The following is a 69,041-nucleotide window of genomic DNA, read 5'->3' as shown; positions in this document are numbered from 1 at the left end:
AAATGCCTTCGTCAGATCAATCCGTGCACAAGTCTGTACAGCATTTTCTTAATTACTGATTGATGGGGGAGGACCCAGCCCATTGTGGGTGGTGCCACCCCAGGGTAGTGGTCCTGAGTTCTGTAAGAAAGCAGGCCGAGGCTGGGCAGTGGTGGTAGCGCTCGCCTTTAATCCCAGTACTTGAGAGGCACAGACAGGTGAATCTCTGAGTTCGAGGCCAGTCTGGTCTACAGAGTGAATTCCGGACAGCCAGGACTGTTTCACAGCCTTGTCTCAAAAAACAAAGAAAGCAAACCAGTTCTCCACGACCTCTGCATCAGCTCCTGCCTCCAGGTCCTATCCAGTTTGAGTTTCTGCCCTGACTTCCTCCAGTGCTAGGCTAACATGCAGAAGTGCAGCCACATAAACCCTTTCCTCCCCAAGTTCTCTTCTTCTGTGCTTCCTAGACAAGTCACCCTAACTAGGACACTCAGGAAACAACGGCCCCGGGTGTCAGGCCCCAGTTACACTTACTTCGTCTCCTTGTGTTTTCTACTTGTCTGTTTATCACTTTTTTCTTTTAATCTTAAAAATGTATTTGTGTGCACACGCTGCATTTGTGGATGTGCACGTCACAGCATATGGGTGGAGGTCAGAGGTCAACTTCCAGCAGTCAGTTTTCCTACCACCCTATAGAGGCTTGGCACCTTTACTGTGAGCCATTTTACTGGCCCATCTGATTGCCATATGTAGTTTTCTTGTAGCATATTAGTTGATAATTAACAGGACATTGATTAATATGTATCTGTACTTTTTAAATGGGAAGTCTTTGAGGCTTTCAGGAGAGGACTAAGGGCCAGTCCTGTGGGAAAAGGGTTCACTGTTATGATCACCTGCTGTTTAAAAGCATATGTGTAAAATAGTAGAAAGATGGGTAACAGTTGATCTGGAGAATCCCCAAAAATCAAGTACTGCAGTGTGGCATGAGCCGGGCGCTTGGTGAGCTGGCCTGGGAGCCGTGCTGGCTCTGCCCCTACTGTTTTATAATTGGCTGTACTGTTTGCTTGCCTGTGACCACATAAGCACTGCCAGCTCCTTCCTCCTCTTGGGGAGATGCACTTGTTCTGTGGGAGGGTCCCCTGCAGGCTTTCCAGCAGGCCAGGAAGCAACTGGGGTGAGAAAAGAACGAAATAGCCCGATTTTGGTAACCGGTGCTGGGGCCCAAGACTCTTGGATTCTGGCCCAGATCATTTTACTTGAGCCATATTTAAGCACAGCACAATTTTGGGGGAAAAAATTCAGATAACAATGACCTCAGCCCAAGTGCACAACAATTTAAGACATGTTTACACTGAGAGTCTTTACAAAGTCCTTCTGGCTTTTTTCACAAAAATGGGTACTGAAGATAGTGCCCAAGATTTACAGTCTAGGGAGCTTGATGGAGGTAAACATAGGGCCTGTGGTGTCAGGATGGCCTGGCCCTAAGTAACATAGAGTCACTCAGGCTGCCGTAAAGTACAAGTGACCTCACTCATGAGGATGGGTTTTATGGCCTAGAAGCAATGCTTGAGATTTAGGGGGAAAGGGTCTAGGATGAGTAAACCATAAATTCTGGGAGACATGGCAGAGCCTGTCTCAGACAGCAAAAGATCACCAGGTTGTAAAACCACATCTGTTCCTGACATTCCAAGGGGAGCAACTAAACCCTTCCTTCCACTGAAGGGTAAGCTTGTCCAACTTCCCTGGCTTCTCCAGTGCTTAGCTGTGTGCCCGGGCCTTTTGCCCTCTACATTGTTCAGCTTGTCTGCTTTTCTGGCAGGGCATTTTGGAAGCAAGCAAGGCCAGGGACATCCCTGTTGTCATCGACGCGGTGAGTGTGGCCTCTCATCTCCCCACACAGTCAGCACAGGGTCTCTGAGACCCACCGGTGAAGGTGCGTCCTTGTTCTGCACAGGATGGCCTGTGGCTGATAGCTCAGCAGCCGACCCTCATCCACAGTTACCAGAAGGCCATTCTCACCCCCAACCGTGTGGAGTTCGGCAGGCTCTGGGAAGCTGTGGTGAGTTCATGGGCTTTGGGGAAGGAGGAACCTGATCTGGGGTGAAGTGAGCTCCAGGGCTGTGCCCATCTCAGGGCATGGGCCTGTCTCTGCAGGGAGGCCGGTGTGCAGATCCCTAGAGATGTTTGCCCTGGGCTCTACCACACATGCTTCTCATGCCTCCTGTAGTTCCCATATAAATTTTATTGGATGAATGATGGTGTGGTGGGCTTGAGCCAGGGACTGCCTGCTGTGGTCACAGGCCAAGTCACTCCGTCCTCAAGTGCTAGTTGACCTACAGCCTCTGCTCCACGGGGTATGGGGACAGAATGAAATAAAATGAAGCTATTAGTCCTGATGGCACGTGTCCCAAAGCCTGTGCTCTCTGTGGGGGAGGGGCACGCACAACAGCAGCATCCAAATTTGTGTTGTTTCTACAACCTGCTCTAGTCAGGGAGGGGAGGACAAGTTGAGACTAAGCGTTGGTGTCAGCATCCCTTGGAGGTTCTGGTATCAGGGATGTCCTGGCCACTTCCTATTCTTACCCCTGAGCCCTTAGCCAGTGCCCTTGATTTCTGTGGGCATGAGCATCTGAGACTTCTGATAGACTGGATGAGTGATCACCTTGCCTCCTGTGAACCCTGTGTGTCCAGGACTTATTTCTGTGCTTGTGTTGTAGCTCAGTAGTCCCATGGACACCCAAAGCCACAGTGGGTCCGTACTGAAGCTCAGCCAGGCCCTGGGGAACATCACAGTGGTCCAGAAAGGAGAGCATGACCTGATCTCCGATGGTCAGCAGGGTGAGTGGGGACCTTCCATGCCACTCGGTGGTCATGCAGACATAACCTGGAAGCCTCATGTTGATTCATACCTGTTGGTACATATTTAACTTGCCAGCCACGGCCTCTGTGCGCTCCTAAAGGTTTGCATGGGGACGTGGGGACACAAGGATGTTTGGGCCTTTACTGCAGGCTTAGCAAGGGTCACAGACCTTGCACTTTGACTGACTTGAAACCATTTCCAGCCAAGTGTGGTACACACTCGAGCACACATGTATGTGCGCACATGTGCGCATGCACACACAGAAATAAAAACATTTTCAGGAAGAAAATGCATAGTCCTGAGCTGCCATCTCTACCTGTCACCTCCCTTTCAGTAAGGCGCCCACACATAATAGCAGTCATCTGGGTCTTTTGTTGAATTTTGTCTTATTATAACTAGCAAGTAAAGGAAACCTCAGCACTGGCATTCGCTGGAAATGTCAGTTGCCTTTCCCTAGGAGCTGAAGGGCTGCTCAGAGTGGAGGCAGGAAGGAGTGTGGGTGTTCCTAGTAAGTCTGCCACTCTGCGCTCTCAGGGATAGCCAGGCCACCATAATACTGTTCAGTTCAAGTAGCTGTTAGGGAGATATGGAGTCATTGACAGAAACCTGAATTTAGTGTCTTTAGAACACCAAAGGACACATGGTCATGTATGTGAACACACACATACCTACCCACAGCCAGAACAGGAAATGGCACAGAATGGTCTCAGGGCAACCAGACCATAGTGACAAGGCACTCCTGATGCCAGCACACTCAAATGCAGCACCAGGTTTAAAAACGTTTCCTATGGAAACCATTTTCACATGCACAGGTATATAGTGGTTAGTGGGAGGATCCAAGTGGGGTGCCTGGGCATGCTGCTGGTGGGGATTTGGAGACGTGTGGAAATGGCGTTTGGGCTGGGCTCAGGCTATGCCCTGCAGCACTGTTTTCTCAGGAGCTCATCCTTGTGGTCTGGGGTGGAAGGGCCTCCTTGGAACAAGCGGGGGAAGGGGGGACAGCTCACGGTGTTGGTACTGATGCCTGTCGTGTCTGTCCTGGGGCAGGGGGCAGCTCACGGTGTTGGTACTAATGCCTGCTCGTGTCTGTCCTGACAGTGCTTGTGTGCAGCCAGGAAGGCAGCAGCCGCAGGTGTGGGGGCCAAGGAGACCTCCTGTCAGGCTCCCTGGGTGTCATGGCGCACTGGGCCCTCCTTGCTGGACCAGAGAGAACAAATGGGTATGGCACCGTTCTTTGTCCTGCTCTTATACCGTTAATGCGGTCAGCTCACGTGTCAAATTCCTGCAGTGTCCCGCCTGGGTGAACTATCAGTGCTCCGTGGGAGACATCTGCTTCCAAGGCGCCCCTGTCCACACACATGCTAGGCCCAAACCTATCAGCTGAGGGTGCGGCCCTGGCGGCCATGGTTGGTTCAGGGCACCACTGTGGAAAATTCAGCAGTGGCTTCTATAAACTGAAGTAGAGAGCAGACAGGGCGGAGGGATGGCCTTCCTGGGCACTGGTCCTCATAGGTGTGTGATCTCTGAGGCAGCAGGATGCTAAGCTCATAGATTCCCCACACATGATTTGTCCTGTGGACCATTATGGCCACACGTGCTAGGTATGGGATGCTCAGTTCTGCAGGGGAGTGGCACAAAGGGCGGTTCTAGTTTGTTCTCTAGCCCAAGATGGGGTGTGCAGTGGAGTAGGGGTCTGCATGCTGCCCTCAGGTGTCCTGCCACACTAAGAAAACCAGTGAATGCTGTCAAAGCCCTCAGCACCAGCGCCTCTCACACCAGGAAGAGCTGCTTCTCTCTGTTGGGTTCCAGCCCATGTCCAGGGTGGACCCAGGGCCTCCTAGTGCTCCCTAGGCCTGTGATCTGCCACTGAGTTGTACGCCAGTCACAAATGCAGGTGTCAGGGCTCAGCTGCAGTAAAGCTGTCTTCTTAGGGCCCAGCTGGCATGAGCTTGCTATTTGGGAGTTGAAGGTAAAAGTGGGTGGAAAGTCAGAGCCCAGAGCTCTTGACAGGGCCTACGATGAAGCCTTTGATTCTGCTCTTGTCTTACAGCGTCAGCCCACTACTGGTGGCTGCCTGGGGTGCTTGCACCCTCACAAGGGAGTGTAACCATCAGGCTTTCCAGAAGTACGGGCGCTCCACAACCACCACCGACATGATCGCCGAAGTAGGACCTGCCTTCAGTAAGCTCTTCGCGACCTAAGCCAGTGCCAACCGAAGGGTGCCACAGACTGTCCTCCACGTACTGAGCCTAAACTAGCAGACAGAGAATTTAGGACACAGCGTCCATCCTGACTAAATAGAGTTGAGGTGTTAGGTGTTAGGACACTAATGTGCTCTTGTGCAGTTTTCTTGGCTTCTTGGCAGTAACAAGGAGAAAGTGAGAATAAAGATCTCCCAGCAGCCCACCTGGGTGGGGCTCGTTCCCAGTTGGCACACTGGAGTCTGTTCTTTGCTTCTCGCTCCCTTCCATCACTAGGCACCCCTCACAGGGCTCCAGTGTTTGGGTGGCTGGTGGGTGCAGGGTTTGGTTTTAACCGAGGTTCACGGACCCCGTGGACATTTTCAGGCCATATAGTTCTCTACTCAGGGGCTGGGTGTTAACTTGATGAAGTAGTTCAGAATGATCAGTGACCAGGCACCTGAAGATCTTAGAGGCCTGTGGGAAGGGCAGGAGACTTGGGTGCCACTGGCACTTGGGCATGGCAGGGAGAACTGTCACCTGTGTCTGTGTCCCTGCTGCTCACTGTGGCCTCCTCACTGCCTACTGAGCCTCCCTCCCTAGTGTGGCCTGGCAGCTGCATGCCTAGTTAACAGGTTTCTGCTCTTTGGCTCCCCTGTGCCATCTAGTCCTTTGTCACGGGGCCAGCTAGCCATGTCTAGGAATGTTGAGAATGTGGCCATCATGGCTCTGCTCTATTAACTTTCCAGGCACTTGTGAGCACACAGCAGGCAGCACAGGCTCACTTTACTGTTGGCTAAACAGCCACAATTGCAACTTTAATATAAAGTTTTCATCACAAGAGCAGGCGCCATGGCATGGCGGCATGTGGGACTGCAGCTGTCTCATCCTCGACTTCCAGGTTTCTGGTGTGTCGTCCGTGGGTCCAGAAGTTCCCAAGTGGAGGTTGTGTTGCCTCTGTCCTGAAGGAGAAGGCTCTGATAGGTTTGGCCTCCTTTTACTCAAGGAGACAGGTCAGAAAGTGAAGTTGGAGGTAGCAGTGGGATGCCAGGAGAGGGAGCCAGCTCCTTGCCCGCATGGGTGGAGTTTGGCAGTTCTTACAGCTTATATACCCTGCCTTCCACGTCTCTCTGCATCTGCCATCTCTCTCAGAAACTGGATGACTGGCCACTGTCTTGTGACATTGGTGTCCCCTATATTTGCAGTATTACTAACCTTAATATTGATGCCGTGGGTGGCGAGGTCCTGGCGCAGGGCATCGCATGCCTCTAACAAGGGCTGCCTCTCCTGGAGCTGCTGTCTCCGGGCCTCCCCAGTCACCCCGGGCGTGGCCAGTGCGTACTGGCGGACCTTCAGCCTGAAGCGCACAAGTTCATCCACCACACAGTGCAGAGCTGCTGAGCCACTGTCTCCTGAAACACACTGAGCCTCCTCTACATGAGTATGCCCAGCAAGGCAGGGTCCCCCGTCCACAGTCTGGGAGACCACACTCAACTAGGTTCTGGGCTGAGACCTGCTTGGGTCTTGTCTTTATCAGTTTCCTAATGCTGGATCTTTCTAGGGAATCTTGGAGGGTGAATGAGGCTAGCTAGCACCAGCCTGGCTCTGAGAAACACTTCATTCTCTCACTGGCTCAGGCTAAGATGGTAACACCTACTTTGATCCCGTCTAGGCCTCAGCATCAATTGTAGATGTGACAAGTATCGGCAGAATCCTGACGTCTCAGGAGAGTCTAGCAGCCCAAGCCTTAAGCACAAATGAAGACAACCCTTTTTGCTATAGCCAAGCATGTAAGCCAGTGTAGATGTGAGATAGCCCACCCTGTGTGCGTGTGCACATAATGAGCTCCCATAAAGCCATCTGTCCAGCTATATACTGTGGCTGATGGGCCCAAAGCTGGTCCCCTGTTAAGGCAAAAACAAGCCAACAAGAGGCCCTAGAAAGGACTACAGAAGCCTTGGCAGGAGTACCACTACTGGAGAGTTGACACTCTGGCTCTAGTCCTGTGCATGGAGAATGCTTTGGGAGGGTGGGTGGCTCTGAGCCCTTGCCTTGTCCTTCCAGAACAGCCCTAAAGCTGAAGGCACAGCAGAGGCACAGTGAGTGAGGGGGAAAGGGGCACTTTAGAACCCACAGTGACATCCATGCATGGGGCCAAAGAGTACCAGCAAAATGACGTGTGCACAGAGGAGGGACCACCTAGAGAGGAGCTGACCTGTGTAGCTACTGGGGGCTTCTCCCTGGTGAGAACAGGGCAGACTGGGGCTGAGTGGAGCCATAGGTGCAGTAGCCAACTTAGATATAATCACGTGTGCTTGGATGCACACACCTCACCTCTACGCACTGAGAGACCTGCATGGATTGGGTGATGGGACACAACAGGGAACATGGCCAGCCCCAAAGCCATGCTTAACTGAACTGGAATTAAGTAGATAGAAGACTTTTGTGTTCCTTGTGGACCAGGCTGGCTTCATAGGACCAAGGTCTCTCCCACTTAGAAGGGAGAAGGGGGTTGTGGAAGAACTGGTAGCCTTGCCCTATCTACTTGATACAACTGAACATCACAGGAAGGGACAGCCAGGGTCTGGCCCTAGCATTCCTGCCAGGGACAGCCGTCACCACATAGGCAGATGAGACCTCCCACACAGCTGGCTTACATCAAGGTCTGGGAAGGCAGAATTTTTCCAGCAACTGGACTTGTGCTGTGCAGAAACCCAGCAGATGGGGGGGGGGGGGGGGAAGCCAGCGGGCCTCCTGCAACCAGAGAGATGCCAACTGTAGGGACAAGGGACCCACCCATGCCACTGCCATCTCATACGGCTCAGGAGAATGTCTTCATGTGACCTTTCTGTACTCTGGAGTATCAGCTTGTAGGACCTAGGCTGACTCGCTCTGCTGCAAGCTGGTCACTGGTGGAGTGACCTCCACTTTAGCAACACTTTCCAAAGGAGAGTGGCCAGTGTGCAACAGGTCAGCAGTTTCAGAACAAAGCATTTGAGATGGATGTACCTGTTGATTTGCCAGAGAAATCCCAACGGTCTCAAAAAACTGCTCAACGTAGGAGATGATGGCACCAAACACAGTGGGACTTCTTGGACCACCAGCTTCCTGCAAGACGATGGAGGAGGTCAGAGCGTCTCTGCTTTGGCCTCTGTGGGCTCCTGCACAGTTAGGCTCACTGGCAAACGCTACAGTCCAGGTGAGCTGGTACTGTGTGTCTCCGCCTGCCTTTTATACCATGGCAGTACCTGCGAATCTAGGTCCTGTGGATTAAGCACAGCCACGGGTACAGTGCAGGGCATGGTAGAGGGAAGGTAATAGGAACTGTGGGTCTTGGATTTGAGCAGAAAACTAGGGAATCCTGGAAAGTCTGGTGTTTGTTGACTGACTCAGAGACCCTTGGAATGCCAAGCCTCATTCCTGGAATGGCAGTGCCAACCTGTTCCCTAATAAGGTGTGTTCTCCTTCCCCCTAGAGGAGCCCCCAGAGGCGGCCAAGTGGTGTGGGACTCACAGGAAGTGGCCCTTGGAAATGAAGTGAAGGCTGAGGGCAGGTTTCAGGAACTCTGGGATCACCCACAGCCAGCTTCCCCGAGTATGGTTGGTTTGACCCGGTGTGTGTAATATGAGCGTGAACAATCTGGGACTGAATGCTCAGCCATGTAGTGACCAGGCAAGGGACTAAGGGAAAGTACCTAGAACCCCTAGACGCATGTCAAGACACAGTGCCCACCTGTGGTGCTGACAGTGTCACTCAAGAATCCAAAACTACAAGGCCACCTGGAGCCACCCTCCACAAGGCTGGATCAGGTGGCCTGAGACTCAGCTGGGCAGTATCTGAGTCCAGGTCCCAGCAGACAGCTTCTCATTGTTGGGAGGTTTTCTTTTTGGAGAGAGGTGATGGGTCCCGGGGATTGAACTCACGGCCTTGTATGTGCTAGACAAACACTTCACCATTGAGTGACGTAGTCAATCCACCTTCCTGTTTCAACAGACAGATCCCTCCAGGTGCCTCGAGGCCACCAGGAAGGATACTCAGCACTCAGGGTGGCAGCCATACGACAACCATCTCCATATCAGGAGCTAGAGCTGATCCACCCGCTGCCTTGTTCACGTTACTACTGAATGAAGGGACCCAAACGTGTCGCAGGCCAAGCTTGTGACGTCTCACAGACGGGAGCTGCCCCCAAACTACCAGCTTTGGGAGACAAGTCTAGATGGTTGATGGAATCAGGGGCCATTCCTTCCCTAGGACTAGCCGCCCCGCCTTCACCCCGGCCCTGACATCCATAGCATTCACGTTACCTTCGAGACTGCTCTAAGCTGTCTGTTGGCTTGGTGCACAAGGTCCAGGATGGCGTTCACTGCCCTCGGCGTGTCAAAGTCATTGGCTAGCGCAGCCTTCACGGCCTTTTTGGTGATGCTCAGCCTGGAGTGAGATACAGGAGTCACCTGTGGCGATGAGGCAGGTATGGGGCTCTCCAGCAGCTCTCTGGTGCCCTAGGCTGGCCTGCCACCAACTCTGAATACACAAACATCTTTCCCCAGAAGTAAGAATGTTTACTGTTTTATAACAAAATCTCTAGCTACCACCTTAGCCAAATAAAAAACCTTTTGAGTGAAGGGAGCCTACCCACAATGAGTGCACAGCCGCCACCTGGGTGACTCTGTAATAGTCAGCTGTAGATGTGCAGCCCCCCCATCAAATGTGGAGCCACCTGGGTGACTCTGTAATAGTCAGCTGTAGATGTGCAGCACCCCCTATCAAATGTGGAGCCACCTGGGTGATTCTGTAATAGTCAGCTGTAGATGTGACAGCCCTCCCTATCAAATGTGGCAATTGTGAGCCACCGGACCAAGATGGAAACATTCCCAACTCTAGACGACCACCGTGTGCAGGGCTCAGGAGCAGAGGGAGTGCGGATGACGAGATGCCAGCTCCCGAGGGGCTGACAGCTGGCAGGAGGGGAGGCTGCCTCATTCAGGTGCTGCTGGTGGCCTCTTCGCTCTGGCTACCTGTCCTAAAGTGGCAGTGAGTAGGTAGGACCTGCTTACCTCTCCCACAGCACATCTTCGCCAACAGGGCCACAGGTCAGCTGCCCTCTTATGTAGGCTCGTGCATCCTCTACAAAAGAGGTCAGCGCCAGCAGGAGGTGCTTGGCTTCCAGCAGGGTACTGTCACTGTATTCAATGGCTGCAAAGGAAGAGATGGTCACCGAGGAGATGCCCAGTGCGCCCTGAAGCACACAGTACCTGAGAAACCAGTGGAAGACAGCGCCGTGGTCAGAGGGCTGCCTGAGCATATGGGTCCTGCCCCTGAATGGGTTCCAGCCAAAGCTGTCCTAGAACCGTCTGGGCAACAGGGCTCACGTCAGTGATGTGCATAGACGGGCAGACAGAACAGTCGACGCTGGGGAGAGCAGCCTTGCCTTGGGCACTGAGCTTGTGTTGCCCAGGCTCACTTCTCCAATAAACCTGGGGCAAGCCAGCAAGCACACTGCCTGGATGGACTTGACACAGGCGCACATTCTGCCTCCCCAGGCACATGAGAGCCAGCTCACCTGACCTATAGCTGGTGCGCATGCAGAAAAGCCGGAAGACGTCAGGGGAGAAGGTCTGCAGGAAGTCCTAGAAACGGAAGACAGCAGCTGTCACTCAGGATTGCAGCACCGGCCATGGTGATGCAGGGGAGAGCAGAGAGCAGGAACTGGGAGGTGTTCGCCCAACCCTCACCATCCCTGATTCCCCAGCGACTTGTCCATCATTCACCCCATTCCACGGTCATCTTCATACCCACGGGAAGGGCCGAGGGGGATACCCAACACTCCTGTGGACAAGCCTGGGAAATAAGTTCTACTATTGGAGCCCCATACCTGACATTGGCATGAGATGGGCAACTGACTGTTACCAGGGGGCCTGGTGACTGACGGGGACAGTGTGAAAGAGAAGTGAGTACAACAGCTCTTGCGAGGGCAGGACAACCTGACACCCAGACTCAGGGTTGGACTGCCCAGCCCACGTGATGGTACTGTTCCCTTGGTGTAGAAGGGTCTTCTTTCTATGTGTTACTTTTATTGGTCAAATAAAGAAACGCCTTGGCCTTTTGATAGGACAGCAGCTTAGATAGGCGGAGTAGATAGAACAGAATGCTGGGAGAAAGAAAGCAGAGTCAGGCAGACGCCATGGCTCTCCTCTCCAAGACGGACGCTGGTCAGACTCATCCCAGTAAGCCACAGTCAAGTAGCGATACAGATTATTAGAAATGGGTTGAATCAATATGTAAGAGCTAGCCAATAAGAAGCTAGAGCTAATGGGCCAGGCAGTGTTTAAATGAAACACAATTTGTGTGTTGTTATTTCGGGGTTAAGCTAGCCAGATGGCCAGGAGCTGGGCAGCGGGAACACAGCCCGCTGCTCCTCATACAACATTCCCTGACCACTGACAATGCTCTAATTTTATGACACCCAGCAGATACGTCCCTGCTGGGTACCTTGAAATTATTGACTTGACTTGAAAGCCTCCTCCCTGAACATCAGCTTTCATATTACCAGAAGGCATTACGCAGGCTTCTAAAGGAAGGAGGCAACCAGTGGTGCTAGCCAGCTGTGATGCCCACAGACCACAGGAACCCAGCAACCAATGGTGCTAGTCAGCTATAATGCCCATGGATCACAGGAACCCTAAGAGTGCAATAGTGATACCCATGCCTTGGAGGTAACCAGCAGCTCTCCTCAGCTGGATGTAGGCCTGCTTGGCACTGGAAACCTAGCCAGTCACCTAGGGCTAGTAAAGTCACAGATTTGGAGGGGAACCTAAACCACCGACCTCTTTATGAAACCAGCACAGTCCCTAACTACATTCTAAATATTTGTCCTTATGCCCACAGCTAAGTATAATTCTCACCCCTCATCAAGGAAACTTCTCTTTGTAATGGACAGAGACCATAACAGAAGGAGCCCAGTTTCAACTGATCAATCTACAACACAGCTCCTGTACCCGGGGCTCAGGGATCATTGTGGAAGACTGGGGAGAAAGAGTTGAGGAGCCAGAGGAAGAGGGATCTTGCCATAAGACCGAGTCTCCTGAAACGTCACAGAAGCTACAGCTGTCAGGTCTTACAGATGACTGTCAACACACGATCTGAACAAGGACAACAATGGACATGCTAACGTGGACAGGCAAGAGAACCGGAAGCCTCAACCATACGCAAAAGATGACAGGCAACTAGGGGTTGCTGTGAGCAGGAGAAACAGTCTTCCCAGGGAGGAGCGCACCAACTGGCCAGCCTATACCAACGGTCAGACAAGTAACATGCAGACTGAGCTGACTGTAGTTATAGGTCCTGAAGCACACATATATAACAACAAAGGAATGGAGGCCATGAATTTGATTGGGGGAGAGGGGTGGATAGAGGAAAGGGAAGAGATGAGGGAAATGATGTAACTATAATCTCAAAAAAATTATTTTAGGGCTGGAGAGATGACTCAGTGGTTAAGAGCACTGACTGCTCTTCCAGAGGTCCTGAGTTCAATTCCCAGCAACCACATGGTGACTCACAACCATCTGTAATGAGATCTGGTGCCCTCTTCTGGCCTACAGGCAGGATACTGTATAAATAAATAAACCTTTAAAAAATTATTTTAAAATATATGACCAATACAATTATAAAATGGGGTGAAGGGCTAGAGATGGCTCAGAGGTTAGGAGCTGGCTTTGATGGCTGTTTCCAGCCACAGGTCTCTGCCTCCCTGGATCCCAGCTTTGGGTGGTGCCTTTCTAGCATCCTCAGCCTCAGAAGACCCTGAGTGAATCCCAGGCACAGAGAGCGAGCCCACCAGGGCTCCCTCCCTGTGACCTGGGGAGCATCTGTGCACACTGTATCCGGCTCTACCACAAAACCATGTGATTTGACTTAAATTAAGTCCCCCCCCACAAGGTTTTCTTTAAAAAAATATAGTTTTCCTCTAAAAAAAAAAGTTAAGAGCATTGGCTGCTCTTCCAGAGGTCCAATTCCCAGCAATCACATGGTGGCTCACAACCATTCATAATGAGATCTGTTGCCCTCGTCTGGCATAAAGGCATACACGCAGGCAGAACACTATACATAATAAATAAATAAATAAATAAATAAATAAGTAAATAAATAGATCTTAAAAAGTAAAATAAAATGAGATGAAAGTTGCCACCATGGGAGAGAATGTGGGAAAGGTGAGCAGAGAACAGAGGCTCCACTCAAGACATCCAGCAAGCACTCCCCACGTGGGGCCGTGAGTCCTGGAGACCCCTGACGGAGCAGAGTGGAGGCAAGGGAGGAAATGAAGCAGGCACTTTCACTTCACCCCTGCAGTTCTGGGAAGGGGAGAGGAAAGGCAGGACCATGGCGGAAGCAAGCAGGAGAGAACAGCAAGGCCTGCAGGGGATGCCGTGGACCTTTAGACAAGGAAGAGTGGGTCCCTGGGGTGGCCCATGCAGAGGCCCCTAAACCACTTAAGCGGCCACCAGTCACTCCACTTGCCCAGGAAAGCACACTGCCTAATGTTACCTTAATGGTGATGTAGTTTTTTAAGGATTTGGACATTTTTTCTTCGTTGCCTTTCACATGCAAATGCCCTGAAACAAAAAGAAAAGTGTCCCCTCTGAGTTGGGTGAGGAGAGACCCCCTACAGTTTCAGCCTCTCCCAGGCAACCCTGAGCTCCACCAGAGCTGGCCTGGTCGCCCTGAGTTGGGCACAGTTAACAGGACACCGGAGCGGAGTTCAGTTTCTCCATCCACAGCCCTGAGCCAGCACACAGCGGGGGCCCATGGAGCCATGAGGCTTGTGTTCCCCCAAGACATAGGGCAGTAATCCACACCTACAGGAACCTGCACCTGCTGTGTGTGCTGTGTGCAACCCGCCAGGACAAGACTGCACCATGGGGGTACAATAACGGGCCCACTCAGCCCTCAGCCAGCGTGATGAACAGCACAGCCTCCCCACCCATGCGTTCCTGTCCTGTTCAGAAACACCGATGTAACTGGCTGGTCACCTGCCACTGGTCACCCAGGTTTGGGGTGTGGCTGTCAGCTTTTCTGTTTCAGCTGTCTTCCCACAGGTACATGAAACAGGCGGAAAACCAAACCCCCTCAGTGACCTCCTAACCTGGGGTGTATCCCAAGGCTCATCTCCAAAGGAGGGTCTTGCTGTCCTAGATAGATTTTTCCCTCTTTTCCAATTGCACCTTCACACAGAGGGTGCTGCAAAATGGATCTCCCTGGGAACTTATTAAAAACGTGCCCTCTCCAATGAAACATAACCTAATGGTATCCCCCACAGTGAACTCTATCTGCTACGATACCAACCTGCCAGGCAAGGTGTGCCCACTGGTGAAAAGAAACAGTGGCATAAAGGTTATGGTGACCTATGGCAATATTATAGAAGAGCATCTCTTATATTCAAAGACAATGGAATTCTTACTGGACCTCACAGCCAAGTTAATAATATACCTTGAGGTCACTTAAGACAGCCAGAAACCCTACTGTGTACTCAGACTGTTTGTTTAACCTGCCTTTAAGAGAACAACGTAAAAACCAACCTAACCTGCTTTGGGTTCCTTGTGTAATCAACTTTTATAACCTAAGCTAATGCATAGCTTTAATTGTAAGTTATGTATGCTTCCATGCCCCTGATCCAAAGAGCAATGCATGTGTGTGTATGTGTGTTACAGAAATCACTTGCTAAAAAGAGTGAGCAGGTCAAAGGGACGATGTTCAAGAATAACGATTGTATGTGTTGGAGCGGCACACAGATATCTCTGCGGTGGTGTGTTTGTAGAACTGAGTGTTTCAGGACCGGCGGCGGTTAGCGGGAGAAAATGACTTACCTACCCCCTTGTAAACTTCTGTTAATTTCCTAATGTATCCCTCACTCCTTCCCCACGTGACCCAACAGAGCAAAGCCCTCTGGTAGACACACAAAACACAGGTTTTACAGTCAGACACACAACAGACTCCAGACAAGCCAACAACCCCCAACTGAGGCACAGACAGATGGAAGACCAGGGAGAGGAGTGGAGAACTCAAACTCGGGCTTTTCCTGTCAAATCTACCCAAGAGGAAGAGCTGAATTTTCGTTTCTTCGCTGTAACACTGATGCGTTCCGGTGCCTCTGAAATTCTCTTTAACGCATTTAATCAGTGCAGTAACCGAGCACTTTCTGATTGGATCTGAGGCCTGCTCCACAGAAGGGAGTTTGTGCCTGGTGCCATATACCTGGTCAAAAGCTCATGGCTCAGGGGTCATAGGCCTTAGCAGAGAGCCTGCTACTGTTGGTTTGCTGAACAACACCGCATCAATTGCCTTCTGAGTATTTGTTTACAAACAAGGGCTAGCACTGCTCTCAGCGGGGGCCAGAGGGGCTGCTTTCTGCAGTCGGCAGCGGTCAACACCGCAAACGTCCTAGGGATAAGTGACCGTCGATTACGCAGCCCCAGTGGGAGATCTTTCTGCAGTGGGCAGGGGGCAGTGCAGCCACAGCGCTAAGGATAAGTGACTGGTGGGTACCCAGCCCTAAATGAGAGATCTAGACCCTCATTTAAAAAAAAAAAAAAAAGATTAGAAAGAATCTAAGAGGCAGAAGTGGGTGTGTGTGCTGTGAAATGTCTTTCGGACAGGATGTGGCTGTTGCACGCAAGAGCTTGCTGCAGCTATGGTTACCGACACAAACTGACACAAGGTTAGCCAATAAGATCAGTCAATACTGCCAGGACTCAGAGAGTTAACAAGGAAAAGAAGTGGTAGGCCAGAGTGTGGGTATGACCACTATGGTAGAGATGCATTGCATGTGTACATGCAGCTGGCCAAGAATGAAGGAGAGATACCCGACAGAAACCCAAACGATGATGTCAGTCAGGCCCTCCTGTCATTCTGCCCGCGGATCGGGTGTTTCCAATACACAGAGTTGCCAGAATTGGAAAGTAAGTGTGCCTCAAGCCGCGCTTACCAGAATGTAGGAAGTAGTTTCCCCACTGCTGACACTGGTGGAAGACCTCACTCTGTGCTATTTCGTTCTCGTGGTGTGGGAAAGCCAAGTCTATGCCGCCTGTGTGGATGTCCAGTTGGCTCCCAAACACCTCGCTGCAGGGCAGAGTGCAAGCTTGTGTGAGCAGCCTCACCATCAGGGCCCACACCTCACATTCGCTCCAGAAGCATTCCCCACACCATAAAAACGTGGTTCTGTTCGCTGTGCATGGCTCTACCAGGCTGATAGGGAGGGAGGGGGCCAACTGAAACTGTCACCAGAACCCTCGGGAAATACAGGGTTGCCTGAGGACAGGGAGGGTGGTCCACCTCTCCCAGCTGGTGGAGGGGCTGTTCCTCCACCAGACCAAGGTAGATTCTGGACTCTGGAGAGGTGGGCTGGCCAGGGCACATAAATGTCCTCAAAACGGCTTTTCAGCAGTGTAAAACCTAGCTAAGGGCCTCCCTGACCCAGCCCTTGCTCTTACCTGCCCTGAGGCCTGAGCCATCAGGGACCATAAGGTACATCCACTGCTGTGTGACAGAGCCTGTCCTGCTAGCAGCAGACTAAACAAGAAAGCTGGGCCCCCTCCTCATGGCCCCCCAGCAGCTGCCCTCCAGCCTCCAGGCTGTCCTCTCCCACAGCCAGGTCACCCTGTCACACCAGGCTTGAACACTCGAAGCTCGGGAACTGCTGGGGCCTTACCTGGCCATGGCGGAACACTCGATATGCCAACCGGGACGGCCATCTCCCCATGGCGAGGTCCAGAACACCTCCTGAGGTTTGGCTGCCTTCCACAGGGCAAAGTCGCTGGCGTGCCGCTTGTCAGAGTCAACTGCTGGTGACAGAGGGTTGATGAGTGAGACACCTCCGTGCGGCACTGGCCACCTGTGTTCCAGCTGGTGTGGATGGCCTTCTGTATATTCATTGCTTTCATTGGTTGATGAATAAAGCTGTTTCGGCCAATGGCTTAGCAGAATAAAGCCAGGTGGAAAATCAGAACAGAGATATAGAGAAAAAGAAGGCAGAGTCAGAGAGACGCCATGTAGCTGCTAAAGGAGAAAGATGTCAGTACCTTACCAGTAGGGCATCTCGTGGTGATACATAGAAATAGAAAATGGGTTAATTTAAGATACAAGAGCTAGGTAGGAAAACGCCTAAGCCTTTGGCCAAAACAGTTTTATTCATCAACCAATAAGAGCCACACATATCCAGAAGGACATCCCGCATCACCAGCCAGACAACGGCATGCTCCCTCTATGTAAACCTCATACCTCTTACTAATGTGCTCTACTCTTCCTCAGTGGGGCAGCAGGACTAAAGCCTCCAAGTCAATAAGCAGAGCAGAGGCGTGGTATCCACAAAATCTGGTCACAGAGGTCACAGCCGAGCCTGCAAACAACAGGGCACTCGCTGCCAAGGGACTAGATCCCAGTGCCCAGCCAGTTCTATTCAGTCACCTTGGAGTGACTGAGTTCCTAAGTGACATTTTTTTACAACGACAGCAATCCTCCTGAGGGCCAAGGTGGCCATCACAGAGGGACATCAGGATAGAGGACAAGCAAGCAGAGCTGTGTCCTGTCTTAAATGCCACACGGTCATATCCAATTCACTGTTTCGTAGCTGTCACTGGGTTTACTGTCCCTGTTTACATTGACAGAAATGATGTCACCGGGTCAATCTGAACCTCTGCGTCACAATGCCATGTGTGTACTGAGCACAGCACAAGGTGGGGTCCAACGGGAATCGCAGGCTAGTGAATAGGACTGGCATAGACATGGGAAAGCCAGAGAATCTCAGAGGGGTTTGCCGTAAGCTGGTATGGGGCAAAGTTGGCAGGAACAGACAGGAGTTCAGCAGGGCAGCAGAGACCAATCCCATTGAGCAAATGGGGATGGAGGACGGTTCTTCAGAATAATGGCAGGGGAGATTGGGGAGGGGGGTGCAGGAGAAACGTTATACGTGGGAATACAAAACACTTAGAGACAAGCACAGTGCCAGGGACCCACGTGTGGGTCATGCAGCCACTTGGGATGGTGAGGAGGAGAGGCAAGCACTGTCATAAGGGAGAGGTTGCTCCCAAACAGCAAGAGCTGGGCAGGGAGGATACAATGCAAGAAACCCAGTGCCAGGGCCACCTCTCTTCACTGGGGCGACCGCTGTCACCGAGCAGGACCCACTTCTGCGTCCTTCCTGCCTTGGGTTACTGCTACAATTCAAAATGCAAAGAATGCTAAAAAGCCTTGTTCCGAAATGGCACATTGGAGTGGTGGAGCCCGTCATGGCACCAGAAGGACTCGGTGCCTTTGCTTTGCTAAATGCCAATCCCCAATTTTAAATCTTTACTCATGCTGTGCTTTTGAATGAGGCAGTGACTTCCAACAGTGCTGCCCTGGGAGTACAGACGGGCTGGGGGAGTTGTTACTCCCTGCTGGGGACGCTGGCAACTTCTCACAAAACCAAACAGGTTTTTTATATGACACAGCCATCATACTCCTGGGAGCTTACCCAAGATACCGAAAACATTCACATAAAGTCCTGCACATGGATACTCACAGCAGCCTTATCCCCAACTGCCCAAACATGAATGCAGTCAAGATGGACTCAGTAAGTAGACAGACTAAGAATTAACTCCAGCACACAGACACTGGGCACACAAACAGCAGAGCATCCATTATTCAGTATCAGTGAGAGACGAGCGACCAAAGCATGCACAGACCCACAAAGCTTCCAAGTACGTTACTAGCTGGCATGGTGGCCATGCCTCTAATGCAGTACTCAGGAGGAGGAGAAGGCAGGAAGAGCTCCTCAAGATCAAGGCCACCTTCAGCTACTTAGTATCAAGCAAGACTGTCTCAAAAAAAAAAAAACAAAAAACCACAAAAGCCTGTTACTAACAGAAAGAAGCCGACCTGGAAGACCTGGAAAGGCTTGGGCTGAATGTGTACAATTTTGCAACATTCTGGAGAAACAAAGCAGTGGATGGTGAAAAGGTTGAGGTAGCAGAGACGGGAAAAACATGGAGCACAGATGGTCTCAGGGATGGGAAGCCATTGCATGGGATTGTGTCACGTGGGAACACGTGGCATTTGTCTAAATGTCTGTCCAGCCCAATGGGTAGGCTAACACGAACCACAGACTCAGGTGGTGCAGGGCACGGATGGCTCTGGCTGCTCTGGGGGATGAGGGTGGTGAGGGGCTGTGCAGCAGAGGAGGCCCAGTGGGAATTCTCTAACTCCACTCTGGTCAACTGTAAACCCCAAGTGGCACTGAAAATACAAAGCCTGTGGAAATAAAACCAAAAGCTGTGCCTGGAAGTACATATCTAGGCCAGCACTTGAGGGTAGGAGCGGGGCCTGCAGTTCCAGGGTTCCCTCCGATGTGCGGCAAGTTCCAGGTTAGCCTAGGCTACCCGAGACCCTGTCCCAGATACACAAACCAGATACAAAGCAACAAAACAACCGCTTCTGCTCGGTCTTACAACTCTCCCAAAGTCCCTTCCTGGAAGGCACAACCCAAGCCTGCCTCAAACCGTAGTCCATGGGTACGGGATCCCAGAATGCTCCACTGTGGATGGGCCACAGCAGAGGGCTACTGATTGGGTAAAAGTAGCATATCATTTCTAAGAGCCCAGTAAACAAGATTATTAAAAATTAGATTTAAGTTACGTACAGTGATACACACCTTTAAAACCAGTACTTGGCTCACTCTGAGGCTAACCTGGTCTCCCAAGCAAGTTCCAGGATAGTTGGGGCTACAGAATGAAACTCTGTCTCAAAAATAAATAATAAAGGCTGGAGAGATGGCTTAGAGGTTAAGAGCACTGGCTGATCTTCCAAAGGTCCTGAGTTCAATTCCCAGCAACCATAGGGTGGCTCCCAACCATCTGTAATCTGTAATCAGATCTGATGCCCTCTTCTGATGTGCAAGCAGAGCACTGTACACATAATAAATAAATAAATAATAAGAATTTTAAATTAGATTGGTGACAAATGTGTTATCCACTAGTCTCTATCCATAGACACTCAGAGTTGGAATAAGCCTGTAAGTTAATTACCAATCTGTAAGAAGCACACGGTCTAGAGAGAAATCCACGTAACAGCAAATCTCATTGAGCAAACAAGGGGGGATGACAGTTCTTCAGAAGAATGGCAGGAGGAGATGTGGGGAAGGAATATAGGAGAAATACAGAAGACTTGAGAATATACAAAGCAGCCAGGGACCCATGTGGGTCATTTATAGCAGTAACGTGAAAGCATGGGCTACTATGCTCAGCATCCTTAATAGATAGTTTAAGTTTAGTTCTACATGCTTTTTATGCCTTCTCCATAAAAATTACTTTGACCAGCAGGTGGTGGTGGCACATGCCTTTAATCCCAGCTCTCAGGAGGCAGGAGCAGGTGGATCTCTGTGAGACTGAGGCCAGCCTGGTCTACAAAGTGAGTTCCAGGACAGACAGGATTATTACACAAACAAACTCTGTCTGTCTCAAAAAAACAAAAACAAAACAAAAACAAAACAAACAAACAAAAAAAACTTAGACCTAACAAAATGGTTGAAGCCCAAACAGCACAGGAATACACTAACTGATGCCAGGAATCTAGTATAGAGCAGCAAGCAGCAGAAGAGGGTCACACTGCGACAGCATGTATGTTGTCCCATGCAGAGAAAATTCCAAAAGAAGAAGAGGGAGCAAATAGCACGCCTGGGTCTTCTGCAGTCTTGTCTGTTTACAGAATGAATCAACCTCCCAGAAGGGCTAACGACCCAAGTCAGCCCACATCTTCCCTGCTCCAGATCAAACCTCAGAACCCCACACTCAGAGGCTGAGGCCCGCAGGACACCAGCCGTCACCCACCTGGCTCTGGGGCTGCGCTGGGAACCACGCTGACGAGCTTGCCGTACTTGTCCCCTCGCGCTCGCAGATCGAAGTAGACGCTGCCTGCTTAACATAAACAGGAGCTCAGCACTTGCCCGGCTGAAGCAGCCACATCTGTAGTCTAACAGCTCACAAACAGTTACAGCTTCAGCACAGACTGCACACGTGTGTGCACACACGTTTGCACACGCAACACACATTACCACACAAATAACAAACACACATAGAGACACTACCCAGGCACCATCTACACCAACAATGCCTGCACACTGCATGAATACACACACACACACACACACACACACACACACACACACACACTGTTTTCTACCCAGGCATCTTCTGCACCAACAATGTCTGCACACTGCATGAACACACACACACACACACACACACACACACACACCTTTTTCTACCCAGGCATCTTCTACACCAACAATGCCTGCACACTGCATGCACCTCCAGGATTATTCTGAGATGCCTGTCACAGGGGTGGGCCTTGAGGTCTCAGACATTCAAGCGAGGCCCAGTGTCACCCTCTCTTCCTGCTGCCTGCTGATCCAGATGCAGAGCTCTCGGCTACCTCTCCAGCACCATGTCTGCCTGTGCGCTACCAAGCTTCCTGCCATAAAGATAATGGACTGAACCTCAGAAACTATAAGCCAGGCCCAATTAAACATTTTATAAGAGTTGCCATGGTCATGGTGTCTCTTCACAGCAATAAAACCCTAAAATACAGGTATGCTTGGAGATGAATAGCCCAGATGAGCTCGACAGGAAGGAACAGTCTCCAGGGGCCCTGCCCTGTCTCCAGCGCTTGTGAAGATTCCTCAACAGAGAATAGCAAGATGGCTCCGAGGTAAGGGTGCAAGCTGTGAAGCAAGGGGAACCACATAAAACCCAGGTATGGCTGCACAGGCGTGCAACCTCAGTGCTGGCGGGGGAGCGGGTAAAGGCAGCCAGCTTAGCCGGCGAGTTCAGGCTTAAGGAGAAACCCTCTCAGAAAGTAGGGAGGAAAGGAATGGAGGCCACCATGGCGTGGGTCAAGCACAGGTCCCTGGTCTTCCTGCAAACTGGTGTCTGGTGACCCACACTGTGACCTGTTCTGGAGGAACAAATGCTGTGGTCTCCTCAGGAACACGATCACCCAGGTGCATGGGCCTTTGGGTGGCATCCCTACTCAGTCGGTTGGGCAGTGTGATGATGCTTCAGTACCAATACTGAGATGATGCTACTGAACTTCTCCCAGCTGTGTGGTCAGCTCCCGATCACATACACCCTCCATTCATCACCTATGCAGGAACACTGTTACCCTGGCTCCTTGACATATTACATGTAGGAGGAGAACAGGAAGCCATCCAGGAATCTGTCTCAGGAACTTTCCTGGAGGAAGAGCTCAGAGAGGAGCTTCCAGATGGCTGATGAGGCTGCTGGAGCCATGGCCACGTTGCACTACAAGGTGCCCAGGCCGCTGTGTGCAGGAGGAGGCAGCATCTCCCACAGCTCTCCCAGCATAACGACTAGCAACCAGAGGACAGGCGACCAGCTAGAAATGGAGCATTAGTTTAAAGCCAAGTGAGGCTGTTTTACCTGGTATCTGGTTAAGTGGTTCTGCAGACTGTGAAGACTGCTAGAAACTTCTTATAACTGCTCAGCTGGGCAGGCTGAATACGTTTAACATGCCTACATTATAAGTATGTTAAATGTATAGGCTGAATACATTTAACATGCCTACATTATATTAGTGTGCACGCACACACACATACACACACAGACACACCCCAAACTGAAATAATACCACACTGAGTATCTGCACAGCTACCCCCAGACTCCACAGGGGGTCAGGACTAGTTTGCCTATGTTCTGTGGTTGTAAGAGAAAGCTGAAGCAAGGCCCCGGGCAGCTGGAGAGTGGCTTGGTAGTTACAGAGCCCCTGCAGGACCAAAAGCTCTAGCAAAGTCCTAGCACCCACCCTGGACAGCTCACATTTTGCCTGTATCTCCAGCTCTGGGAGATCGGATGTCCCTCTCTGACCTTTGTACTGTATTCATGTATCAACCCCCCTGACCCACACACATAAATATTCAATTTAAAATGATAAAATAGAATCTGAAAAAAAGAATAGATTAGTAGTCAAGAGTGCTTACTGCTCTTGCGGAGGACCCACAGTGCCTGAAGCCCACACCGGGCAGCTCACGATTGCCTGTAACTATAGTCCCTGGGGAGTCTCACCCCTCTTCTGGCCTCCATGTGCAACAACACACATGTGCATGCACACACATAAATAAAAATAACACAGCCACGGAAATGGCAGCACACAGCCCAGGCATGACCTGCACCTCAGAACTGCACCAGGGGCCCCCAGCCACACCTGAGGCTGTCGAGTAAGCATGGCCGTGAGCAATGATGCCTTCAATGAAACTGATGATCTGTGGGATGTTCTCAGTGACTCTCAAGTACACCGTTGGCGGCAGAACCTGGAAAGACGCAGAGACACAGGCACCAGGGTGATCTCCAAGGTCACGGGCTCATGCCCAGACCCGGCACAACAGGGCGGCAGCCATTCTGAGTCAGGATGCCCCAGTGATCCAACTGGCTCTTCCTGTGTGGTTTCCCTACTAACTCTCAACAGACAAGACTGCTGAGGAGAACAAGAAGCCGGGCAGCCAGACCTCGTTGCCAGGAATGACGCTGACAGGAATGTAAGATAAATCAGGGACATTCTGGCAAGGTACAATCACTTCATCCTACCTCATACAAATGGGCTTCTTCAGACCCACAGGAGAGAAATCCAGCTCATCCTGATACCCCAGACCAGCTCCCTCCCCCGAGGCCATTACAAGGGTTTACTCAGCAGGTCTAGGTTCAGGTCCTTTCCTTCGGTCTTGACACCACAAGGCACTAACACTGGAATGTTCTGGATCAGGCAGGTGAGCTGCCACTTCCCTTTACAGGAGGGTAAACCACAGCTTACCTTCAGGGCTGCCATGTCTTGTTTAAATTCTTCTTCAAAGAGACTGGCAAGAGAAGCAGGGGACACATTCATCTGCACAAGGTCAGACAACCACAATGTCAGCACACCCGGAGGACGACACACACCCATCCCAGCAGACCAGGCTACCCCTGCACACACACCCATCCCAGCAAACTAAGCTACCCTGCAGACGAGATGGTGACCACACGCCCCAGGGGGGCTCAGCCCCAAGAAGGGAACATTGATTTTAAGTGTTAAACTACCCTAAAGCTCAGTAGTTAAAAGGCTTATGGGCCTTGTCCACTGGGGACAGAGAGAAGCTGGGTACCATTTCTACCGTGCGACAAGATACAAACCCTCCTCCCTGTCTACAAATGGTGCAACACCCGCCGCCTCCTCCACAGACCAAGACATGAGTTTCCATCTCACCCATCCCCTCACCTACAGCAAGATGAAATGGTGAAAAATGCCTAGAAGTAGTTGAAAGTAACAGGACACATTAAACAGGGAACTGGTACTGACGTCCTTAGGCTGGGGCTGTACCGAGCTCCTGGAGGAGGCGGCCACAGCAGAGCATCTGGGCAAACAGACCCTTAGTGCTGGGACCCAGCAGGGGACACAGACTTTCCAGCCCAGAAGCAGAGTTCTTGTCAATCATCCCAGAACAGATGGGGGAGGGGCAAATGAGGTTCCACCCCAGCTGAAGAGCTACAAATGATGGGTGCTGGGATAGGGGAAGTCAATTTTCCACATGGCTGTGGCATGCACATCAGGGCAGCACTATTAATCCAATGGGTTATAAAAACAAAAACAAGAGAACATTGAAGGGGAAGAGCTTGCACACACACGTGTATATATAAAATTGTCAAAGAATAATTTTTTTAATATGTATTTATTTATTATGCATACAATAGTCTGTCTGTGTGTATGCCTGCAGGCCAGAAGAGGGCACCAGACCCCATTACAGATGGTTGTGAGCCACCATGTGGTTGCTGGGAATTGAACTCAGGACCTTTGGAAGACCAGGCAATGCTTTTAACCTCTGAGCCATCTCTCCAGCCCCAAAGAATAAATTTTTAAAAAAATTTAAAAGAAAGAGCTGGCTAAGAGCTAAGAAATTTCTACTCTGAGATTTCAAGAATCTCTCTCAGGTTTCTCAGTGGTGTGTATGAAGCGGTGGCTGACTTTCCTCTCGGGACTCTAAAGTAGTGGCCACCCAAGAAAGTACCACGTGGAGGACTGCCTTCAGGGAGACGGTGGGTGGCCCAGGAGCTTCACACCTCCTGAGACCGCTGGGACAACACAGTGTCACTGCTGAAGACACGGAGTCCACGGTGCCCCTGGGAGTCACACTCCTTGTCCAGGGACCATTGTAAGGCACAGAACACACATTCAGATCTTGTCAACACACACTACCTAAATGCCTTCAGCTGTAACTTTTACCTATTTCTTCTTTCTTTCTTTCCTTTCTTCCTTCTTTCCTTCCTTCCTATTTTTTGTTTTGTTTTATTTTTAGAGACAGGGTTTCTCTGTATAGTCCTAGCTGTCCTGGAACTCGCTCTGGTCTAGGTTGGCCTCGAAAACAGAGATCTGCCTGCTTCTGCCTCCTAAGTACTGGGGTTAAAAACATATGCCGTCACGCCCAGCTCGGTTTTTTACCTTTTTAAATTATGAGTAAACTGCAATATATCCCACATATCCAGATGCCCCAACCCATTTTTTTTTATTATCTTTTTTTTCTACTTACTGTAGGAAGTGTTTTTACATTAATGTTACATGTACTACATGTCTACATCTACTTCTGTTGAGATTCATTTTTATTTTGATCTTGATAGCTTTCATCTTACATTAGTTCTCTTTATGCCTTCACACATGTCTGTGTACCACATGTGCGCAATGCCCAAGGAGGTCAGAAGAGGGCGTCAAATACCCAGAACTGAGTCAGAGATGGTAGAGCTGACATGTGGGTGCTGGGAATTGAACCCTGATCCTCTAGAGTGGACAGTGCTCTTAATCACTGAGTCATCTCTTCAGTTCCTCCTTTTCAGTTTTTTAACAGCATGGTTATTCACAGAACACTGAAAACCTGGTTTATATTTTCCAATCTTTTCTATTTCTGAGTCTGTCTACATAAACGGATTTACACTTGGAAACATACTGAGAAACCCTTCCCAAAGGAGGTCACAGAAACATCCTGGGACTTTTGCCAGGAATCTGTGGTTCCACTCATCTTATATTTAATCTCTGATCTGCTTTAGGTCGGCTGTGAGGCATGACTCTAACTTGGGTTTGTATTTTCTCCAAATGGCTATCCAACTGTCAACACTATCGACCAAATAGTTCAACCCTAGCGATTTGAAATGACATCTTTATCATGAAACAAATTCCATTAATTATTATGTGTACTTCTGGCCTCTGTAGTTCTTTCTCGGGAAGAGGGTAGAGCAGGAGCTGTCAGGGAATGGGAGGAGGGACAAAGGATACTCTAGGGAGAAGGGCACAGATACCTTAATTCCCACCAAGCTGTCAGCCTTCGTATAATGCATACAACCTGCCATAGATGAGTCCTGCGTATACGCATACATACACACACACACAGTGCCATGTGACTTTTACTGGGGAGATAGATGGAAGGGAACATGGAGCAGGTATGGACCAAAGGAAGGATTCCATCCAAGTCCGTGGTGAGTCAGTGAGTTCATGGGGTGCCCAACAGAAGCATGGGTGACCCAAAGGCAACTAAGTGACAGAGAATCTCACTTCACTCTCCAGTGTCAGGGTGAGAGGCCTCCTGCCGATCTCATGAGATGTGAGGGCCTCCCTCCTCCCCTGGGAGAGAGTCAGGGAGACCACAACTGCTCTGATTCACAATGCTTGTCTGGCCCAGAGAAAGCAAGTACACAACACATACAGATACATACACACACTCACACATACATGTATTTATATGCATACACATTCATAGATAAACAAAGAACTATCTATCTATAGCTTTTTAAATATGTCTAAACATCTGGTTGAGCTACTCCCTTCTGGATCCTCTACTCAAGGGAACACACTCTCAAAGTCAGACAGTTACATTTCATTCCCTAGTGGCTGGTCACAGGGCACACTGGGACACTCACCATGAAACAACCTACACAGGCCAAGTGTCAAAAACCCTAGTCCTTGCTATTCCAGGCCTTATCATGTGAGTCAATCCAAGTTAGCCATCCTCTCCTTCGCGGGGAGTCAGCGGATCAGGCCTTCGGCACTCCAGCTGAACCCCTGGCCTTCAGCACACCCCACCATCTTCCCAGGAAGCCAGACATGCAAGTTAGTGCCCTGGGTCAGAGAAAAGTGTCTCTGGCTTGAATCACGGAGACACTGTGATTTTTCACAACATAGCATAGCATACACCAGGCAGTGGTGGTGCACGCCTTTAAGCCCAGCACCTGGAAGGCAGAGGCAGGTGGATCTCTGTGAGTTCGAGGTCAGCCTGGTCTACAGAGTGAGTTTCAGGACAGCCAGGGCTACACAGAGAAACCCTGTCTCAAAAGGGAAGGGAGGTGGCTGGAGAGATGGTTCAGTGGTTAGAGCACTGTCTGCTCTTCCAGAGGACCAGGGTTCAAGTTCCAGCACCCACATGGTAGCTCACAACTGTCTGTGACCCCAAGATCTGACACCTTTGCACAGACATACAATATGCACACAGGCAAAACACCAATGCAAGTAAAATAAAAGGATAAATAAATTGGAATAAAAGAAATACATAAAGATACGACTAGCAAAGAGCTGCCACACAGCTGCCAGCCTGTCAATCACGGCGAAGTTGCTATGCTCACCTCGTTAGCTCTCCTGATTATTTTATCATCCACGTCAGTGACGCTCATCGCCATGATCACATTGCACCCAAACACCTTGGTCAGGATCCTTCGGATAATGTCAAACCTAACGTATGAGCTGAAAGAGAAAAACTGTTGGCTTGTCTTCCACACAGAATCAACGTTGCTACTCCATTTTTAACTTAAAATTGTTTTATGTCTGACTCATTTGTTTTATTTCATGTTCACGTGTTTTGCCTGCACGGATGCATGTGCACCATATCTTTATTTGGTGCCTAACGAGGTCAAAAGAGGGTGTCAGAGCCCCTGAAATTAGATAATATACAGAACGGTTGTGAGTCACCATGGGGGTGCTGGGAACTGGACCCAGGTCCTCCACAAACAACAAGTCCTCTGAAGTGCTAAGTCGTCTCTCCAGTCACCAGTTTTATTATTATTGTGTGTGTATGTAGTATGTGTGTGTGTGTATGTGTGCACATACTACAGCAGCATGCATGCAGAGGGAGGTCAGAGGAAGTTTGTGGGACTCAATGCTCTCCTTTTACCATGAATCCTGGGGATCAAACTCAGGTCACCAGGCTTGTACTGGAGGTGCCTTTACCCAGTGAGCCATCTTTGCCAGCCCCATGATTGTTATTCTTGAAAAGGAACGTGTAATAATTTAGCACCACTATGTAACTTCCAAGCTGTGTTCTACAGTAGATAATTGGTTCATAGGGAACGAATTCAAGTACTTCTTTACAAACTGAGTCCCACCTGGTGGCCCAGAAGGGTTCTTGCAAGAAGCCACCAAAAGGGGCTGGAGAGATGGCCGAGTTCAATTCCCAGGACCTGAATTCAATTCCTAGCAACCACATGGTGGCTCACAACCATCCATAATGAGATCTGGCGTCCTCTTCTGGCCTGCAGGCATTCATGCAGGCAGAACACTGGATACATAATAAATAAATAAATCTTAAAAAAAAAAAAACCCAAGCAGTTGCATCAATTCCAGGATAAGGCACTGCTGTTTTTATGTTTAGAGCTGTTGGGTGAGTTTGCATCTATCTAAAGGTATATAAACTCCCATAATACAACATTAACCAACGGTCAAATGACAAGAGCTTTTTACTGTTCTCATTCATGCTCGAGAATCAGGCTTTTCCATATTATTCAAGCGCAAGGGAGACAGACAGGGAGATGATCCCTGGGACTCACTGGCCAGCCAGCTTGGCCTGCTTGTGGAGTTCCAAGCCACTGAGAGATTCTACTTCAAAACAGACAGGGGACAGCACCTGACGATGACATCTGAGGCTGTCCTCGGGCTTCACACTTGTGTTTAATTTAGGTCTAAAACTGCCCAAGTAAAAATGTACAAGACAACAAACAAGATATTAGGAAACGGGGAATGTCAACAAACGCAGAACTTCCTCCCAGCTCCAGTGCTTCCCAGGAGTGCAGCCCTATACACTACCACAGTCTGTCACGGCTAAGGAGAAACAAGTCACACGAGTACCGTGTTATGTGGTACTTCATCTATACTATTTAGTGAAGCTGCCATGAAGATTCCAAACACTGAGCTATTATCATTTCTGTCTTGACTCAAAGCAAGAACCAGGACTCCAGCAAGTGACCCATTCAAAGCCAGGCGATGATGCCCCATGGTTGGATTTGGTTCCCTGGACCAACCTTAGAAACATCTAAATCACTCTGCGTTCCTCCACACCAACTCTCTGAGTGTCCAGACCTGAGCACTGAGTATATAACCAAAAACAGCTGCAAACACTAAACGAGAGTAACAATTTGAGGTCTCACAATTCCCAGAATTCAGTCACTACTCGGTTCACTTAACAGATAAAAAAATAATAATAATACAAGCTAACAATTTACCCTTTCCACAATAAATGACCCTCTGACTTTATCACCAAGTTCAAATGAGGAAACTCACCAAGCATGGCCAAGGTGTGCATGGTCGTACACAGTCGGTCCACAACTGTACCTGGGAATATATTAAGACCCACCATGTGAGATATCTGCAAAAAAGAGCTCTAAGCCCTCGATAACAATCATCACACACGCGCACACACGCACACACGGTGTTTCGGTGACCGCTGGGAGGGGGGACCACACCTGCGGGTTTCAGGGCGGACTCGCCCCTGCAGACCCTCACGCCCCGCCCCGCCGGCGCACGCACCAGGAGACGGCGTCCGTGCGGGCCACGATCAGCGGCTCCTTCTTGCCGGTGAGGCTGTTGTGCACCTGCACGCCGGTGTCCTGGCCTTGCGGCCGCTGCCACGTTCGCCCACGCCGCCCGAGAGCCAGCGCCTCCCGGAGCAGCAGAGAGCCCGGCCCAGGCCCGCGCGCCCGCAGCATGTCGGGGTACACTAGTGAACCAGGCACAAGGCAGTTCCGCAGGCCAGGCCCCGCCCCGCCCACGAAAACAAGCCCCGCCCGGAGACCCAGAAGCCACGCCCGAGTCCCCACAGGACTCCGCCCACTCCCGGAAGAGAATACTCTCCGGCTGGAGTCTGGCGGTGAATCCAGCTGTGCAGTGGCGTGTTGACCGCAGAGAGAAACAGGACCCCTCTGCCCTTCCCCTTTATAGCGCAGGCCTCACAGCTCGTCCTTATGGATAGATTGGTCCCTGTGTACATCGTTGTGCCTGCTGCTGAGACCTGGTGTGCACCGCAACATTGTGTACAAGACGTGTGTATCTCAACCCGACACTCCAACACACTGCTACTCCAGAAATACTATGCACCCCAGCGTGCACTCATCGTGTCTACACTCAAACACACTTTAACACACACTGTACCCCAACATACACACAGCATGCACCTTGCCACACTTGACACATGTAGACCAACACTACATCCCCAGACATGCCTGCACTCCGTCCACACAGTATTTGTGTACTTCACACTGTCCCGTGGCCTTAGGATGAAAGAACAACGCCAGGAAATGGATCTGTTCGAGTATATGTAACTGGAAATGTCTGCTGGAGAGATGGCTGCTCTTCCAGAGGACCCAGGTTTGAGTGCTAGCACCCACTCGGCTACTCTAGTCTGTAATCCCAGTTTCAGAGGGGCCAATGTCTCTTCTGGACTCAGTAGGCACTGCACGCATTGTCCACAAACAGGCATGCGTGCAAAATACCCATTCACATAAGAATAAATTGATTAAAAGTTTTTTAAGAGCCACACTGGTGGTGTCTATCTGAAATCAAAGCTTTTGGGAGGGGGATGCAGGAGCATCAAATTCAAGACCAGCCTCCCCATATGAGATCCTGCCTTAGAAAGCAATCGAAACGTAATGAAACGTTCTATCGCCCGTCTCCTGAGAACTGTCCTGAGTTAGGTCCCCTTTGTTTGTTTGGTCCTTAGGACACTGAGCAGCCTCTGCTCTCTCAGTCTTGGTTTTCACTGTTTAGGTGCTCTCCTGAAAGGCAAATGATTAAGCAGCTGTGTTCCTGGAGAACTTTTCTCCTGACGATTCTGGACCCTCATTGCCTGCTTGAAGCTAAACTACCATGTAGACTGTGCTCTGTACCTTATGGTGGTCATCTGTGGTCCCCAAACGTCCCAAGTTCTCCCGGAATATTATTCTTCCTCACGGCCACCTGCCTTCATGTCATTTTGTCATTGCACGTGTGTGCATTTGTCTCGTTCTCATAGCAATACACGATTCCCTTTCCCCACCCACCTACCTCAGTTGCTGAGATATGGTTTCACTCAGTAGCCCAGATTGTAAATCTTACTAGCTTACTTGCCTTAAACAACCCCCCCCCCCAGTCTCCCTGAGTTTGGGCCACCACTCCCTGAGTATTTAATGTAAACTCCTGACCTCCTTGCCCTATCCTGCAAATTCATCAAAGAGCTTGGCCTGAGAAAGTCCCTCAAAAACTCTTCCTGTGCAGGTAGTTAAAGACCTGCTAGAGAAAGCTTTTACTCTGATACAAGATGTGCCTGTCAAGGGGCTGGAGAGATGGCTCAGTGGCTAAGAGCATTGACTGCTCTTCCAGAGATCCTGAGTTCAATTCCCAGCAACCATATGGTGGCTCACAACCACCAGTAATAAGATCTGGTGCCAACTTCTGTCTGCAGGGACACATGCAGGCAGACCATTGTATACATAATAAATAAATAATCTTAAAAAAAAAAGATGTGTCTGTCAAAAAAACAGAAAACAAAGGTTGGAATGCAGAACTCAAAGAACTAGAGTGAATATTTAAAATAACAGTTCTAAGCTGGATGGTGGTGGCGCACGCCTTTAATCCCAACAGAGGCAGGTGGATCTCTGTAAGTAGTCTACAGTGCGGGTTCCAGGATAGGCTCCAAAGCTACACAGAGAAACCGTGTCTTGAAAAACCAAAAAGAAAAAAAAACATTTATTTGTATATATATATATGTGTACGCCACAGCAAAAGTGAGGCAGTCCAAAGCTTGGAGGAGCTTCCTTCTACAAGGTGGGGTCACAGGGAGGGAGCTCAGGTTGTCAGACTTGATGGCAAGCACCTTTTCTGGCTAAGTCATCTTGCTGACCCTAGGCTTGTTTCTTTTAAAACGAAAAAGGTTGCACATAGCCACAGGCTTGGACTGGGAATGGAAGCCTAGCTCAGGCTAGTTGAAGTAAGAATGGGAAATTGGCATTTAGCAGGAGGGTGCCCTTTGTCCCAGGAGCCTCACTCAGGGAACACCTCCAACCAGAGCCTCAAGGAGCCTCTCAAACGTGTCTTGCCAGATTCTCTCTCTGGACCCGTGGTCATTGCCTCCCCAGTCTCTGCTTCCCAGGAAGAGGTTTTTCTTAAAGACTGTATTTATTAATTTAGTGTGTATGTGGAGGGAACAAGGGATAAGTTGCGGAGAATTGAGGACCAGCTCTCCTGACGGGTTCTGCCACTCCACCATATGGGTTCAAGGGTTTGAGATCAAGTTAACTCAGCCATCTCCCAACCTTTAATTTTCTATACAGTCTACTTAAAATGCTTGGTTATAGTTAAACTACATTTTATCTATTGATCTTCTGAGCTTGCTCAGAAAGCCACTTTATAAAGCCAATTAAAAAAATAAAAAATGTTTTACCTCAAAGAGGTGAACATACTCAGTATTCCCAGAACATTGTAGTTAGCATGTGGTAGGCACTTGTGAAATAATTCTGGTCAGGTAAACAAGATGTCTTTGGGTTTGTGTCTATGAATTCAATGAGCAACAAAATGGATTAAGAGTATTGTGAACTTAACCGGGTTCAAACTCTGGCTTGGTTATCTTGGGAAAGAGTCAGTTATACCTAATCTTTATTAAACTTAGATAGCGCTGAGATTAAGATAACTGTCTCTTAATTGCTACTGTGCCTTTAAACTGCTTACATGACCTAAGGAAAAAGCCCACTTTTCATATTCAGTTCTGGACCCCTGTCCACGCTTTATTCCACGTCGTGTTCCCAAGCCATATTGTTAGCTTTGGTGCAGACTAGTGGACAAATATTTTCTTCTGGCAACTAGGTGAAACTGAAACTCCATTCTTCTGTTTCTGGCTAGGACTGAAAGCAGTTGGATGTTAGTAAAAAAAAAAAACACCACAGGACATCCAAGTGACGTTCGCCTGCTGAAAACGCACGCCCTGTGCTTCAAGGTGCACACCCACAGCAACGTCCCAGTCTGAACGATCTAACTCAGAAAGAACACAGCTGAACTGAATGTTTCTTGCTGCACTGACATTCCTATGACCGATCGCTGCAACGAGCGCCGCCGCCCCCGTCGACACTCTATTGTAGAGAACTGCGTGGAAGTGTGGATGTCACGAGGGCGCACTGAGTACTTTCACACGTGCCGAGGGGGTTAGGATGTCACCGTGTTTCAAGAGTCGTTCCAAACCCTTCCAAACTACATCTTCTAGGTCTGAAGGGGTGAGTTCTGTTCTGCCGGAGGACGAATTCTGGAGGCTGAAATACAACACCGAGCATGCCGGAGGAGGCTGAAGACAGTGAGCTGACCTGGCGCCGCGGCGACATTCCAACAGGCGAGGCGGAGAGCGGTCATCAGCACTTGGCACACGAGGACACAGCGGCGGAAGGACCCGGGAGCGCCGCCCAGGCAGCAGAGCAAGACTGAGGAACCGGGACTCTAGAGGGGAAGGCAGCAAAGCAAAGGCGCGAAATTCGGCGATCGCAGGCCAGACTCCGCCCCGGGGCGGTACCTAAACCGGAAGGGGGCGGGACCTCCGGAGCCCGTCGCCTAGGCAACCACTCGCTCGGCCCGGGCTTTTCAGAAGCCCTAAATCCGGGGCCGTGGGGGAAGGGCGGGATGGGGATCCGAAGGCTGCGCTAACCTGCGGGCGTGCGCCCGGGGTGCCCGCAGCCTCCTCAGTACGGGGAGGACCCGGGCAGCCTCGGGTGCGGCAGGGCAAGGGCTAAGATCGGGAAGCTGCTCCCGCCAACCCGCCCTCCGTAGACCTCCGAGCTGCACAGAGCACCCCTCGGGGGCCCCTTTGTCTCCAGGCCATTCCAAACTCAGCTCCGAGAGGCGACACAAAGGGACGGCGGGGGCAAACGGCGCAGGCGCGGGCAGCCGCCGAGGATGCTGGGAGTGGTGGTCCCGCGGCGCCTCGGGAGCGACCCTCCCGCGCGGGTCCGCAGCCCCTGTCCGAGCCCTGCGCATGCGCGTCCACTTCCGCCTCCCTCGGACCCGCCTGCTCGGTCCTGCTCGCCGAGGACAGCTCTCTAGTACTAGGCGTGCGGGAGGCGTTGCCGGCCCCACCACACCTCCTTCTCGTCCAGATTGGCCGCAGAGGTAAGAGCCGCCAGGGGATTGGCTGTTGCCGTTGCCAGTTCCGTCCGGGGGCCCTATTTATACCGCGCTCGGGGGCGGGGGGAATGCAGTTCAGCTTGGAGGATGGTGGCTGTACTCAGTGTAGTCAGGTCTGGAGAGTGGCGGCGTGGCGGCTCGTCCGGCCCCGGAGTGTCCTTAGAGGAGCGGGCCTCCTCCCCGCCGTGCCTGGCCGGCGTGCGGCTCCGCCCAGTAGGTCCGCCACCGAGTGCCAAACTCCTAGTAAAGTTTCGTGTCGCCGGCCGTCCCTGCCCCGGGCGGCCCCGCAGCTGTCCCCTCCGCGACCCTGGTCCCCCAGCGACAGTGACAGGCCACGCCCTCGCGCGGGCCGGCCTTCGCGGCCCCGCCGCCCCCCGGCCCGGGACGGTGAGGGGCGTGAATGCGGTGGGGGCGGGGCCGCCTCCGGGAGGAGGAGGGGGGTGGCGGGGCGCATGCGCGCTGCGCGCGGGGCTGAATGTTTCCCAAGTGTTTGAAACTGGTATTTGGGTTTTCCACGTTGGACAAGTGCGGCGAGGCGGGCGGCGGAGCGCGCCCTTCCCGCTGCCGGCCCCGCTCTCTCCGCTCTCCACGCTGGTGGCGGGTGGGCGGCGGTGGCCGGCCCCCTTTGGGTGTGTGCGCGCTCGTACGCACGGCCCCCCGCGCCGCCCGCCGCCCGGGAGGGGGCCTGCACGGCCGGCGGGGCGTGCGCCAGAGCCTCGGCCGCCGCGGCCCGCGCCTGCAGGCGCCGGGGTCCCCGCGGCCCCGGAGGCGGCGCGGCGGGCGCCAGATGTAGCCGCCGGCCGGCCCGGCCGAAGTGGCGCGGGGGGGTCGCGGGAGGGCGAGAGCTTTTGCATTTTGCAGTGCTGTTTGAGGGGGGCGGGGGGTGGAGGAAGCGGAAAGCCGCCGAGTCGCCGGGGACCTCCGGGGTGAACCATGTTGAGTCCTGCCAACGGGGAGCAGATCCACCTGGTGAACTATGTGGAGGATTACCTGGACTCCATCGAGTCACTGCCTTTCGACCTGCAGAGGAACGTCTCGCTGATGCGGGAGATCGACGCCAAATACCAAGGTACGGCGGGTGATGGATGGGCGGGGGCGGCCGCGTCCATCCCCGGGTCCCGGCGACGAGGCTGGCCGGTCCTGCAGGAGCCGGAGCTCCCGGTGGCGTCCTCGGAGGGCTAGGAACAAAAGGTCTGGAGCGCCTTTGAGACGCCGAGGTCCTTGTGTGCCGAGCCCCGGGACATGGAGGAGGAAGGAGCGCGAACGGCTGGCTGCAAGGCTGCGCGACCAAAGCGCTCTTTGTAGTGAAGTGATGAGGCGGTGCTGCGGGGGAGGGGGCGCGGGGCTCGGCCGCGTCCTCGGGGAGGGGGCGCGGGCGGCCGCGCGAGGTGGAGTGCAATACGGACGCGGCGGCCGCAGGGCGCGGGCGCCCGGTTGGAAAGGCGGCTGCGGGCCGGGCTCCCGCGATCCGGAGTGCCGGTCCGGAGAGTCGCCGCCCCCCGCCCGGTCCCGAACCCGAGTGTTACATAAAGTACTGGGCAGTCCGGACCCGGGGTCGCGCGATCGCCCAGGCCCTGTCTGCCTGGGCCCTCCCTTGGCTCTGGACCCGGCTCCGGGGCCGACTACGAGGGGCGCCGGCGCGGTGTGCCTGGCGGAGGGAGAAGGTGGAAGGGAGGATCGTAGTCGACTAGGTCGGTGCACGACTGGGCTGTGCTCGGTGGGCGCGAGCTGGGGCTCCGGCCCGAGAGGAGCGGGGCAGGTGAGGGACCTGCAGTCCTCCCGGAGACCCGGGCTGCCCCGAGTGCGAAGAGGCGGAGCCTACGTGCCCGCCGGGTCCTATCGGTTGTTGGGGAAACTTTGCTGCGAGGTCAGGGGGCTCTGTTTTGGACGTGGATGGTCACTCGGAGTTTACTCCTGTTTACAGAACTGCGCAGCAGGGAAACGGAAGAGTTGGGGGAGGTGGGAGGCCGTCGCTCAGGCCCGCACACCGAGCCCTGCCGGCGAAAGCGCCCCTGCGCGCTCTGTCCGAGCTGCAGCTTCGCAGCTCGGTTTATAGGAGAGTCATTAACATATTGCGGAACGTTCCGCCTCTGCCGCCCTGTGATTGGTCGCGGCGTCCCCCGTGGAATGTCCTTATCAGTGTGCTGCGCAGTCATTGGGGGACGGCCTGCATGGGGCGGGCCTGGCTCGGGGACGCGCTCCGGTCTGTGTTTCCGCTGCCTGCTATTCTCTCTGTGGCAGAGGGCCGGGCGGAGGGAGGAGGCGAGTTGATTTGAATGTCTTCGGGTCGGCCGTCCTCTGGCCTCGGATTGGCTCCTGCCGCTGCTGGGGCGGGCCATTCTCGCGACTCCTGAGGTTTGATTGGTTCTCTCCTGTTGTCTCCGCCCTCGCCGTCGTCGATTCACAGAGGCCTCGGGGCGGGGCGGAGCGCTCTTGGCGAGTCTCATAGGCTGCCGGGATCGCGGTCACTTTCCGGCCGCGGGGCCATGGCGGCAATGAACCCCGGGAGGCCGCTGCGATCGCCTTCTCGGCTCTGGCACCGCGCGGGCAGCTCCGGCCACTTGTCACATTTCCCCGAGGCGTGAGTGAGCGGGGAGGGTCCTGTCGGGACGCGGGTCGGTGTGTTTCGGTGCTTTTCTCCTAGAGACCCGCCGACGCGGCTCCCGCGCCGTGTGGACTGACCTTAGAATAAGCCCTTGCTTGCTCAGAGTTACTGTTGCAGGTGGAGCTTTTTGACGGTCGACAGTGCTTCGGGTGTAGAAGAGTCTGGAAGAACTTAGGGTTCGGTCGTTGTAAATAGAGCTTGTTGCCTGAGTCATTTTTCAAATGTTAGAAAAATACCCCCTTGGAAGCAGTGCCTCATTAGAAACTTTCGTAAGTTAAAATAGCTTTTAAAGAACAAGACAGACTAGATGGTACTGCGGGCCCATTTATTCACCACCTTTATTTTCGCTGATACTTTATGGTGGTCCAGCAGCACTCCGAAGTTCAGCTGCGTTGTTCTTGTCTGTTGCTTTCAGTGGTTTTATTGATTGAGTACTTTGCTTAGGGTAACTGCTATTGTGTGGGTCCCACAGTAACTTTGTGGTAAGTTTTTAATGGGATTTTTCTCCATAAGCTTCACCTAAAGCTGAAAGAAGCAGTTATTCAAATTTAATTTAGCAATAGATAGAATTGCTCTTCTATAAAATACCAGCATTATTTTTGAAACATGGCTGGGTGCAATGACACATGCCTGTAATCCCATTGGAGGCAAGATCAGCAACTCAAGGCCAGCTTTGTCTAACTTATTAACCACACTGGGTTACAAACAAAACAAAAGAAACCTGACTACTGGCTAAGCCATAGTTGAATCCACTTAAATAACACAACATTTGGATTGTTGTTCACTTACTATCGTTTTTTGATAAGGTTTCGCTGTGTGGCCTTAGCTGACCTGAAACTCCTAAAACTTCTAATGCCTGTGAATCTGGAATTTAAGGTATGTTCCATCATGCCAAAAAATGCATATTTTGGGTTAGCTTTGATAAGTCAGATCAGTTGATTTGTCTCTTTGGAGACTGGGACTGTTTTTCCTCCTGTGCTGTGGGATAGTGTCTTGTGATTCTTTCTGGAACCCTCCAGAACCTGAACATAGCCTTCCCTGGTACTTCCGTGACAGCCCTTGGTGATGTCTTGTAGAATTTTTGTTGTTATTTTTGTTTGTTTTGAGACAGTGTCTCCATATGTACTCCTGGCTGGCCTGTATAAGCCACACTGGCCTGGAATTCAAAGAGCTCTGCTGACCTCTGCCTGAGTTCCTGTTTACTGTCAGGAGAAAAGAGAGCAGAGTTTCTAGATAGCCCTTCTGATTTCCAGTGGTTGCCTTAAGAAATAGCAAAAGGGTCTCAAAAAAATCTGGTACTATTTGCTGTTTGAGGAAAATTGCTCAAGGACCTTTCTGTGAATATAATTAGACTTTGGTGCACAATGTTTAAATTGTCTAATCCTTTTATTTTTAAAGTGGCCAACGACTTTATTTGCTCATTTCTGGCATTTGAAGCGCTCTCTGACATCGTTGGCCTGAGATCCTTTGTAGTCTTGAAGCACTCACTCCTGCAGCCTCCCACTTTGTAGGGTTTTCCTCCGTCAGCTTTACAGGTGCCCACCCGTTCCCCTACTTTCCTGTTATCACCTCTGGTTGGGCTGATTTGATGCTCAGTGCAAAGGACCTCTATCTACTTGATGCAGAGACTCACCATACTTGGATATAAGCACACAAAGCTGGGTTTGGCACTTGTCTAAGGTTTGGTGGCTTTGTAAATCTGAGCTGTGGATGAGTGTGATCTCCCATACTTCTTGTAAAGCGATGTTGATACGCATTACAACTCAAGCAGGAACCCCTCCTGCGCTGTGGCCGTGGGTTACCACAGAGCCAAATCATGAAAACACCCAGGCTGGCTTCACACCCGCGTTTCTGCCTCAGTGCGGTGAGTCCTAGAATAGGGGCTGTATTGAGCCGAATTCTTTGCTTTCTCTTAGACTTCTTAACAGCTTTTATTTCTTGGGAAATTTCATTTCCCAAGTGATATTTTATAAGCATATAGACTTATTTTTAGCCTTCCTAAGAAGCTTAAATTTAATACTAGGGTTTAGTTCTCAAAATGGTAATATTGAGTACTCAGAGATAGGCAGGAAGAACTCTGTAGATTCCAGGGCACCCAAGGCTACACAAAGAGACTGTTTTAAAAACAGTATTATAAGCCGTAAATTCAATTATTACAAGTTGTAAAGTCAAATTACACTTTGAACTTTAAACAAAGTGACACTGTCACTTTGGTTTTAAAGCAAGGTTGTCTTGTGAGCAAAGCATTCTTGTTTTCAGTAATGCAGAGCCATGCTAGAGTGGTCCAAGAGGACAGATGCACAGGGCCTCTGCTGTAATCCCAGTCTTTAAGCCATAGGGTGCCATCGTCTAAGTCCACGCGCCTTCTCTGTAGAGTGTTCCAATCATTGAGATGCTCAGATGCAAGGGGGTGGGGAGTCCTGATCTCAAATGCCCAGAACACGGGTAGAAAGTGCCTGGCAGTTCCAGCTGAGGAGGTAGAGACAGGAGCTCGCTCCCTGCTCCAGAGTCAGTGAGACTCTGTCTCGTATAAGATGGAGAGCAAAACCCAAACATAAAGAAATACAGAATAAAAGCTCTTACGTTCTTTTATTTATTTACTTATTATGTATACAATATTCTGTTTGCGTGTATGCCTTCAGGCCAGAAGAGGGCACCAGACCTCATTACAGATGGTTGTGAGCCACCATGTGGTTGCCGGGAATTGAACTCAGGACCTTTGGAAGAGCAGGCAATGCTCTTAACCACTGAGCCATCTCTCCAGCCCCCAGCTCTAACATTCTTACAGAGATATTTGGACAGAAATTGTGAAAATACAACGGATCGGGAGAAACAGTTGAGACCGAAGCCCTTTACCTAAGCTTGAACTTTTTGTTCATCACCTCAGCTTTGCTGAGTGGGAGCCACGGCTCACACATGGCAAGAGTTTGACCCAGGGAACCGTGGCCCCTTGTGACTTTTGATTTAGTTGGCATTTGGGCTTCTTTCCCAGTGTTCCTCGCAATGTGTAACGCAGACTGTTTCTGTTGTAGAGATCCTGAAGGAGTTGGATGACTACTATGAGAAGTTCAAGCGGGAGACGGACGGCACCCAGAAGAGGCGGGTGCTGCACTGCATCCAGAGGGCCCTGATCCGCAGCCAGGAGCTCGGTGATGAGAAGATCCAGATCGTCAGTCAGATGGTGGAGCTGGTGGAGAACCGCACCAGGCAGGTGGACAGTCATGTGGAGCTCTTCGAAGCCCACCAGGACATCAGCGACAGCACTGGCAGCAGCGGCAAGGCTGGCCAGGACAAGTCCAAGAGTGAGACAATCGCTCAGGCAGACAAGCCGAATAACAAGCGGTCCCGGAGGCAGCGAAACAACGAGAATCGAGAGAATGCGTCTAATAATCACGACCACGATGACATCACCTCAGGAACGCCCAAGGAGAAGAAAGCAAAAACCTCAAAGAAGAAGAAACGCTCCAAGGCCAAAGCAGAGAGGGAAGCCTCTCCCGCAGACCTCCCCATCGACCCCAACGAGCCCACGTACTGTCTGTGCAATCAGGTCTCCTATGGAGAGATGATCGGCTGCGACAACGACGAGTGCCCCATCGAGTGGTTCCACTTCTCCTGCGTGGGGCTCAACCATAAACCAAAGGGCAAGTGGTACTGCCCCAAATGTCGGGGGGAGAACGAGAAAACGATGGACAAAGCCCTGGAGAAGTCCAAGAAAGAAAGGGCTTACAACAGGTAGTTTGTGGACGTTCACCCGTGAGAACAGACCCGCCGGTGTATTTGTGTCGCTCGCTGCCTTTGCGGAAGTCCGAGGACCGTCAGATGGGTGTTTTTAGAGGGGCTGGGATGGGTCCTCTCCTCGGGACGGCGGACACAGCCTGTGTCTTCATGGTGTACCCGTAACCAGACTGGGGCTGCAGATCAGCAGTTTAGAAGCTACAAAGAGAGGTTCCAATTAAACATGTCAGCAAATGTCAGACTGGTTTTTGGGGTTGGGGAGTGACTTGAAAGTAATCTAACAGATGTATAAAGAAGAGATTTAATTTGGCTGTTTTAACAAAAATGTTATGGTTTACAAAAAAAAAATCGCCAGGTTGCTGAAGTGCAGCAAGAGTGCTTCTCCCTACCATAATGTATATCCACATGACAAGTTGGTCAAAGGTTTAAAGTCTAAATATTATTTTTTAAAAAGGTAAATGAGTAAATTTTACATGACATTTTATACATGGCCTATTCCCCAACTGGCCATTTTTAATGACTGGGTACATTTTTAGTAGGTCAGACACAAGTGGTCCAGGCAGTGGGTCCAAGTCTTGCCTTTGCTACCTAGGTCACAGTGTAGCCACCTTTAACTTATGAAGTGTATAAATGTACATTTCCCAGCCGCCTTGCCCCTGCTGTAGTATAACCGGAAGTGCAGCCTGGTGCTGTTGTGAAGCCAAGGTGCGCATCCTGCTGCGTGTGTGAGCTGTATAGATGTTGTGTCAAGAAATAAATGAAACTTGACCAGTTTGTTTCTTTAGCATTTAATTTTAACATATAAATAATTTTAAATTTTTTTGTCTTAAAAATTTATACACCAGCAGTTTAGACAAAGCCTTAAGCAAATTGTATAATACTGATCTCACATAATAAGGAAGTAGACATTATGTCCATGCCAGCAAATAAATGTCAAAAAAATACTTAGAGCAGAGGTTAGGAAGTGACTGTGTACTAGAGATCCAGCCCCACCATCTGTTTTGTGTGGCCTGTGAGCTAAGAATGGGCTCTGTGTTTCTAAGTGCTTTGAAAAAATCTCATTTCATGATACATGAAAGTCCTATGAATTCAGATTTGAGTGTCTATAAATAAAGACTCGTTGGAACACGGCCATGCTTATTTCCTTACGTGCTGTCTGTGGCTGCCTGTGAAGGACCGAGACTGGCTCTTGGCTGAGATCGCTGCTGACAGCTGATGTTGGCCACCCATCGATGGCACACGTCCTTAGCTACCCAAGTACGGGAGTGCAGATCTCTTCTCTGGGTGACAAGCGCACTGCGTGATCTGTCTGTGGGGCCTCTGGGCCAGGTCACTGTGAGTTACTGTGGTGCCTGTTGTTGGCAGTGTACAAATAGTCAGGTAGCTGTTTGTTGACTTGAGAATTTTTTTTACACTGGGCATAAATTCATTTTCTGGTTTTTCCGTTGTAGAGTTACTGTGTGAACACTGAGTCACAGCCAGTAATGCCTTAAACTTCAGCCCTGAGTTCATTGATGTTCACAGACACTTTTACTTTTTGGCAGAGTATTAGAACCTTTAGGAATAAATCTACTAGCCTGGCGGTGCTGGCACGCACCACTAATCCCAACACTCCAGAAGCAGGCCCATCTCTGTGAGTTCAAGGACAGCCAGGGCTGCAAAGAGAAACCCTGTCTCATAACAACAAAAATTTGAACCAGAGTTTAATAAATGATGAAGAAAGCTAAAATACATCATAAAAGGGGTCAGAGAAACGGCTCAGCAATTAAGAGCACTTGCTCTTACAGAAAACTCAGTTTTGATTCCCAGCACCCACATTGCTCATGGGAACCAATGCCTCCTTCTGACTTCATGGGCACCAGGCACACAAGAAGTAACCTACATTTATACAGGCAAACACTCAACACATAAACAAAAATACTCAATGCAGCAGGAGGCAGAGATCTCCGAGGTTGAGGCCAGCCTCGTCTATATAACAAATTCCAGTCCAGCCAGGGCTACACAGTGACACCCTGACTCAAAGGGAAAAACAAAAGAGGTAAAAACTCAATTGTTTGGGTGTTTCTGTTTTCTAATGAAGCCAGTATTGAAAGGAGTACATTTTCTTTATGTTTTGTTGTGGTAGGGGAGAGATAAGATAGTAGGGCACCTTGCTGTGTGTGGACCTCATCTGCCCTTCTGAGGGTTACTCCTAACACCGCTCAACTCCTAGCCCAAGTTCTTCTCTTTCACAATGCCTGCTTCATGTTAGCATGGCTTTGAGAAGTAAGGGCGATTACTCCAGTAAGACAGTGGCTAACGTAGCCAGGCATGCTGAGAGTCTTCTGATGGTGACCCATGTACCACCTTGTATGTGCACAAACCATGTCACCGCCTCACACAAAGTTGTGTTGTGTTTGCTGGCTTGAATCACCGATCAGTTCCAGCGGGCAGTGAGAAATCCTGACCTTGCTGTGTCAGGATTTAGGGTTGCAATCAGGGTGTAGGAAAGCTCTGCCACCCGGGCCGATACTGGAGGACAGGTTTCTTGGGACGTCTGCTACCAGCTGCTCAGTGAACACAGTTCAGACAGGTCTCCAGATGTTGATATTGTGGTTTTTGTTTTTCCATGAGTATGGGTGTTTTGGCTGACTGGTTGATGCCCACAGAGGCCAGAAGAGGGCATTGGGTCCCTTGGAATTGGAGTTAGAGGTGTATGTGAGCCACCGCTCCAGCTCCGCCTATTAAATTGAGCAAAGGAAATGATAAGTAAAGCAAGGTTTGAGGGTTCGGGAGGGCTGACACCCCAGGTGCTAGGAAGGGATGCTGCCTAGTTATAGGGTTTTATCCACGATGTTGGCTTCCGTCCAGCATTGGTGGAGCTGTGGCTGTTCTGATACCTGCTCACTGGCGCGCCATCTGTATGCCGGAAAGAGGAGGTGCTGAGCTGCGGTAGTGTTTCCTAGCGGATACTTCTGTAGTGCTGGGTGGTCTGTGGCCATCCCCAGCCTTTCTGATACGCAGAGTGAGGTTCAGTCTCTAACTTGAAGCTCTTGCCGCACTCAGCCTATCTGAGCTTCCTGCATTTCTATCCCTGTCCTAACGTACGGCTGTTCATGCTTAAGTCTCAGGCTCCCCGGAGCCAAGGAGCTTGAGAGTTGATGGGGTCTGGGCTTTCCCATCTGGAAACCTAGTCTGGGCCTGCTTTCCTGGGGCACAGTGTCTGCTCATCTAAACCTCTTGAATTTGTAGGAGGGGCTCAGGAAGGCCAGAAGTAGTTACACAGTGGGAGGAATAAAGAGGGCCTGTATGTGAATGGAAGTAGCCCCTAGGACTTTTTGAATATTACTATCTAGCTTTTGACTCACAGCAGGAGGGCGCTAAACCCCCACCCTTAGCTAGTGCTGGGATTTTAGGGTGTGCCTGCACGAGGAATGGAAAAGGAGAGTTCCCATCCTTCATTCTGTGCCTCATGTTTGCTGTTAACCTGATTCTGTTCAGGAAGATAGGGTAGTGTCTTCCCCCATTTAAAATCCTGGCTAAAGGAAGTTACCGGAAGTAACAGGTTGAATAACTGTAACATTCTATTAAAGTTTTTGTGGCCAGATGTGATACACACCTTTAGCCCCAGCACTCAGGAGGCAGAGGCAGGTGGATCTCTGGCGTTTAGGCCAGTCTACAGAGTGTTCCAGGATAGCCAGGGCTGCAGAGAAACCCTGCTATGGGAAAGGAGAAAATCCTGTGGACTAATGGCTCAGAAGATAAAGGTCCTTGCCTCCAAGCCTGACCATCTGAGCTCACTCTTAATGAGCTAGGATTGGACTCTAGGGTTTTTTTGAGACGGGATTTATTTGTGTGGCCCTGGCTGTCCTGGATCTCACTATGTAAACAGTGATCAAAGGCATGTGCCACCATCACTCGGCTGAGATTGGACTCTCTCTTTTTTTAATTTTCAGGGTTTTTTTTAAATGTGTGAGTGCTCTGTGTGCCAGAAGAGGGCATCAGATCCTATTACAGATGGTGGTGAGCCACCCTGCGGCTGCTGGGAATTGAACTCAGAACCTATGAAAGAGCAGCCAGTGCTCTTAACCTCTGAGCCATCTCTCCACCTCTGAGGCTGGACTCTTAAAAGTTGTTTTGTTCTTCCTCCTCCACACTTGTGCCACGGCACATCTGCACAAGTAGTGCTCACCTGCGCACGCACACACAGTACGGTTTTTGGTGTTTGCTAAGCAAGCCAACTTTGGGTCAAAGCATGGAGCACTGCTGGTTAGTATGCCCACTAATTCACTCACTGTTGAGAGTTGGGGTGACACCGTGCGCTCGCTCATGCTGCAGGACAAGTGCCCTGCCACCACACGGTTCCTCCAGCTCCTGTTTACTTCCTGTCAGAGCTTTTCCTTCCGTTGCTCACGTTGACCTCAAACAGGTGATGCAAGTATTTTAGTTTTGTGGGCTACGGTCATGTGGGTTTTCGTTTTCAGTGTTAGATCCATTACATCCCTGTGGGCAAGAAGACCCAGTCCTGGTTAGGGCTTTTGTTTATTTTTGGGATAGGCCTGGAACTTGCTATGTAGCTGGGGCTGGCTTTAAGCCTGATCATCTTGCCTACACTTCCCTAGTGCTAGGATTACCATGTACCACCATGCCAACTTCTAGTGAGGGCTTCCATCTCAGGTGAGGGACCTGACTGGTTCAGGGCCTGTACAGCTTCAGTAGCATCTACTGCCTTGTTCCAGGTGGTCTGCTGGTCGGCTTTGATGCTGCTTGAGGGTTAATTGATCGAGCTAGGAGCTGTGACCAGCCCTGTGGAGTAGGAGCTACTGTGGGTTCTTCACTAAACTGAGGAAGATGGGAGAAACTCTGGGGCACAGGGTTGAAGGATTTCCTGAGGGCTTTGTCATGGGGCTCTGGTAGCTGACACCTGGCACGCGTTTGTCCCTCATTCCATCCAACAACCACCACCACCCATCATCCTCCTCTCCCCCTCCCCCCTCAGAAGGAAAGGGGTGTGCGGATGCGTGCACTGCTGGGTGGTCTCCTGCAGCAAGCTCTCACCAGCTGGAAGAGGCAGACCTGGAGGGAGACTTGGGGTTGCTTGGTGTAGAGAGCAGTGTCCTGCAGAAGTGTTAGCTGCTGCTAAGAAAGCAGGATTTGCTGATATTACTTGGAACACTAATGTGCTGAGATGAGGGTTTTTTGTTTTGTTTTGAGACTGGGTCTCATTGTAGACCAGTAAGTATGGCCTCAAACACACACACACACACACACACATACACACACACACACACACACACCCTTGCCCCAGCCCCCCTGCTGTTATAGATAGCCACTACCACATCCAACTCTAATTAGCACAAAATTCAATATTTTTATCAAAGTTTTATAATAAAATGTAAAACTATTGCTTTAGAGTATAATTGAAGATGCTGAGAAATGATTTGTTTTAAGTTTGTTTTGTTCTTTTTTTAAATTCTTCAAGACAAGGTTTCTCTGTGTAGCCCTGGCTGTCCTGGAACTCTCTCTGTTGGCCAGGCTGACATGGAATGCCTGCCTCTGCCTCTTGAATGCTGGGATTAAAGGCATATACCACCATACTCGGTGAGAAATGATACATCCCAAATTACTCATTTAGTTTAAGTTGCTTGGTCATTGTTTCCGTTTCTGATGCATTTAAGCGTCTGATTGCAAGTAAGCGAAGAGGCCTCTTCCTGGGCATAGAGAAAATAAAGGAAAATACAAGAAGTCTCCGATTCCAGGCTGTCTCAGAGTTTCTATTGCTGTGAAGAGACACCATGACCACGGCAACTCTTATAAAAAAAATTTACTTGAGGTTTTAGAGATTTAGTCCATCATCGTCGTGACAGGAACGTGGTGGCTTATGAGCAGACATGGTGCTGGAGGAGAAACTAACGGTTCTGACAGCTGCTCCCACAGGCAGCAGTGGTCTGTATCCCATGACTTCGGCACATATAAGAGCTCAAAGGCCACCTCTGCAGGGACACACCTGCTCCAACAAGGCTACACCTCCCCAAACTTACAGAGTGTGTGTGTGTGTGTGTGTGTGTGTGTGTGTGTGTGTGTGTGTGTGTTGGAATGACTTACAGGCCGCAGCCCAACAATGGCTGGTGGTTCAGTCACTCGAGGCTGGGTGTGTCACCTGGTCTTCTGTATGCGCTGAAATCCGGGATAAGTAGTCTCCAATGCCAGGGAAGGCATCGCTATGCTGACAAAAAATGGCAGGCAGACGAAGAATGAACAGTCTCATCTGCTGATGGACACCTAGCAACCTGCTATATTAATGGACGTGCTGATACCGCTGGTGCCTGTTGACTTAGATTCCTTCGGGAAGGTCTAGCTGGGTTGGAAAATGGCTCATTTCTAGTGTGTTGAGGAGCTGACATACAGAGCTTCATGATGTCCACACTGCTTTCTGCTCCACCAACAGAGTATGGGGGTTCTTCGCCCAGCCTCTCTCCTCACCAGCATCTGTGGGGTTTATTTCTTGGTAGCTGATCTGTCTGGGGTGAGATAGAATATATATTCATTGACTACTTCTGCTTGCTCCTTAGAGAACTCTGTCCAACTCCCTTATTTAATTATTGATTGGATTATTGGGGGGGTTCGTTTGTACTTTATTAAATTCTATGTATATATTCTAGATATTAGTCCTCTGTCAAATGAATATCTGTCTCAGGGTTTCTATTGCTATGAAGAAGCTCCATGACCATGACAACTCTTAAAAGGAAAATATTTCATTGTAGCTGGTTTTCAGTTTCTGAGATTTACTCCATTATTGTCAGTGCAGGAAGCATGGCCGCATACAGACAGACATGGTGCCGAAGTAGTAGCTAAGAGTTCTACATCTGGATCCATAGACAGCAGGAAGAGACTGCCACTGGCCTGGCTTGAGCATCTGAGACTTCAAAACCCACCCCATAGTGACACACTTCCTCCAACAAGGCCATGCCTCCTAATAGTGCTGGTATAGGCCTATGAGGGCCATTTTTATTCAACCCACCACATCTTTTGGAGATTTTTCTCCCATTCTGAAGCTTGTCTCTTCAGTCTTCCTTTGCTATATAGAAGCTTTGCATTTGTTTTATTTATTAAAGATTTATCTACTTTAGGTGGTAGTGTACATCTTTAATCCCAGTATTCAGAAGGCAGAGGCAAGAGGATCTCTGGTTCGAGGCCAGCCTGGTCTACATGAGTTTCAGGGCTGCCAGAGCTATACAACAACAAAAACGAAAAGGTTTTATTTATTTTTATTGTAAACATGATTATTTTGCCTGTGTGGATGTATGTATGTATGCCTGGCACCCACAGAGACCAGAGAGGGCACTGAATTCCTACAACTAGAGTCACAGCAGCTGCAGGGCAGCTACACCCATCTGTCCCTCCGGTCTCGGGATGGATGCCCTCCCTGGCCTTGGAGGGTACCGGGCATAAATGTGGTGACATACATCCACATAAAAATACTTATTAAAGGGCTGGAGAGATGGCTCAGTGGTTAAGAGCACTGGCTGCTCTTCCAGAGGTCCTGAGTTCAATTCGAAGCAACCACATGGTGGCTCACAACCATCTGTAATGAGATCTGACACCCTCCTCTGGCGGGCGGGCATACATGGAGGCAGAATGTTGTATACATAATAAATAAATAAATCTTTAAAAAGTTTTCTTAAAGGTTTTCAGCCTGCAAGATTTGTTCATTTATTCAGTTGTATGTTACAGGTGATCGTGAGCCATGTATCTGGGAACTCGGAACCTAGGACTCTGTAACATGAGGGGCCGGCTTGTTCTGTTTTATTTTTGAGGCAGGGTTTCTCTGTGTAACTACCCTGGCTGTCCTGGAACTTGCTCTGTAGACCATGCTAGGGACCTTTTTTTTTTTTTTTGAAACCTTAAAGCACACCCCCAATGACACTCCTCCTCTGAGGCCACACCTAATCCTTCACAAACAGTTCTGTGAACTGGGACCCAAGCATTAAGATGTATGAGCCACTTGGGACCATTCTCATTCAAACCATGATAGCCCAGACTATAGTGTGAGTTGATGTCTGAAAAGCAAGCATGTTTGTGTATCCACTTGGAGCCATCTCCAGTGTCCAGCCTGCTGCGCTGCTGGAAACGAGTCTCATCAGCACCTCCCCATTAGATCCTGACGTCCAGGGCCATGGCTGACTCCTTTTGTTACCTAGGACCTGTGTGTTTAGGAAATGCCATTTGGATGAATGCCAGGAACAGTCATTTCGAGTTCAAGTAATTATTTTGAAATTCTAAAAACCATCAAAGCAATTTCCTTTTTCAGACTCTCTGATTCTGTAACTCAACACCTCCCTGTGGCTTGGGGAACCCTCAGGAAGTTAGTTGTTCGCAAGAGCTATCTGTGTTAATGGGATTAACTGGGAAGTGGCCCAGTTGTACCTTAATTTAAACCACATGAAGCCACTCCACTAGGAGAGTGGAGACATTTACAGCATGGATAAATTGCCCAATGATACCAATCGGATTGCAAAGTTTTAGGGAAATGATGGCGGCATGAAGTTTGCCTCTTCTGTCGTCAAAGATGCCCCCATGTTATCCTCGGCTGACATTGGCCATGGCCTCAAATTGGCTTGTGGATCCCTCATAGTTCAGCTTCCTTCTTTACAACCAACACAAGGGAGGGTGCAGCACAGACGCTGCCTCCAAGCTCTCGGGACTCCAATGCTAAGTCTTAAAACTCAGCAACAACCAAGCAGCTGCGGAAATCCATTGTGAGTGCAGCAGAGACACATGGGAGATACAGGCGGAGACACTCCGTAAGTGGGAAGAGCTCTTGGCCCAAATGATATCACCAGAGGCAAAAAGATCCTAACCTTGCTCTGGTGGAGGTCCTTTCCCACATTAGTTTCCTGTGCTTTGATGATGAGGAATTAAGCTCAACCTGCCAACACTGGGCTTGCCTGCCATGGAACACTCCCCTGGCACTCACTGGTAAGGTGGAGGGATCCTAAATTCCTCCAGTGGCAACTCCCAGCCCCTATGGACCCGAGGACGAGGGTATACTTACATCTTTCCACAGAGTGCCACCACTCCAATATGGATGCCCTTCAGATATTCGTCCTGCTACGGACCAAGAAACCTTGCCCAAGGAAGAAGTTATGGATGGGTGACATATTGCCACGGTTCTTTATACTGTTCTTTGCTCTGCGTCTGTGGAAGATTTGTGGGCCCTTGACCAACTACCCCCATTTTTTTTGCCTGTGGCTGTTTGCTTTACTATAAATATATCCTTCAGTCCCTGTGTAAAATCATATATCATGACCATGGGAGACTTTCATGGCAATCTTGCTAGTGCAACCATGTTGTACTTGGAGCTTCTTGCCCCGCTCACAAATTACAAATACCCATTAGTTCCTCCAGTGATATCTCAACCGCCTTTGCCTCGATGTCCAGTGGTGTTCAGACTGTCCACTTCCCGTTGGGCTCCCCATCCCTTGGGAACATTGTCAGTCTCCTTTCTCCTCTGGATTATCTGGTTACAGCCTGTAACATCCAGCTTGGCATGTGGAGGCTCACTGCACTTGATGTCTCCTGCCTTACTCTGCATATTCTCAGAGATCCCATACGTTTTCAATTTGTCCCTATCATGGACAAATGAGACTGATGTGGCTCCTTTAAATGTCTTGATTTGTGTCCTTTGACACTCCTAAAGGGTGGTTGTCTTTTTAACAGGATCTACCTACTTCCATAAAAAGGTATTCTGGTCAATGGACAGGAAGAAGTGCTGTAAATGGGACACAAAAATACCAAATTAACTGGAAGGCCACCCCAGTCTGTGTCCAACCCCCATTCTTTCCAGTAACTAATGCTTCCAATGTCAGAGACACTCTCAGTTGCTCTCTTGGGATGTGCATCCCAACAGCCCACTGGCTGGGATACTCATAAACAGCCATCCTAATAAGAGAACCAGCAGCCATCTGGGTACCCATTGCCAATGCTACCCACTTCCCTGCCATTACCATTATGGCTCAAACCCAATTACAAGAGGTGGGTAGGACAAAAAGAGACTTTGAAATTACAGTCACTGTCATTGCGACCACTGTGCTGGGAGTGGGAGGGGCGGTGGCTGGAACAGAATCACTAACACAAATGGCTACCACAACAGAAACCTTAAATCTAGTAGTTGCTGAATCAGCTGAGGCTCTCCATGCTCAAGTGATAATTAATCAACATCTTTATCAAGCTATATATGTATTACAACAACAAACCGATCTTTTAGCTGAGGTATTGACTTACTTTGATAAAGAACATGTTGTTGAGCCAGGCAGTGGTAGCATACATCTTTAATTCCAGCACTCAGGAGGCAGAGGCAGGCAGATCTCTGAGAGTTCAAGGCCAGCCTGGGCTACAAGAGCTAGTTCTAGGATGCGTTTCAAAGCTACAGAGAAACTCTGTCTTGAAAAAAACAAAACAAAGAACATGTTGTTGTAAGTGTGCAATCCCCAGTACCAAGCGATTTGTCTCACCCCCTACCAGGTTTTCTGTAATGCCTGCTTTACTCTCTCAGTACATTTCTCGTACCACTGTACCATTCACGAGCCAGGCAAGGGCCTGGAGATTGGAAGAACACACAAGAGACCTGGGTCATATGTGAGGAGATAAGCCGGGGCTGCGAAGAGAAACCTGGTCTTGAAAAACTGAGGTAGGTAGATAGATAGATAGATAGATAGATAGATAGATAGATAGATAGATAGATAGACAGACAGATAGATAGGCTGGTTTTTCCCACCGTCCCCCCCCCCCACACACACAGACAAGGCCTTTTATTTAAGTGTACATTTTCCATCAGTAGGGAAAGAATCTCAGGGCTTTCCCTCCTGAATGTCTTTGTCTCACTTCTTCCTGGTCCATGATGTCAGTTAAGATCGACTGCACAATAACACCAATCCGCTGGGAGGAAGCAGGTTGTCCTTCTGTCAGGTCAAACCTGGAGCTGGTCACTCCACACTGGCTCAGCCCATCTGCAGCCTCGGGCCTGCCACAAAGAGGATCTGACCATCAGGAGTCACAACCACATACAGAAGGACTTTCATTGTTACCTCTCCCGACATCTCGCCCACCTGGCCTCATCATCCTCTAGGCTGAGGCTCTGTCCCCATCTCAGCTGCTTCCCGCTGTCTGTGAAAGTGTGTTCCCTAGGGACTTCTTCAGGCCTCATTCAAGCTGTAGTGTGCGTCAGAGCTGTCTTCCTCTTTGAGACTAGATATTATGCCGAGACTAGATATTATGCCGTATTATACCGTTATGCGTATATGCCATGTGTTTGTTTGCTGCCTGTTGACGTAGACTTCTACCTTTGGACTATCCTGACGAATACTGCTCAAGAGTCAGACCCCAGGGTGTGGAGAGTCTGCTGAGTGTTTCCTGTTCAAAATGCCCCAAGGCAGCACGGAGCCTGAGTCAAGCCCACTGCTGCAGGCTATGCAGGGCCAGAAGGAAGAAACTGGAAAGTCCGCAGAAGGAGCATGGTGGAGGAGTGGGTCAGGAAGCCAGTCTACAGGCTGTGGCTTCCCAGAGTCTCTGTGGTCTGAGATGTGGGGTGGGGCAGGGCCTGAGCTCAGGACCCGGACACAGCTGCCCAATGTCCACTTCGTACAGCTCTGGCACCGGGATTGGGCCTGGCCAAGCTGGAGCACCCAGTCAGCCCTAGCAGAGTGTGGGCATAGCTGAAGCATATGGCTTACTTCTGAAGAGGAAGAGTGAGCGGCTTGTGTTTGTTGTCAGCATGAGGGAGGAAGAGACGCTGAAGGTTCAAAACACACACAAGGAGATTCTTAATGGAGGAATTTGGCGACTTTCCCAATGGTGCCCAGTAAAGAACTCAGGGGTCATGTTCTGGCGGGAGTGGATCTTAGATGCCCCCAGCATCATCTCTTGGCAGTGATGATAGTAATTCATTTAGAGAGGAACTTTCCTTCTGGGGGAGGTCGCGGTCTAGGTAACACACATCCAGGCTGCACAACTGCATTTTGTTTTTAGAGACCGAGTGTTTCTTGTTCCTGTTGGGAGCTGTGAACCCCCAGATCCTGAATTTCTGGTAAACATCTTGTTTTCCTCTGCTCTGAGACAGCCTGCAGCTGCTCTGAGCACAAGACCCTCAGAAGTTCTTGATGGCAGGAGAGTAGTTTCTGGTGCGTTTGGCTGGGGCGTGGCTATCAGTTAAGGATCCCTATATAAGCGGCTCTGGTACACAATAAAGGGGGGCATTCCTGTTTCAAGGATGACCCGTGTCTCTGTCTGTGTGTCTTTGTGTGTTTCAATCTCTAGCCCCTTGCCCGGCTCACAGACTATCTGGTAGTGCATAGAGCACAGATGGCCATGGTGCGCTATAGTTCCTTGTGAGAGCTTATCATAAATACCGAGTGTCAGCTGCAAACTGTCAACATCTGGATCCAAGTCTGGGGTGTATCAGCAGTAACTCCATGGCAGAACACAGAACGCTTGAGTGTGTACACAGCCTGGGGTTCCATCCCTGGCAGCTGATAAAAATGAAAAATCAGGAGAGCAGTCTCTGGGCTTCCGACTCCAGTCCCTGAGTTCTGCGTTCAGAGATGTGAAGCAGCTCAGTGAACCCAAGCCACGCCAGCCCCAAAGAATCATGAACTTTCCATAGGAAGGTAAAACCTATGAGCTGTGTGGAAAAGGCCATGTGGAGTTCAGGCCGTGAGCCTGTAAACTGGAAGGGCAGCCCTGGGCTGGAGGGTGCTGGCGTCATCCTCTTTGACTGTTATTCTGTTTCTCAGCCTCAGGGGTGTTCTGAACCCCTTATCACTAGGCTCTGGAGGATGGTGGTCACACCGGGATGGTGCTCGGGACTAAGAGCCTCTTGCTGAAGAGGTTTTAAGGTTCAGGTGGGAAGAGGCGAGGCCACCTCCACTCATTAGGCTGTGCTGGAAGGACCCTGGAGGGTGTGAAGGAGGAGGCTTCTAAGGTGGGAGAGCCCTTAAGAGGTCTTGGAGACTCTTACTTCCGGAGACAACTTATCCTTTTCCGACTCATCGCATTGCGTGCTGTGTGGGCTTCATTGTGTGCATTCCAGAGAATGGCCTACAGCAGTTTATGTGGAATCTGAATGAATTTATTAAGAACGTAGCAAGCTTAAGGTCAAGGAATAAAGAGCGAGCAGCAGCTAGAGAGACACGACGGACAGACAGCGACACATCAGATCCGGCCCTCATTGCATCTAGCGGATGAGAGCACATAAAAGGTCACATCATCAAATCGGGGCTCACAAACATCGAGCAGAATGGGCTGGGAAGCATGCTGAGGCAGGCAGCTGAAGATCCTGGGCAGGAGGAGCAGTGGACCCTCAGGAAGGCTTCCAGGTAAAAGCAAGCAGCCACGAGAGCCAGAGACAGACGGGATCATCAGGTTGAGGCTCTCAAGGGGACAAGGGGAGGCAGAAAGAGGACAGACAGCTGCAGCTCCTACCTCAGCTCTCTCTGTGGATACACTTCCCATAACTGAACTTCTGGCTCCCTGCTTTTGTTTTATTATATTTTTTAATTTTTTCATATAGTATCTTTTGATTATATTCCTACCCCTCCTCCAAGTCCTCCCGGGTCCTTCCCACCTAACACATGTTTTTTCTTTCTCCCTCAAAAAACAAGACAAGACAAAACAAAACAAAACAAAAACAAACAAACCAAGAAAACAAAGCAAAACCCAAAAGGACAGAAAAGGCCAAAGCATGACAGCCACAAAGCACACACAAAGACACGGAGTTCATTTGCGTTGACTAACTACCCCCGGAGTGGGGACTGCTCTAGGGTGTGGTTGATACACAAGGTGTCACTCCACTGAAGAAACTCTTCCCCCTCTCAGCCGGAATCAATTGCAAACAGACTCTTGGTAGGGCTGGCACTTTGTGTCCATTTGGCTTCGTCAGCGCCCTTCGTCAGCGCTGGGGTTTTGCCTGGTTTGAGCCTGTACAGGTCTTGTGTGTGCTGTCGCCGTGAGCTCATGGGTGTCAGCCCTGCTGTGTCTGAAACACACAGCTTCCTCGGAGTCATCTATCACCTCTGGCTCTCACAATCTTCTTTCCTCCTCCCCCTCCTCCTCCTCCTCCTCCTCCTCCTCCTCCTCAAATAACCCTCCATCTTGAGGGGAGGAGTTTGATAAAGACATTCCGGTGAGGGCTTAGTGCTTCAAGATCTCTCACTCTCGGCACGTTGTTCGGTTTGTGGGTATCCGCGTGCGCTGGCAAGTTTTACATCAGCCTGACACAAGCTAGAGTCATTGGAGGAGAGAGCGTTGATTGAGAAAATGCCTCCTTAAGATTAGGATGTAGACAAGCCTGTAAGGCATTCTCTTAATTAGTGATTGATGGAGGAGGACCCAGCCCATTGTGGGTGGTGCCATCCCTGGGCTGGTTCTATAAGAGAACAGGCTGATCAAGCCAGGGAATCAAGTCAGTAAGCAGCACCCCTCCTTGGCCTCTGCATCAGCTCCTGCCTCCAGGTTCCTGCCCTGCTTGAGGTCCTCCCTTCATTGCTTTTGATGATGAACTATTACCTTGAAGTATAAACTGAAATAAACCAGTTTTTGTCTCCCAGTTGCTTTCGGTCATGGTGTTTCACCATAGCAATAGTAACTATAACAGAAGAATTGGTACCAGGAGCTGGGCACTGCTGTGACAGACCTGACTGTAAGTTTTCTGGAAGGACCTTGGAGCTTTGGACTAGAACATTCATTGAGTGTTCAAAACTGCTAAGCTGTTCTATGGAAACTTGGAAGATATGATAATTGTTGAGACAAATTTAGACAGGGCAGATTGCTTCCTGGCCTGGAGAAGTTCCAGATGGACGTTTGGGAGTGACTTCGTGACTCTCGGGGCCATTGACCATTTGCTATTTTGAATTAAGATTCATTGAAACCATTGCTTTTCTGATAAACTGATGCTGGCTAGCTGGAGTTGTGATTAAGAGACCAGTCCCACTGAGGTGAAATCTAGGACGTTTTCCCTGAGAGTCACCTCACAGAAGCTTTGTTCCAGAGGTGGCGACGGTTGTACCTCGCATGGGCAGCTGATCTTGAATCTCCCAAGTGGTCTGGTTTTTAAGACAGGAAGGGGTCGTGGAGAGCAGCTGAAGCTTGGCACTGTGAGAGAACAGGGAGGCCACTGGAGAAGGTGAGTCCCGGGAGCAGTTGAAGCCCCAGGACTGAAAGGTTCACGGAGAGAAGTGGAGTCTTGGCCCGGGGAATGGTTACTGGTAAAAGTGAAGTCCAGTTGCGACAGAAGACCCAGCCTTTCGGAGATGCCAGTACCATGAGAGGACCACCAAGAACAGTAGCAGCTGTGGCATGGAGCAGGCCTGAGTCTAGAAAACAAACTATGTGTACCGCAGAGGACAGGGCTAGAAACGACCCAAGTTGCCCTTTGGGGGATCCCAGAAGATCATGAGTGGCCCTTTGGGGGATCCCAGCAGGTCATGAGTGGATCCCAGACATTGGACATTGAGTTATTTACACAGATGGTATGGTGGTTTGAAAACACAGGCCCCTAGGGAGCAGCACTATTAGGAGGTGTGGCCTTATGGGAGTAGGTGTGGCACTGTTCCTAGGGAGCAGCACTATTAGGAGGTGTGGCCTTATGGGAGTAGGTGTGGCACTGTTCCTAGGGAGCAGCACTATTAGGAGGTGTGGCCTTATGGGAGTAGGTGTGGCCCTGTTGGAGGAAGTGTGTCACTGGGGTGAGCTTTGAGGGCTCAGAAGCTCAAGACAGGCCCAAGGTCCACTTCTCTTCCTTCTGCCTACCAACCTGCACGTAGAACTCTCAATTCCTTCTGCAGCACCACATCTGCCTGTATACTGCCATTCTTCCTGCCATGACAGTAATGAACGAAACCTCTGAAATGGCAAGCCAGGCCCCGGTTAAATGTTTTCTTTTATAAGAGTTGCTGTGATCATGGTGTCTTCACAGCCATAGATACCCTGACTGAGTTGGAGTTTGGTTTTACTTTGATTTTGACTGTACCCTAGCTCTTCCATCTTTAAGTAAGAAAGTATTTAACTTATTTTTTATTTCTCTCAGCCATGGCTGAGAGAAAAAGACATTGTACTTTAAAAGAGACTAGATATTTTAAAAGAGATTTTAAACAAGGTATTTTAAAAGAGAGAATATAAGTGTTTAAAAATCTTTGTTTTCTTTTGATTTTTTTGAAGCAGGGTTTCTCTGTAGCTTTGGAGCCTGTCCTGGAACTAGTTCTTGTAGACCAGGTTGGCCTCAAACTCACAGAGATCCACCTGCCTCTGCCTCCCAAGTGCTGGGATTAAAGGTGTGTGCCATCCCCACCCGGCAAGTGCTCAAATTTTTAAAGGCTGTGGAACCTTGTAAGTTTGTGAAATGTTATATATCATGATGTCTTTTTTAATTTGTGATCTTGGGGATTAACAAGAGAGGAAACATTGTGGTTTAACTGGGATGTGTCAAGTTGACAAGGAATCGCTTTGCTGGCTGGTGTCGCAGCATACTGACAAGCTAGAGTCATAGAGAAGAGGGAGGGAGCCTCAGCTGAGAAAAGGCCTACAATCAGGCTGTGGGCAAGCCTGTAGGCCATTTTCTTAACTAGTGATTGATGGGAAGGGCCCAGCCCATTATAGGTAGTTCTATCCCTCAGCTGGTGGTCCTGGGTTCTATAAGAAAACAAGTTGAGCAAGCCCTGAGGAACAAGCCAGTGAACAGCACCCTCCGTGGCCTCTGCAGCGGCTCCCTCCTCCAGGTTCCTGCTCTGCTTGAGCTCCATCCTCACTGCTTTTGATGATGAGCGGATTTAGGGACCTGCGAGTGGAATAGCACCCCTTTCCTCCCCAAACCGCCTTTGGTCTTAGTGTTTCCCCATAGCAGTAGTGACCTTAACTAAGACGGCTGCCGTCCACTGCAAGAAGCCACTACTCTGATGAGGGCTGAGTGATGCGTTGGATCAATGGGTATAACTACTTGTCATTCACAGTCATGTAGAAACTTAGTATTATAGAAGCTTCCTAAAATACATATAAAAGGAATTTAAAAACACTTACTATATAATGAAGGAGACAATACCCCAACATCCAGTACCAGTTATGGGCTACATCTGTCAAGTCATTGGATAAAGGGATCCCATAAGCTCTTCCCCAAAACAGGTTATTGCCTAGGCTATTGGTTACTCTCCACAGCATGAGACAGAATGTTGTATACATAATAAATAAATAAATCTAAAAAAAAAGAGAGAAAATATGCAATATTTTCTTTCTGGGCCTAGATGATTATAGCTCCAGATATTTACCTGAAAATTAATAATTCATTTTTCCTAACAGTGAAATGATATTCCATTGTGTAAATGCCCCACATTTTCATTACCCATCCATCAGTTGGTAACACTGAGGCTGTTTCCGATGATAAGAATAGATCAACAAGGAACATGGATGAGCAGAGATCTCTGTGGTAGAATGCAGAGACCTTTGGGAATATGCCCGAGTGTGGTATAGCTGGATCTTGAAATAGATCTATTCTCAGCTTCCTGCAGAACTACCACACTGATTTCCATAGTGGCCACAGCTTTTATATCATGGGCTGAAAAATTGTATCCTCTCTTGGAAAATGATAACCTTCCAACTATTCTCAGGGCCATTTGCTTTACTCTTGGGCTGTTTTGCTATTCTCTCCCCACACAGTCATGGGGTGGGGGGAACCCATTCTCAGACCTGGGGTCCTGGAGGTCATTTGACATAAACATGTTTGAGTTTGAAGTGTGGGGAACCAACCCTGCTTCCAGGGCCAGCTTCCCAGTGAGCTCCAACAGCACATAACAGCTCAGCAGTTAAAATGTACATCCCAGGTTGGTTATGAGGATGTGTGAACAGTGTAATAAAAAGGTAAATTCTTGAGAGAAGCAAGCAAGCTTGACCTTTTAATTATTGACAGCTGAAGCCAGTGAGCTGACACTGATGAAGTCAGCTAAATAAAAACTCAGAAACATCCCCGTGGAAAAGTACCACTCACAGTTGGTAAAATATAATAAAAACAAAGTTCACCAACCTGGAAGACTGCGAGGAAGCAGGAGCAATAGAAGGCAGTAGGGTTTGTTTGTTTGTTTCAAGACAGAGTTTCTCTTTAGCTTTGGAGCCTGTCCTGGAATTTGTTCTCTGTAGACCAAGCTGGCTTTGAACTCACAGAGATCAGCCTGCCTCTGCCTCCCAAGTGCTGGGATTGAAGGCGTGTGCCACCACTGCCCAGAAAGCAGTGTTTGTAACTGAGTGTGCATGAAGCCTCACATGTCTTTCACAGGCATGCTGCCTGGATACTGGTAAGCTGGGAGGAAATCTTATCCCTTTGTCCTCCAAGCAGCTGGGAACATGCATCTCTAGAAGAAGAAAGAGTGGTCCTTGAGGTAGGACCACAAACAGCACCATTGTCCCCTCAAATTGGCCACATCCCTTGGACACTAGGAAGGTATCTGTTTGCTTTTGTCCAAGGACAAAGAAATCTCACCAGGTCTTCCTGAGGAGGCTCAGGTTGTGAGATGGCTCAGTGGTTAAGAGCACCTGCTGCCCTTCCAGAGAAGCCAAGTTCAGCTCCCAGCACTCTCCTTCGGGTGTGGGGGTATACCTCTAATTCCAGCTGTCAGAGCTGAGGTGTCACGTTTGCTGTGAGTGTGAGACCAGCCTAGGATACAGAGCAGAACCCTGTCACAGAAGGGAGGGAAGGATAAAGAAAGGGAGGGTGGGAGGGAGGGAGAAAGGGAGGATGGGAGGGAGGGAAGAAGAGAAAGAATAGGACCAGGGTGTGATGGTTTGGATGAGAATGCTGTCTCCCCTATAGGTTCATATGTTTGAATATTTGGTCCTATTGGTGGAACTGTTTGGAAAGGATCAGGAGGTGTGGCCTTGTTGGAGGAGGTGTGTCCCTGGGCTTTAGGCTTTAGGTTTTAGGTTTTCAAAGACTGGAGCCAGTCTTTTCACTCTGCCTCCCACTTGCAGATCAAGATGTGAGCTCTTGGCTATTCCTGCTGCTATGCCCTGTCTTCAGGCCATCATGGACTCTGTCCCTCTGAATCCACAAGCCCAGATCAAACACTTTCTTCCCTAAGTTGCCTTGATCATGGCCTGTGTCACAGCAATAGAAAAGCAACCTTAAAACGGGGAAGGGCGTTGTGCGGAGCATGGCTTGGCTCCCTTTTCGTCCCTGTGAGGTGAACAGGATTCTTCCTCAACTTGGGCATCTTGAATTTGTCCAAGGACGGGAAACATAGGATCTTAGAGTTCCATTCCTGGAACGTGGGACCTGTTTCCAGGCCCCAGGGAACTAGTGTACCACGCATGGAGGCAGAGATTCAGGTTTTTCCATTTTCCAGTATGTCCTCAGAAGGAATAAGTTATGAAAACGTGTTGCCTTCAGATTTACAAGGCGCCATTCTGGTTTGCCAGCAAAAGAAAGCCCATTACTGACAGACTTGGAATAAATACGACTTGGCTTCTGAGTAAAAACAGATGTTGTATCCTGTGACTGAAGTGAGCTGTAGATCTCCCGACATGCTCTGGCAACTCACGTGCCTCCTTCTCCGGGGTCAGTTTGCAAGCCTTGGTCATGCCCTGCTCTGTGCCTAGAGGCACCGACTGGGCAGGGTGGCTTTATTTCCTGTAGTGCTGTAGTTTAGGATGGTTTCTCTCTTTCCACTGGAGCTGGCATTTCAGGGCCAGCCCTTCCAATGCTGCTCACTTGCAGGGCAACCAGAGATTCTCCCAGCGTACCTGCCAGCTTGGGCTTGGGCAGCCAGCTCGTGGGTGGACTGGTACCATTTTCTCAGCTTTGGAAGGTGACATTTGCTTCTTCATCAGAAATCATAGCTGATGCCAGTAGCACAGATGAGCCCACGGCCAGCCCAGCGCTTTCAGCCACCCAAGAATCTGACCATGGGCTCCCTCTGGTCCATCACTACCGGTTCCTCTGGAACAGCAGCCTGGCACCCCATCCTCCCTCCCACCTCCTCTGTCTTCTATCCTTCCTGAGTGATTTCCATCCAGGGCTGTATTTCCTTGACGTCTTAACAAGCCACTCTATAATAAAACACAGGACCCATGCTGGCCCTTTCTTGCAGGCTGGGGCTGATTTATGGGACTTTAGACCCAAGGTGATGTGGGGTTTCTCACATGTGTGAAGCATGAGTTGTTCTGAGCTGGCTCCAAAGCTCAACTGCTTTCCATGACCCCCGTACCCCAGCAGAGCTGGCAAGGACTTCATGGGTCACCCCCACTCCTTCAGCATCTGGGAAAGGCCCCAGTCAAAAAGAAGGGTCAAGAGAAAAACCTTCCAAATGATGGCAGCAAAAGCCTTTTCGTACCTGTGCCTGGGAGCGCAGTGCTTGAGGCAAGGGCGCCGTGGTGGTCACCTAGCAGAGAGTCACCTTCCCACAGGGTTGTGGTAGAACCCTCAGTGCCTGCTCTGTGATATTGGGCCGAGTCAGTGCGTGCTCGAAGGAAAATGGCTTCTGTCTGTACAAACACACTTGAAGTTTGCTAGATCCAAAGTGCTCCCCCCAAATAGGAATGCTGGTCACAATGTCCTAAACACGGAGACTTTGGCTAGGAAAACAGAGGTCTAATGGTGAGTTTCTGTTTACCAGGGTCCTCCCTTAATCAGACGTGATCCTGCCTTAATCTGCCACCAGATGTCAACTACCCAAGGCAAGGCCGTCCACCCTGCCAACTGTCACGGCTTTTCCACCATTCTGCTTCTTTTTCCTCACCCCCACCCCAAAAGAAAGCATTGACGCTTTGATCCCCAGTAACCCTCCCTTTCCACCCCTAGAGTGGTCCAGTGCTGTGGTTTCACTACGATGCCTACAAAGTCGGGTCTCACTTCTTTTCAGTTACCTTATATTTACTTGGCTGCACTGTTACGTCATGGTAAGTGGACGGAGCAGCTTCAGAGAATAAAAGAAGGGGGTGGTGGAATTCTGGACTTTGCAAATATGGTCACCTAAACTCTACTGATGTAGAATATCCATGGGGCACTGAGACTCCTGAGGAGTCTGAATCTCAGATGGTCACTGGCCACCTGGATGGCCTTGTGGGTGAGCAGAGAGTAATTCCTGGCCTCCCCAGGTGTGTCTGGCTTTCTGGACTTCTGATTTATCTGGTTTTTTTAAACAATCTTTTTTTTAAAATGATGTTGCCCCCTTTTTAAAAAGATTTTATTTATTAAGTACACAGTGTCCTGCCAGGAGAGGGCGCCAGATCCCTTTATAGATGGCTGTGAGCCACCATGTGGTTGCTGGGAATTGAACTCAGAACCTCTGGAAGAGAGGCAGTGCTCTTAACCTCTGAGCCATCTCTCCAGCCCCTGATTTATTTGGTTTTAAGGAAAACTAATCCTTGAAAAATAGAATTAAAAAAAATCTTTCACACAGTGTGAACTTTAGGAGGTGACCCCAGAGGGAGGTGGAAGAAATGAGAGTGCTCCTTAGGGTGTTTGTTCGAGAGTCTCACTGGCCCCAGCTAGCCCAGAATTTGCAGTGTAGATCAGGTTGGCCTTAAACCCACAGGGATCTGCCTGCCTCTGACTCCGGAAATGGAAGGTGATGCCATCACACTGACCCCGCAGGGATATCTCACTTCTGTTCTCTCCTCTCTCTCCCTGTCTGTGGGGCAAGTGACTTCTGTCTGCCACATACTCCCGGTGCTGAGACACCCTGCCTCGCCACCACGCAGGAACAGCAACAGAGCCAGAGCCCACCGTGATGGACGGAGCCTGTAAAACCATAAGCCAAAGTGAATCTTTCCTGCCAAAGACATTTGTAAAAAAAACAAAGGAAGGGGCTGGAGAGATGGCTCAGAGGTTAAGAGCATTGCCTGCTCTTCCAAAGGTCCTGAGTTCAATTCCCAGCAACCACATGGTGGCTCACAACCACCTGTAACGGAGTCTGGTGCCCTCTTCTGGCCTGCAGGCATACACACAGACAGAATATTATATACATAATAAATAAACAAATTTTTTTTTTTAAAAAAAGCACGCACCACCACTGCCCTGCTGTGCTTTGTTTAAAAAAAGAAAGGAAGAAGAAAGAAAAGAGACTCCTGCCTCAAATGTCAGATTGAGTATGACGAGGCAGGACTTCTGGGACATGATGGCCACGGGTGCAGGGCCACTGGTGCAGGGCCACGGGTGCAGGGCCACGGGTGCAGGGCCACGGGTGCAGGTTAGACCCCTAAGTGGCTAGAAGGCCGACCGGAAACCTGTGAAATACAAAGTGGTGGGCTAACCTGACCTGACCGTCACCCACAGCCTAAGGCATAACCGAGCCTAGAAATGTCAGCTGATGATGGACCAGCTGGACACTGGAAAAATGAACACACTTTTACTGCTATGTAGGACCCTAAACCACAGGATGGTGTGAAAACTCACTGAATGTGACAAGTTTACCATTCTAACTCAGCTTTTGTCCAATGTTGTTGAGGAAACATATCCAGGTGTGTCTTCACAGCGAGGAAAAGACAGACTAGCAGATAAAAAGGGAAAATTCGTTCTTTGCTGCAAAAAAATGACCATGTGGGAAACTGGATGGAGGAGCTGAGCTCCCTGCCCGGTGTGGGAGAGTGCTGGGTCAAAGGACAGAGGCTCCTCTGTGAATGTCTTCTCCCAAATGATTTGAGATTTACAGAAAGACAAGGGAGCCCCGCACATCCTCATCCCGACCCTAAGCTAACCTCAGCAGAAACCTTGGAGCCAGGGAACCCCTGAGTCACACAGCCTTCTCGGCCGATTTTTAGCTGTGTCTTAGTTTTCTGTCGCTGTCGTAAAACACCGTGACCAAGCACAACTTGGGGAGAAAAAGATTTATTTCATCTTACACCTTGTAGTCCTTCATCCAGGGAAGTCAGGGCAGGAACTCAAGGCAGAGCTGATACAGAGGCGCCCGCCCATGGCGCCCAGTTTGCTTCCTTCTTTTTTTTTTTTTAAGATTTCATTTATTATGTATTCAGTGGTCTGCCTTCATGCCAGAAGAAAGCACCAGATCTCATTACAAGGTTGTGAGACACCATGTGGTTGCTGGAAATTGAACTCAGGACCTCTGAAAGAGCAGCCAGTGCTTCTAATCTCTGAGCCATCTCTCCAGCCTTTTGCTTTGTTTTTAAGATTACATTTACTTACTTACTTACTTATTCACTGTGTGGGTTAGAGTGTGTGCGGAGGCCAGAGGATTGCTACCTAGAGTAAGCTTTCTGCTGTCACTGTGTGGGTCTTGGGGATTGAACTCAGGTCGTCAGGGATGACAGCACCATCTCGGTCCTGGGGATTGAACTCAGGATGTCAGGGATGACAGCACCATCTCTTACTCACCGAGCCATCTCACCGGCCCAGACAGTCTCATTGTTAAGCTTTAGGTTTGCTCTCACTCCCTCAGGGCTTACTACAGCCTCCCCTTAGGCTTCTCCCGTCGGGAACAGCACCCATATCTTCTTGTCCGTCAACTACCTTGATGATCACTACCTTGACACTTGGGAGGGGTTCTGAGCCTCAGGTTTTGGGGTGCCTCTCACTTGGGGGGTTGCATGACTTTATTTTGCAGGAATGGATTGAGGTTCTGCAACTCTGGCAGGAGTCCCATGGAGGATGTGTGTCCTTCCCAGCTCCTCACACCAGGGTGGGAGAAGGCAGTGCATCTTGGATCTGATGGCAACTTTGATCTACTCCGTAAGGGGCTTTCTCCTAGACAATGACTCTGCTTCCTACCGTAGCTCCGATTATCTTGTGGGGAGACAGTTAACCCATCATTTCTAATCAAGGTATACAGGATGTGGCCAATGTGTTGTGGCTAATCACATTCATTATATGCCTTATGTTTATTATTATTATGGATGATGACGATGGCTCATCCAAGTTCTCCATATGCAGCCCAGGCTGGCCTGCTCCAGATTCTCCTGCCTACGTCTCCCAAGTACTGACTGCAGGAATGTCCTGCCACGCTCAGATCAAAATGAAAACTTAAAAAAAGCTCTATGTATCTGAGGAAAGCTATACCATAAAGCTTATTTGCTTGACAGTAAGTGACTTATTTCTTAAAACGTGGCTGTATCTGATAGGAAACCTGTGACCACCCGTAGACTGAAGGGAAGGGTTTAGAATGAGGTCACAGTGGTGCAGTGTGGGGCCACACAGAGTCCCTCATCAGGCGGGACAGTAGAGCTGCAGTCAGAGCCTTCCAGGGTGGCTGTGGTAACCTGAAGATGGAAAAGCAGAAATGATTAATATTCTGATTCTGTAACTGTCAATGCCTAGAGTGTGGTTTTGAATAAACATACAGTACGGGGTGGCAGAAGTGTGTTTAGGGCCAGTTTAGAAGTTGTTGGAAATTTTGTCCCATTCCAAGCCAAAATCCATGATTTTTTTAATTTATGAAAGTTTTCTTTCTTTCTTTCTTTCTTTCTTTCTTTCTTTCTTTCTTTCTTTCTTTCTTCCTTCCTTCCTTCCTTTCTTTCTTTCCTTCTTTCTTTCTTTAAGAAAGAAAGTCTAGTTGTTCAAGATTTGTCGCTTTCCCTGTAGAAGGCAAAGGGCGGTCAGATGCACCGTCCTTGGCAGAAAGGGAAACAAGGAAACCCTGGTGATTTGTACTTTCAAGAGAAAGTGATTTGTTTTTTAAAGTAACAAGGAAAGAAATTTGAGGGAACCTTCTGGAGACAGATGGGCTAAAATTTCACTGTGGCCCAGAATAGCTTACGTTATTATCAAAATGCTCCTGGTTGCATGCTTTGAAAAACAGGCACTAGGGACTGGAGAGATGGCTCAGCGGGAAATGGGCCCCGCTGCCAAGTCTGAAGTACCGAGACTCCACAAACCCGCCAGCTCGTGTTCTTTGTTTGTTTTCGATACAAGGTTTCTCTGTGTAGCTTTGGAGCCTGTCCTGGGAACTAGCTCTGTAGTCCAGGCTGGCCTCTAACTCACAAAGGTTCGCTTGCCTCTGCCTCCTGAGTGCTGGGCTGTTTTTTTGAGGCTGGGTTTCTCTGTAGCTTTGGAGCTTGTCCTGGAACTAGCTCTTGTAGACCAGGTTGGCCTCCAACTCACAAGATCCACCTGCCTCTGCCTCCCCAGTGCTGGGATTAAAGCTGCGCACCACCACCGCCTGGCTTGGATCATGTTCTTAAGGAAGGAGAGGGGGTCTGGACAGGGCAAGAGCAGAGTGGGGCTGACCTGGGCTCTTCAAAGCCTGGGCAGGTAAGATAGAGAAAACAGACTGGCCCTATGTTGGCTTCATCTGTACTCCGGCTCCTGGAATGCTTTGTTTTTTGAGATGGGGGTCAAGTAGTTCAGGTTGGCCTTGAACTCACTATGCAGCTGAGGAGGACCCTGAGCCTCCATTCCTACTGTCACTACCTTCTGTAACCTGGCTATTAGGCAAGCACTGGACCACAGAGCCAGATCTGGAACTGCCTAGTGACCTCTTCAGTGTGTGCTATGCAGGAGGGTTGGCGATGGCACTTCCTGGGTGTGTGTGCGATCAGAGCCGCTTAGACCTGTGCAGAATGTGCAGAACCAAACAGCATCGGGCTAGCGAGCAGGGTGGATTTGTCTCGCAGGGACAGGTGGCAGGTTGTATCGGTACAGCAAGAGTTAGTTCCGGAAACCTGAGAATGTGAAAAGTTATGAAATACAGTGTTGGTTTGAAAATGAAGGGTTTGCCAGGCTGCAAATCAGATCCTGTCTTTCTCTAATCACTGTGGCTCAGAGGAAATTGTCCTTGGGGCTTCACGGGCTGTGCTGAAATGGACTTTTCCCCATTTGGCACTGCTATAGTAAAATCCTCTGAATCCTCCCAGGAGTGTTGGTTAGTGGCATCACAAGCTCTATGTTCACCGAATACAGAAGGAAGGGATTTTTATAATCAGAGCTGGTGAGACCGCTCCCTCATACAAGCAGTGAACATGCCGCCCCATCAGTGTAGCTCAAGAGAGGGGAACCAACTATTCCTTCCTGCTTTGCATTAGCTCTTTCCTCGTGAGGAATAGCACTAGCACTCTTAGGGATACAGACTAGGAGCTCAGCGGTGGAGTGAATTGAGGTCCATTCCCAGAGCCATATGAATCAGGTGTGGTGGGGCACACCCATGACCCTGGTACACAGGAGGATCAAAAGTTAAGAGTCGGTCAGCCAGGTACACTCGGGAGTCAGAGGCAGGTGGATCTCTGTGAGTCCGAGGCCAGCCTGGTCTACAGAGCAAGTCCCAGGATTGCCTGGCATAGCTACTGAGAAACCCTGTCTTGAAAAATAACAACAACAAGTTAAAGGTCATCTTCAATGAAATATTAAATTTGAAGCCAGCCTGAATAACACGAGGTTTACCCCACACCCCCAAAAGAATTTTATGGTATGTGGCCCCAGAGAGCACATGAAGATGTGGGGGCTGCCACGGTGGGACTGGACTTGCGGCAGCCCTGGAGGATCCCCAGGCAAGGGTGGCCACGTGGACTGACTGTGTACAAGTGGCTGAGTGGGGCGGGCTATGGGGCTGAGTGGGGCTGAGTGGGGCTGAGTGGGGCGGGCTATGGGGCTGAGTGGGGCTGAGTGGGGCTATGATCCCGTGAGCTTCATGTGGTCAGGAGCTTTCTGGCTCCATCCGCAAACCTGTGAGCTGCTCTGGCGATCCACCAGTCTTACTCCCATGCCGCCAGAGTCTCCCCTGCAGAAGCAGGTACCCTGGAGGAGGGTGGTGGGGCTGGGAGAGAAGGCTTGTTTGAGTCAAGATGTGTAAGTAACTTTTACCTCCTTTGACGGTTTATTCCTAAGAAACCTTTGTGCGAGCATTGACAGCTCAAACAGAGCCGCACTCAGACCAGAGAGATGGCCCTGTGGCTAAGTGTGCTTGTTGTGCAAGCTGTGAGGACTGGAGTTTGGGTCCCAGGATCCAAGTGACAAGCTGTGTGTGGTTTCACATACCTGTAACTCCACTGCTGTTGGGGACCACGACGGGAAGACTGCATGCTGGCTGTCAGCCTAGCAAAAGAAATGCAAGCTCCGTGTTTAGGGGGAGACCTTGTCTCAAAGGAATGAGGTTAAGAATGAGAAAGGCGCCGCCTGCTCGCCACCATCATGGACACGAGTCGCGTGCAGCCCATCAAGCTCGCTAGGGTAACCAAAGTGCTGGGCAGGACCGGTTCGCAGGGACAGTGCACGCAGGTACATGTGGAATTTATGGATGACACCAGCCGCTCCATCATCCGAAACGTCAAAGGTCCCGTTCGAGAGGGAGACGTGCTCACCCTATTGGAGTCAGAAAGGGAGGCTCGGAGATTACGTTGACCTTCCTGCTTTCCTGCTGGGTCCTGAGTATCCACCACTTGGCCCATGATGACCTGCGACTATTAAATAAAGCATTTGTATTGTTTAAAAAAAAAAAAAAAGAATGAGAAAGGCAGGATGCTTCCCTCTCCTGACCTCCACAGTGCACCCCCATGTGTATCTCTCTCTCTCTCTCTCTCTCTCTCTCTCTCTCTCACACACACACACACACACACAACGTTCACACAAGAATTAGAAAAACAAGTAGAATCACGCACTTGGGGGGATTTCCAGCCTGTTCTGTATTAAACCGTGACCAACAGAAGTCGTGCCAAGGACAAACCACATGCTTGAGTTTCACCACACACACAAAAAGTTACTTTCAGGCAAAAGCCGTGCTGTTCTTTCCAAGACACAGCAGTGCGGTGCTATCCGAGCCTCGGGGCCTTGAGGGAGACAAGAGGTGGCGCGCCGTCCGTAAGTGGCACACCGTCGGTGCTGTCCAGGAAAGCACCTGAGCTTTCCCGCTGGAAGTCACCCGAAAGCATGCCACAAAGTCTACTCCAAGGGGAATGAGCTTGCTCCAATGGTTGAAGGTTTGGCCAGATGCCTGAGTGGAAGGGTTAAAGGTTGAGGCCAGGAGCACACCCCTGGGCTGAAGTCCTTGTTCCTCGAGGGCACAAGGGAAACTCTGGGGCAGAGGGGATATTGGAGGGCGCTGTGCTGTAGCCAGCAGGCATGCCAGGCTGCCTGTTGCTGTCTGAAGTGATGTAATCATATGTCAAGCTGACAATGACTTGCTATGGTTAATCCTTGCAGTCAGCTTGAGCCGCTTCGGAATGACGTTGAAGACAAGCTCCTGAGCCGGTGTGAGGGTGTTTCCAAGAAGCTTCACCCCGAATCTGGGCAGCAGCATCCCATGGGTGGGGGCCCCAGACTGAATGAGAAGGG

The 69,041-nt window shown here is 50.0% G+C and overlaps 4 protein-coding genes and 1 pseudogene across 18 annotated transcripts in view; 3 read left to right on the top strand and 2 right to left on the bottom strand.

The window, feature by feature from the left end:
• Naxd (NAD(P)HX dehydratase) overlaps positions 1-5,273 on the top strand; it is a 16,196-nt gene extending 10,923 nt beyond the window's left edge. For 2 of the 4 annotated variants that reach the window (XM_085680627.2, XM_085680626.2), the window contains exons 6-10: positions 1,799-1,849; positions 1,934-2,038; positions 2,697-2,817; positions 3,938-4,058; positions 4,890-5,273. In XM_085680627.2, the coding sequence (XP_085536753.2) occupies positions 1,799-1,849; positions 1,934-2,038; positions 2,697-2,817; positions 3,938-4,058; positions 4,890-5,040 (549 nt within the window). In that variant the 3' untranslated portion in view covers positions 5,041-5,273. The remainder of the gene's footprint in view (positions 1-1,798; positions 1,850-1,933; positions 2,039-2,696; positions 2,818-3,937; positions 4,059-4,889) is intronic. The other 2 variants (XM_085680629.2, XM_085680628.2) reach the window with 1 other exon arrangement.
• A 531-nt stretch (positions 5,274-5,804) lies between these two features.
• Cars2 (cysteinyl-tRNA synthetase 2, mitochondrial) lies at positions 5,805-30,099 on the bottom strand. 6 transcript variants are annotated; one of them, XM_085680622.2, is made up of 15 exons: positions 29,866-30,099; positions 29,620-29,670; positions 27,693-27,810; positions 23,869-23,940; positions 23,266-23,371; positions 20,874-20,957; positions 16,721-16,853; positions 15,998-16,131; positions 13,561-13,628; positions 10,580-10,646; positions 10,074-10,212; positions 9,324-9,447; positions 8,029-8,127; positions 6,235-6,447; positions 5,805-5,976 (listed from the first exon to the last, which is right to left on the bottom strand). In XM_085680622.2, the coding sequence occupies exons 1-15, from the start codon at positions 30,042-30,044 to the stop codon at positions 5,806-5,808; spliced, it is 1,758 nt and encodes a 585-aa protein (XP_085536748.1). In that variant the 5' UTR covers positions 30,045-30,099; the 3' UTR covers position 5,805. The 6 variants fall into 6 exon arrangements, with proteins under 6 accessions (XP_085536748.1, XP_085536749.1, XP_048312129.1 ...); XM_085680623.2 differs by having other exon boundaries at positions 16,721-16,850; positions 29,866-30,098; XM_048456172.3 differs by having other exon boundaries at positions 5,805-5,981; positions 29,866-30,097.
• A 1,931-nt stretch (positions 30,100-32,030) lies between these two features.
• On the bottom strand, positions 32,031-34,326 carry LOC148118370 (uncharacterized). Its single transcript, XM_087900710.1, has 2 exons — positions 33,998-34,326; positions 32,031-33,792 (listed from the first exon to the last, which is right to left on the bottom strand). Exons 1-2 carry the CDS (start codon positions 34,324-34,326, stop codon positions 33,708-33,710), a joined length of 414 nt encoding a protein of 137 aa, XP_087756836.1. The 3' UTR covers positions 32,031-33,707.
• On the top strand, positions 34,327-41,943 carry Ing1 (inhibitor of growth family member 1). 7 transcript variants are annotated; one of them, XR_015736113.1, is made up of 4 exons: positions 35,552-37,054; positions 37,885-37,954; positions 38,850-38,942; positions 40,111-40,155. XR_015736113.1 is itself a non-coding variant. In XM_087900709.1 (2 exons), exon 2 carries the CDS (start codon positions 40,257-40,259, stop codon positions 40,812-40,814), a length of 558 nt encoding a protein of 185 aa, XP_087756835.1. In that variant the 5' UTR covers positions 34,327-34,458; positions 40,111-40,256; the 3' UTR covers positions 40,815-41,943. The 7 variants fall into 7 exon arrangements, 4 of the variants coding, with proteins under 4 accessions (XP_087756835.1, XP_087756833.1, XP_087756834.1 ...); XR_015736111.1 differs by lacking the exon at positions 38,850-38,942 and having other exon boundaries at positions 40,111-40,245; XM_087900709.1 differs by lacking the exons at positions 35,552-37,054; positions 37,885-37,954; positions 38,850-38,942 and adding an exon at positions 34,327-34,458 and having other exon boundaries at positions 40,111-41,943.
• Positions 41,944-67,894: 25,951 nt separating this feature from the next.
• LOC146890526 (small ribosomal subunit protein eS28 pseudogene) lies at positions 67,895-68,141 on the top strand (annotated as a pseudogene).
• Positions 68,142-69,041: the final 900 nt, after the last annotated feature.

The sequence above is a fragment of the Myodes glareolus genome, chromosome 23 (genome assembly GCF_982192425.1).
Source record: "Myodes glareolus chromosome 23, mMyoGla1.1, whole genome shotgun sequence".
NCBI lineage: Eukaryota > Metazoa > Chordata > Mammalia > Rodentia > Cricetidae > Myodes > Myodes glareolus.
Note: the sequence above shows the minus strand (reverse complement) of the source record. Positions and strands in the feature narration are given on the sequence as shown.

Excerpts from the sequence above, each read along its gene's own strand:
- Cars2 (XM_085680622.2), bottom strand. The coding sequence starts at position 30,044 with ATGCTGCGGGCGCGCGGGCCTGGGCCGGGCTCTCTGCTGCTCCGGGAG. Across the intron at positions 16,854-20,873 it reads CAGCGCAGCCCCAGAGCCAG|CAGTTGACTCTGACAAGCGG; the intron begins GTGGGTGACGGC and ends CTCTGTCACCAG. Across the intron at positions 5,977-6,234 it reads CCCACGGCATCAATATTAAG|AGGCAACACAACCTCCACTT; the intron begins GTTAGTAATACT and ends CCTTCAGGACAG.
- LOC148118370 (XM_087900710.1), bottom strand. The coding sequence starts at position 34,326 with ATGCGCAGGGCTCGGACAGGGGCTGCGGACCCGCGCGGGAGGGTCGCT. Across the intron at positions 33,793-33,997 it reads CCCCGGGCGCACGCCCGCAG|AGTCCCGGTTCCTCAGTCTT; the intron begins GTTAGCGCAGCC and ends CTTCCCCTCTAG.
- Ing1 (XM_087900705.1), top strand. The coding sequence starts at position 38,789 with ATGAGTGTGATCTCCCATACTTCTTGTAAAGCGATGTTGATACGCATT. Across the intron at positions 38,943-40,110 it reads CGCGTTTCTGCCTCAGTGCG|AGATCCTGAAGGAGTTGGAT; the intron begins GTGAGTCCTAGA and ends TTTCTGTTGTAG.